Source organism: Medicago sativa, chromosome 7, assembly GCF_051527215.1.
Source record: "Medicago sativa cultivar Bolivia chromosome 7, Bolivia_mono, whole genome shotgun sequence".
Classification (NCBI taxonomy): domain Eukaryota; kingdom Viridiplantae; phylum Streptophyta; class Magnoliopsida; order Fabales; family Fabaceae; genus Medicago; species Medicago sativa.
In genome coordinates this window covers 37,930,319-38,002,407 of record NC_140755.1, presented here as the reverse complement: position 1 = coordinate 38,002,407, position 72,089 = coordinate 37,930,319, and the positions used below count along the sequence as shown (strand labels likewise).

The 72,089-nt window shown below is 39.6% G+C and overlaps 2 protein-coding genes and 2 pseudogenes across 2 annotated transcripts; 3 read left to right on the top strand and 1 right to left on the bottom strand.

Annotated features, from left to right (window-relative positions):
- The first annotated feature begins 24,494 nt into the window (after nucleotides 1-24,494).
- On the top strand, nucleotides 24,495-25,922 carry LOC146906085 (uncharacterized; annotated as a pseudogene).
- An 18,136-nt stretch (nucleotides 25,923-44,058) lies between these two features.
- On the top strand, nucleotides 44,059-45,681 carry LOC146906084 (uncharacterized). Its single transcript, XM_085728729.1, has one exon. The coding sequence runs from the start codon at nucleotides 44,059-44,061 to the stop codon at nucleotides 45,472-45,474; it is 1,416 nt and encodes a 471-aa protein (XP_085584855.1). The 3' UTR covers nucleotides 45,475-45,681.
- A 1,023-nt stretch (nucleotides 45,682-46,704) lies between these two features.
- LOC146906083 (uncharacterized) lies at nucleotides 46,705-51,825 on the top strand (annotated as a pseudogene).
- A 5,949-nt stretch (nucleotides 51,826-57,774) lies between these two features.
- On the bottom strand, nucleotides 57,775-58,604 carry LOC146906082 (uncharacterized). The gene is made up of 3 exons (XM_085728728.1): nucleotides 58,128-58,604; nucleotides 57,899-58,062; nucleotides 57,775-57,826 (listed from the first exon to the last, which is right to left on the bottom strand). The coding sequence occupies exons 1-3, from the start codon at nucleotides 58,602-58,604 to the stop codon at nucleotides 57,775-57,777; spliced, it is 693 nt and encodes a 230-aa protein (XP_085584854.1).
- Between the last annotated feature and the right edge of the window lie 13,485 nt (nucleotides 58,605-72,089).

Here is a 72,089-nt window from a genome sequence, read left to right as displayed (position 1 = left end):
ACACAAACATCCCTTTCTTTTGCTTCTTGAGAAAAGTTGCACATTCAGTTCTTATGTGGTCATAACCTTCACACTCATGGCATTGTACTCCTTTGTAACGGCTGTCCTTTTCTTCATTTCTGTCATACCTTTGATTACCTTGTTGCCTGTCAGTGTTCCATCTGATGTTCCGCCCATTACCTCTAGGTTTGCTGCTTACTTGTTTGAGAATCTTGTTAAATTGTCTTCCTAGCATTACAAAGTCCTCTGACAGATTCTCATCCTCTACACCTTCTTCCAATCCTTCATCATCAGCTGTGTTTGCTGTAAAAGCAATGGCTTTTCCCTTCTTCTAAGTCTTGTTATCAACAACAAGTTCAAAATTTTGAAGGGAACCTATGAGCTCTTCCGCCTGCATGTTGGACACATCTTGGGCTTCCTCAATGGCTGTGACCTTCATGTCAAATCTTTTTGGCAAAGATCTGAGAATTTTCCTTACCAATTTTTCATCTGACAGTTTTTCTCCAAGATAATCAAACGAATTGGCAATGTCAAGGACATTCATGTAGTAGTCGTATATGGTCTCATCCTCTTGCATTCTCAGACTTTCAAACTTGGTCGTCAGGAGTTGGATCCTTGAGCTCTTTACCTTGGAGGTACCTTCATGAGCTGTCTTCAAGATGTCCCAAGCATCTTTGGCAACATCACACTTTTTGATGAGTCCGAACATATTTTTGTCCACTCCATTGAAAAGGGCATTTAGGGCCTTAGAGTTTGCAAGAGGCAGTTCATCTTCTGGCAAGGTCCACTCATCTTCTGGCTTCAAAACCGTGGTTTTGTTGCCATCTTTGTCAAGAACAACTGGATGTTCCCAACCTTTCATCACAGCCTTCCAAGTCTTGTTGTCAATAGACTTGAGATAGGCACTCATACGTGACTTCCAGTAGTCATAATTTGTTCCGTCCAGTAACGGTGGTCTGTTTACAAAACCATCTTCTTTCTCCATATTGCCAGAATAGATCTCCTCTGGATCTCACCCAATAACAGGCAGGGTGCCTGCTCTGATGCCAATTGAAATTCTGGCATGTTAGTCTTAAGATGTTCTAAGAGATGTTTCACACGAAACACAGAAAACAGATGTTGTATACGATGTTTAGAACATTAAGCCAACAATCATAATTTAACAAAATAACAGACAAGAAAGAAAAGAGGCACAGAGAAATTGTTAACCCAGTTCGGTGCAACGTCACCTACTCTGGGGGCTACCAAGCCAGGAAGGAAATCCACTAGTGCAGTCCGTATTCAAAAGCTCTCAGCAAACCACGTTTGCACTTATGACCTAGGACCTACCCCAACAAGACTTCAATCTAGGAACTCCTAGATCTGAGATCACATCTCACTCCCTTACAACTGATCACAATCCCCTGTGATTCCCAAATTACAGACTCAAATAAAATGAGGTTTCCCTCAAAAATAACAACATGCAACCTTGCTTAAAAGCTTAGATGCACTTCACAGTCTACCTAGATCCTTTCTTAAAAGCTTCTGAGTAGTGCTCAATTTACAACTCAAGGTACAATCCTAAACATGCATCAAGATGATACACGAAAGGCTCACAATCAAAAGACTCAAAACCAAAATAAACTCTATTTTGTAAAATAATGTCTTGAATAATTCTTCAGGTCTTGCAGCCTCCTTTATATACTGAAGCAAAGCGCGTCATCAACTCAATCAGGCTTCAGATAACACCGGTGACTCATTACTCAATCAACATGGCCGGATAAGGAAACTCCTAAAAAGTAGGCACATTTAAAGTCACATTATCATCACCTTAAAAAACTTTCCTAAGTCATTACCATTCCCTTAGGAAATCACATCGTTCAGATCTTCTCATAACTGCACACGGTTTAGACCAACACATGCTGGCGTGGATTCCTTCAATCAAGCGAACGTGTGTGTAAACATAGGCAAAGCACAGAACGTATATACCAAGCCTGGATGTTGGAACATTGTGTTCCACATCTGAAGTGAATATTTGTTTTAGGCAAAAGTGAAGCCAACATACAAATATCCAACAAGCTCAGTTCCAGAAACGACCATGCAAGAGGCACGTGCTTATGAAATCAGAGGGAGAACAATGTCCTTAGAGGAATGGGAACTTAACATTCAGGTTGGGAATCCAGTAGATTTAATTTCACTAGCATATCTTGGATGCGAGCTCAGGAGATACTATGAAGCTCAAGACCTTATGGATTACTTCAACATGTTGAATGGTCCAACCTATACAAACCTAGTTAGGCATTTCTGGGTTAGAAATGGATGAGAAGGTACTGATTGATCCTACTCTGGCTGGGAAATCAAGAGAAGAAATGGGTTTGGAACCTTTTACAGTTAGAGAGATAAGGTCAAGCATCATGGGCATTCCTGTCTTCATCTCTCAGGAAGCAATTGCTTATGTGATCAGGAGAGCATCTGAAGGTAGTTTCAAAGATGGTCTGGACAACAACAAGAAGAGTCCCTAGAATGAAGTGGTTAACAGGTCAATGTTCAAGAGCAAGAAGAAAGGTGCTTACAGTGATTTGACAATGGAGAAAAAGCTGCTCCTGAAGATTCAGAATGAAAAACTTCTACCAAAAGGTGGTGGTGGAGATCAACCTTCCTTGGAGCTCATAGTGTTTCTTCATTACTTCATCACGAAGGAAAAAGCAAATGTTCCCAAGTACATCTTCAAGCACATGATCAAATAACTTAGGGAAAGCCAAGAAAACAAGAGGTGTTGGGTTCCCTATGGAAGGCTTCAGAGATCCTTTATCAAGGAGGGATTCTGAAAGTACTAAAGGAGGTCAACATATTCACTGATGAATAGCTAGGCACAGAAACTGGCAAAGTAATCAATGGAAGTACTCTCAGGAAGATGTTTCTGATCAAGAAGGAAGATTACAAAAAGCTTAGCACAGATTTGAAGGAATCAGCAGTGGTGTCTGACCTGATGGAAGACTTTCCTCCAATCTGCAAACAATATCCACTTGAGGTCAGAATGAACTTCATCATAGATCATTTTGAGAAAACTGGCAAGCAAATCAAGCTAAGTGATATTCCAGACACCATGTATGGTGGTGCTCTACCAGTAGCCAAAAGCAGGAAGACCAAGAAGAGAGCACTCACAGAAGCTGAGTATCTGGATGATGCTCCTGAACAACCCTCCAAGAAAGCTAAGAAAGCTAAGAAGGAATAAGCTTCTATTCAAGTGAATGTAGTTGGTCCTGCTGTGCCAACTATTCAAGAAGAAGTTCAGGACTTAGATGCTGGTAAAGTCCTAAACAAAAGGACTATAAGTGGCAAGTCTGTTGGCACTTCTCAAACTCAACCTCCTCAACCACCATTACCTAAGAAGAAGAAGAAGCCTGCTATCAGGAAGCTGAATATAATAGAGTATGTGTCTAAAGATGAAGAGAAGATTGAAGCTACAACAAATCTTGTCACAAGAGAAATCAAGAACAAGAAAGCTGCAGAAGAAGCTTCACTGCAGAAGGCTGATTTGCTTGCTCAGGAGATTGGTGTTCCTGCTGAGCAACTACTGAAGGATTCAACTGTTAAAGCTATTCAGATAGGAATTGAGCTCACTGAAAATCTTCAACAGTTGGTGGTGGATGGTGAGCGGTTGGATACTACTGAAGCAGTCCAGGAGGAGAGAGCTGCTTGTTCAGAAGCTGATGCTTCAAGAGTTAATCAAGGTAATACTGATCCTCATCACATCTCTAACATAGTTGAAATAGATTCTAGTACAAACTTAGACTCCCATTCAACCTCAGTGTCGAACTCCTCAACCTCTTCAAACATAGATGTTGTTCCCTTGAACAATCTATGCAAATCTACAAAAATCCTTATCCCCATCATCATCATCTACCAAGCACAAGAAAAAGCCCAATGATGATATTTTTGAGCCTATGTATCCTAGTGTTCAAGAAAGAATACATGATATGACTCAAATGAGATTCAATGTTTGTGCAAGACTACCTGCTGATCACCCCCTTCAGCCTCCAATGATTGAACCTCTTAGCTTTGTTCCTGCTGATGCAGAGGTTATAGGTGAACAAGTCAGTTCTAAGTCTGCAAACTTAAATGACTCATCATCATCCCATCCCACTTAAACCACCCAAACTTCAGAACCATCTGTTTTGGAGAATCTGGTCAGTCACTACTCAGGTGAATTACCAGGTGTTGAGCCTAACTTAGAAAAAACCTCTGAAATAGCTTCTATGGAAGTTGTTTTAGAGGAACCCCCATGTCGCGTCATGGAGATCAAAGCTATTTAATTAGCGTTTGACTCACTTTTGATTTCACGACTGAACTTTTATTTTTTAAGAAAACGGGAGAAAAGTTCAAACTACACCATTTTGAAAAGATTTAGGGTTCGGGGGTTAGTTACATAAAGGGAAGGTATTAGCACCCTTTATGTCCGTAGTACTCTACGGGAACCTCTTGGTTTTATTTAATTAGTGTGCTATAAACTTGCTTGTTTTAAAAAAAAATGGAATTGTAAATGATTAAAAATGAAGACCTAATTATCTACATTTTATTGATTTGAGAGGACAAGTGTCCTTTGCCTACGTACCCGTGAAGGATCAAAATCACGTAGTTCGGGTTGAAATTGATTTTTTGTTGGTTTTGTATTTTTTATTAATTTTGAAAAGATTTTAAAAGAAAAAGCCAAATGGCAAGTAAGCTTGTTTGTGTTTTTTAATTTAAAAGAAAATAGACTTGAAATATGATTAAGTTGATTTAGAATTCGATTAAGAAAAATAAAAAAAGAAAAGATCACTTGGTTTTTGGAACCAAGGTTTATTATGAAAAAAGTTTTTGATGTTTGATTGATTAATTAAAGCATGAAAATAAACTAAGGGAGCAAGAAAAAAATAAATGCGCATGGATTTTTGTAGTGACATTGGATCACCACATAATCCCTAACCTAATTTTTTTGCATTTTTTGATATATGTAAAGCGGTAAAGAAATAAAAGACAAACACACACACACACACACACACACACACACACACACACTTTTTCTCATTTATCATTTACATTTGACCTATATACATTCTAATTCTATGCAATAAAATAAATGACATAAAATAAGTATGTGAATGATAATAAAAATAATAAAATGCTAAATAAAATGCATGAAAAGAAAATACGAATGCAAAAGAAATTAAAAAAGTGCATGAGAAAGGAAAAAATAAATAAATAAAAGATTGGATCTGGGCCGTCCAATCTTTGATCAAAGGTCCTTATTAGATCAAAAGGAAAACACTGAAAGTTGTTTGATTGAAAAAGGGATGGCAGGATGACGTGGGTGCATGGTAATACCATGCACCCTTGCACACGTGATTTAGGGGCCCTATAAACAACCTTCACGTTTAGGGGTGTAAGTGGTTCGGACAAAACCAACGAAACCGAAAGTCTAAACCGAACCAAACCGAAAAAATATCCGACCTTGTTTGGTTGGGTTTGAAACCGTTCCGAACCAATCAAAACCGATCTAGTTTGGTTTGGTTCATGGTTTTTCATTTCGAGATCCGTGAAACCGATGAACCAATCCGATGATAACCACACTCCTTATTTTACTAATATTATCCTACCTCACACAAACTTATGGTTAGATCCAAAATTAAACATAAAATATTTTTTAATCCATTCACTTTCTCTCATCTTCATCTCATCTCATCAGTCGGACTCTTTCATTTCTACTAAAAAAGAAATCCTAGTCGTCAACCACACCAAACCCATTGTTCATCACCACCGGTCACCGCTGAGATCGTTCATCTCTTGGTTAATTTTATCATGTTGATGCCATTGATTTATACTCATGGCGACAATAATTTCATGATGCTTAAATATCTGGATGTTTTAATTTCAGTTTGCATGTATTTGTTATTTTGACTATGTTTTAATTTTAGGATGTTCTTTTTGGAATTTTTGTGTTTGTTGATGAATGATGCATTTATGGATCATGAGTGATTGAAATATTTGAGTTTGACGATGAAGTTGTTTTTGAAGAATGATGGATGAATGAATCTTGGATCATATGTATTAAATATTGAGTAAGATTAGTTATAAAAAGTTGTTTGAAAAATAGAGAACATGAAAAAACAAAATACGAAATACAATTATACAAAGTTCTATGAAATATTTTGTGAGAATATGAATTTTTTTAATTGTATTTTTAAATAAACCGATCAACAGAACCAATCCAAACCGAACCAAACCGATTAGTTTGGTTCGGTTTCTTTTTTGAAAAATCGTGAAAACCGAACCAATCCAAACCGATGAAGGTTTCATCGGTTCGGAAATTTTTTTGACTGAAAACCAATCCAAACCGAACCGTTACACCCCTCACATTCTCCTTCTTTCATAATTATCAAAAATCCTCTCTCTTACTTATCTTCTTCTTTCTTGTTTTTTTTATTTTCTTTCTATTCTTTTTGATTCTTTTTTTTTCACACAATCACAAGAAAAAACTAATTAAGCCTAAGATCTAAAGGAAAAGGAATACTACCTCTGGTGTGGATGTTTGGATCAGACTTGATTTGGAAACGGTTTATGTGAATGGAGGCCGATTTTGGAGGTTTGAATGGGTTGGTGTTATTGCTGGTGTTTTGCTGTTTGAAAATGGCTCTGTAATTGTTGTCGTGTTGGTTTGTGAATTGATTAGAGACTTGTGTAGTTGTGGTTGGGATTTTGTGATTGTTGTGAATAAAGGTTTAAAGGGTTTGGTTATGGATGTTTTGGTTTTGGAATGGGTTTGTGGTTGTATGTGATATGGGGTTTTGAAACTGATGATGATTATGGTGTTGTGCCACTGTATGAAAATTGTGTCTCTGATGCGTATTTGCAGGTTCGAAAATTGTTTCCTTTGGGTGAATTGTTCGTGTCCCTATCTCACTTATTCCATCTTCTCTTTAAAGGCTGAAGGTTGATAAATAAAAGGAAATATGGAATTGAATTTTGGTTGAATGGAATTGATGGGAAAGAACGCGTTTTTGATATAATTGAAAACAAATAGTAGACCTGAGCTTGGTTATGCCTGTAATTGAGGCGTGAAAAAAAGAAAAAAGAAATGGACCCTGGACTGTTATTCGACCTATTGACACTTTGCTTTTTTTTGGACTTGGACAATTAAAAAAAATAAAAATAATAAAATGGACGTGATTAAAATAAAAAGAAAACTGACTAATTAAAAGATAAAAATAAAAAATTAGATATAAAATTAAAACTATAAAATTAAATAAAAGATGGAAATTGAAGAGTAAATAACAAATAAAAAAAAAAACCAATAAAACTAAAAAAGAAGGAGAGAAGGGAGTCTGACTCGGAACCAAACATGAGGTACCTATCTGCCGAATTTTTCACTAAAAAGTCAGAGACTATTCAGAATCAAACGGTGTATGAATGTAGGACCTTAGGTCAAAAATTGGGGTATGACAGATACCCCTATTTAAGTTTCTTCGTCCGGAGATTTGAAGATGTAATCTTTGATTTGACGGACCGAAGAGACTTAAATACAGAAGTACACCAATTTTGGACCTAAGATGCTGTGAAATGTTCATTATGCAAGTATGAATGTAGGACGGCAAAGATGATTTGACTGAGATAAGAAAACAACGGGATACCCAAATTCGTTAAAGAAAGGGATCCGACTCCGCTGGGGAATTGCAGTTTCACTGGGGAAGAGATTGTCTACTACCGTATCGGTTTGGAACGATAGCTTAATGAAGACAAAACTTTTTAGCGACATCACTTGAATAGCTATGCTGGGGATGACACTAGAGAAAATAAAATTGATTGGCGACGTCTCTAGAACAGATAAACTGGGGACGAAACCATTGAAATTGAAATTGAAATAGAAATTGATTAGTGACATCACTAGAACAGCTAATGCTGGGGATGACACTTTTGAAATTGAAATTGAAATTGAAATTGATTAGTGACATCACAGGAACAGCTAAGCTGGGGATGACACTTTTGAAATTGAAATTGATCAGTGACATCACTGGAACAGCTAACGCTGGGATGACACTTTTGAAATTGAAATTGAAATTGATTACTGACATCACTAGAACAGCGAAGCTGGGGATGACACTTTTGAAATTGAAATTGATTAGTGACATCACTAGAACAGCTAAGCTGGGTAGGACACTATTGAAATTGAAATTGATTAGTGACATCTCTTGAACAGACGCACTGGGCTTCATAAAAGTTTTACGAGAATCCACTCGGCTTGGTAAACATTTGCGAGAATCCACCGGGCTTCATAAACAGTTTACCGAAATCCACCGGGATTTGTAAACAGTCTGCCGGAATCCACCGGGCTTTGTAAGAGTTCGCCTGGACCACACACACTGGGGATGACACTTTTGATGATAAGAAAGTATATGCAAGATGTTCATTTGTAGAAACTGTAGAAAATTGTGGCTTGACACAATCATAAGTAAAGACCGAACTGAAGAGACACGACCGAAACAGGATTCTGGGTGACTAATGCAATCATGTGTGAATGATGTCGTGTATACGTTGTGTATGCATGAATGTATGAATATGTGAAACTATTAATGCATGAATGTGTGAATGTAACTTGTATGACTGTATAAACTATATGTGACAGGTGGACTCGATGAGACAAGACGCAACAGGTAAAATGGGAAGCGAACTGACATCGCAGTACAAACACTCGGCAAACTTCCTTGGAGATGATATTATTGTGAACAAATTGAGCCCTTGAACGGGTAGCACCCGGCACAAGGTAGAAATTGATGCCTCCTGAGGAGAAAAACCCACCGTTGACCAAAGGTTTGGAAGAAGTCGCCATTTGTAAACCGGCACAGAGTGTACTTCCATCGGCATGCTTCAGCAGTCATGTTTTTTTTTTTGAAGATCCCTAACTTTTTCCTGGACCGCCCTTTCAGGTTTTCAATCCAACGAGAATATATTCCTTTTTTGTGCCCCTAATTTTTGCCTGGACCGCCCTTTCGGGTTTTCAGTCCACCGGAACGCTCTCTATTGCCTAAGCCACCTTTTCAGGTTTTCGACTTAGCGAGCTTTTATTTTGTATTTATTTTTTGAATATTTGTATTTTTTGATTATGACTGCATCTTGCTCAAAGCAGAGGTCTTCTCCATGGTGCCTAACCATGTTTCTCTTCCGTAATGTAACCGTTCTTGAGGCAGATGTTGATGTACGCTTTAAATACTCACGAGTTCAAAGAGAATATGTTTGTTGTTTACACTTTAAAAAGATGTAAAAAAAAGAGTTTTGTATTTTGAAAATTTTTGCTTCAAGTATTGCCATAAAAAATAGAAGAAGTTTTGCAAATAGAATAAATGAGAGTTCTAAATAAATGGGCAGCGGCTCAAATTTGATGAATTGAGTGGTGGCCTGCCAATTGTGTGGCCCCACGGATCTTTGAAAAATTTGGAAAATGGTAAATATATGGGAAGGTACATTGAACACAATAACCGTTATTTTGCCTAACAACTTTGAATGCCCCTGTTCCGAGTCTTTGATCTGCAGATGCTTCAAATCGGAGGTCTTTTGATACCTGGATGCCCTAAGTGGACTGTGCTGACTAATGCAGTTACTTGTCATGATCCTTAACTTTTGCATAGATTGCCCTTTTGGGTTTCAAACTATCAGGATAATCATTTTTGTTCATGTCTATAACTTTTGCCTGGACCGCCCTTTCCGGTTTTCAGTCCACCGGGACGCTCATTTTTGTCTAAGTCACCTTTTTAGGTTTGCGACTTATCGAACTTTTATTTTTGACAAAGTATTGCTTGACTGCATCGGTATTCACAGGACGTGTGGGTTTGTCACCATCCTTAGTTGTAAAAGTCATTGCACACGAGCCTTCAAAGTTAGCGTCCACTTGCCCCTGGAGTTTGGTTGGAAAGATAGTACCTTTTTGGGCACAAAGTCTTCTTCTTGAAATTCATGAGGAGAAACCTTCTTATTGTAAGTTTGTTTCAACCTCTTTTGATGTAATTGTGCAAGGCTGTCATGCATTTAAAGTTCAACCGAGCTGGGATTCCAGCAGTACTCCTATTGACGGGACTTTGAACTTCCAAGGGAAGCACGATCTCCATGTTGTATACTGAGGGAAGGAGGGGGGGTTGCCCCTGTTGAAATGTGTGTTGAAGCACGATAACCATGTACGGTAACGATAACATCTCATGCCAGTCTTTGCAGGTGAATGTCATCCTCTTGCCAATCTTCTTGATTTTTGTTTGCGGCTTCGACAGCTAGAAGCCCCAGTATGCGAGAGATCTCATCGGGAGACTCTTCATTCTCCTCTTCTTCAACTTCGGATACAAGGAACTCAAAGTTGGGAGAGAGTACAGGGTCAATGTGTTCAACAGGTTTATTAATGCATGATTTGATTATTGATTTTGACAAGTAAAAATAAGTTATGATTATGTAGATATTTGAGAATGATTATTATTTTTTGGGTTTTTTGTATTACCACTTTTCCAGAACAAGCACAAAAATAAAAACAAAGTTGGGATCAAAACGACCTTTTTATTAATGATGACCATACTTAAAGCAAAAAGCCCTACATAAGTTCACTTTCGTCTTGGGCGGGACGAAAGGATTTTTGAAAAGATAGTAAACAAACAAACATATCACTGGAAACAAATAGAGTAGCGGAAGAAGACATCAACATCGACCAAATTACAGCTAACCACTCCATGTGTTAAGTTTTAGAAGGTCAGGCGGTTGGTCCGGATCAAATCTTGGACTGCCTTCTTCATTGCATTGCAATGTTCAATATCATGGCCAGGTGCCCCTTGATGGAAGGTACAGAAAAGGTCAGGTCTATACCATGCTGGCAATCTTGTTGGTACCGGAGGAGGCGCCTTGGTCTGGACTAGATTCCTTTCGAGCAACTATGGAAGCAAAACCTCATATTTCACGGGAATTGGGGCAAATTGTGCCCTTGAGGCCTGTTGTCGAGGCTGCTGTTGCTGATACGGTTGCTGAGGATATTTTGGCTGACAACCCGGTTGTTGAATGGTAGTGGCAGCAGGTGCGACTGCATCAATGTGTTGATATGCCGAATATTTTTGTTGAGGCCTCCCCTGGGCCACCATGCTCACTTCTTGTTCGTTCTTTCCCGAAAAGTTGTTCCCAAATTTATTAGAACTGCTGGCAGGTACACTTTCCATAATTAATCATCCTTCTCAGACTCCTTCTTCCAACTGTACACCCATACCGACCATCTCTGCAAAGTTCTTTGGCGCACTTCCGATCATCTTCTTGTAGTAGAATTGGTTGAGAGTCTTTAAGAAAAGTTTGGTCATCTCCTTCTCTTCTATGCGCGGGCTGACCTGGGCAGCAACATTTCTCCACCGTTGGGCATATTCCTTGAATGTTTCTTTGTCTCCCTGAGTCATACCCTGAAGATCGCTTCGGTCTGGGGCCATATCCACATTGTAACTGTATTGTTCCACAAAAGCATCACACAGATCATGGAAAGTTCGGATTTTTGTTTTGTCTAGATTCATGTACCATTTTGAGACAGGACTAGCCAAACTCTCTTGAAAGAAATAGATAAGGATTGGATCATCCTTGGCATAGGTAGACATCTTTCTCACATACATTGTTAGATGTTCCTCAAGACAAGAGTTACCTTTATACTTCTCAAAATCTGGGACCTTGAACTTGTGGGATATCTGGACGTTCGGTACCAAACAGAGATCATAAGCATTCTTTCCAAATGTTTTTTCCCCCGAAGAGCTCTCATTTCTCGCTGCATTTCATCATACTTCTCTTGTAGCTCATCGATCCTATCATATGTCCCCACACTCCCAGAATGGAAGATGGGTCCCTCTTCTTGTGGGATAGTATGGACGGCAGGTGCTGAGTAGGTCACAGCAGCTGGAGGAAATGTCGTAACTTGCTGAGGAACGTGAGTTGCATGTTGAAAAGTAGGCATATGAGCTTCACAAACAATGGGACGTGATGACATGCTGTCATTACGTAATTTTTAGGACTTATTGTGACATTTTGATAGAGTTCTCATACAATTTATACTGTTCTGGAGTGCAAAAAGCTGAAATATTGAAGTCTGTTCGAAGCAAATCGCGCCAAGCCAATTTTAAGCCGTGCTGCGATTTTGGAAGCGAAATTACAACATCCCTGTTAGAGGCAAATCGTGGCACGCCAATATATAGGTGCGGCGCGATTTTGACGGGTCAGGCCCATGACTTCTATAAATACTGCACTCAATCTGAAGAACAAGGGTTACGATTTTGGAGAGCAAAGTGCGATTTTGAGACATCGGAGACGACTAGAAGGGCGATTTCTTCAACCTTTTACCAATTCATGTATGTTTTATTTCAATCATTGATTATGCTATTTGTAAACTCGATTATGAGTAGCTAAATCTCTTAGAGATTAGATCCGAGATGAATCTTTGTAACCCTAATTGACACATGTTGCTGTGAAACTCTATTTTGTTTATGAATTCAATTCTATTTTATTCAATTCAATTGTTCTTAATTCTTTTTATATCTTGATCACATATAACTTGATTTCGTGAGAACGAACGACCACTGACCATGGCTTTCGACTTAGACCTAATTGAATTGTTCTAATAAACAGGGTTAGTCTAGGAATAGATAATCGTTTGTTAGTGATAATAGGTTAACGTTCGGTAAAACCTTCAAGAATTATTAGACCACCTAAGGAATTAGGGGCTGTAGTTTAAGAAGAGGGTCCTAACTCAAGGGATTGATTAGGGCTACTTTGTTAATCATTGTAAATTAGAAGAGGATTCATAACAAATAGGTGCAGTAGACCAATTAGGTGAACTTTGAGGATTCGAAGGATCTGATCTCATCTTTCTCTCATATTTTCTTAATCAAATCTTTATTTTCTGTTACTTGATTTAATTAAAATCAAACCAAATCTTCTTCCTAGTGGCAAACTAAAAATAACTTTACACATCCTATTTCTATAACGCAATTGAATTATTGAAGTTAAAAACAGTCCTCGAGGGATCGATATTTTTACTACTTCGATAGTATTTGGTGCACTTGCCAAACGTCTATCAAGTTTTTGGCGCCATTGCCGGGGACTGTTGAATTATTTCAACAAGGCAATTACGTTATTATTTAGGATTTCTGTCTTTTATACTTTTTGTATATATATAATAAAATAAATAAAATAAATATTATGCTCTTTGTTTTCTTCTCATTGTACTGTGCTACTGAAAAGTTTATCCAAGTTTTGCAGCTATGATAGACAGGGTACTCCTCTATGACACAGAAGAGATTGCTAAGTTGTAGTATGAAAAATATATGCTATCTTTTAAGATCAAAATTTTGGACAACAAAATCTCGAGTTGTGGTCATTATGAGGCGAATCAACCAGGTAGTGATGGTGAAGGGAAGAAAGAGGTGATCAACATCGATTACAATACTCAACTTCATAATATTTTAGATGATTTCTTGGTGTCAAATCAAGTTTTATTTGAAAAGTTTGATGTTCAGTGTGGTGACCTTGTTGAGAAAGCACATGAGTCTCAGAGGAAGCTGGTTCAGATGGAGATTGAGTGTCACAAGGTTGTGGTGGAAGAAAATCCAAAAGTGAGGAGTGCTGACATTTTCCCGAAGTCTGAACAAACAGGGGTTAAGGAAATCACTCGTGTGCAAATGGATGCATGTCCTTCTCTAAGGTGGGAGAGCTTAAATTCCAAAGGTTTAACTGTGAGCACATGGGAGCATCTACTTCTTTATGCCAAGTTCGTGGATTTCCTGCCTAACAAGAGGAAGAAGAAGGGTGATGTGTTCTTTCTGACATATTTGCCACCCTAATAGTGGTTGAAGCGTCAAGCTCAATGACGTAAAAGAAAGCGCTTGGTGGGAAGCAACCCACTAGATTTAATTTCAGGTAGTATTTATTTTTATTGTTTTCAATATAAAAAAAAAATATTTTCAACAACGAAACACAAAACAGGCAGGAATTTTTCTTTCAAAGTTTTAGTGTGCAAGCCCTGCCAAGAAGATTGTGATACAATACTGATGTTGTGTCACAATCTCCTCTTCAAAAACTCTTGTTTCTTAAAAGTGGAAGTCCAGGAAAAAATTGCAACCTTTAAAATTTTTTATTATGTCTTCAAAGTCGCATTGTGATTGTCAAATCATAATACGATTTTAAAGTAAAACTGCCTGGACTTGACCGCTTAAATTGTATTACAATTGGGGGATCGTGGTACGATTTCAGAAAATTTTTGCAACCCTTTCTGCCTCAGCCAAATTGCGTCACGGTGGGGACAATCGTGATACGATCCTTGTGATAATTTGAAAAAGGTAACCGTTACAAACTGCCATCGCACCACGATATCCAAACTGTAACGCGATTTTGCAAGAGCCTATTAAAGAACCAGCAGTTTCAGCATAAACCTCTTTCCATTTTCCTAGTTACTCTGCCCAATTTTCTCCAGGAACCCTAACCCACGAAAATCAACCCTTTTTTTTATCAATTTTTCATCTCCTTAGCATATCCCAACACCAATTCATCCAACATTCTTCATCTTCATCCATTTCAATTAACCAAAACAACCTACCCTTTTTCACACACTCTCAAACTTTCACACAAATGGCACCCAAACCACAAAATGTTTCAAAACCAAAAACTAGACAACAAACCAAGCCTAAGACAACTACCACCCAACCTTCATCTAGCCAAAACAAACGCAAAAGAAACGGTGTCCCACCATCAAATGTTAACCGGTTTATTTCTGATGACGCAAGAGAATGGTTCGATTATTGCAAGAGTTTGAGGGTGATTTGCATACTCCTACTCTTCAGCCTATCACCGACAATACCATGGATGTCTTTATGAAGAAGTATGAGGAGTTTATGAGGAAGAGAGGTGGTGCACCTGAAGCACCCCCACAGCAGCAGCCGCCTCAAATGGAGAGAGGAGAAGGTTTTCCACTGAGTTTGCTGCAGAGGCACAGATGCATAGGAGGCCGATCACTGGCTCTTTCGAGAGATTTGACAAATCCCGCCAGCCTTCTTTGATGGGTTACCTGAGACTAGTGGTGATGAGGATGTGGACATGGGACTGGACCACTGAGGGTTCAGCTTTGCTTGTTTTAGTGTTTTCGTTGTACTTTTCTTTTTAGTACTTTGTTTCTGTTTCGTACTGTTTTTATATTCTTGTATTGTCAAAGTCCGTTGAACTTGTTATTCCCCGTATTGTGATGAATCTGCACTTGTTTATTATTGACGAATTTGTTTGTTAGTTGACTCTTTACAGTTTCGTAACAGTTGTTTGATGAAACGGTATTCCAAAAGTTCTAAAGGAGGGGTGACTTGATTCATAGGTGAAGTGTACGGCGTTGCTAGGTAGTAACATACTCCCAGAAATCTCAGCCATAAGGTTCATTGCCAAATTTTGTTTTTCAATTTACTTATATTTAGATTAGTTTTCCATGCAACTACATTTCTAGAACTTGCATTGTTTCTCTATTATTGATTGGTCTTTGTTAATTACACACTGAGGCAAAAGTGCTTGGTCCTGTGAGCCTCTTTGAAGCCTACCCTGTTTTAATTTGTTGAATTTATCCTTTCTTAAACAATTGTGAGCCGGTAGGATTAGAACTTTTTGTTCGGTGACAAACTACATTACAAGCCTAGAGACTTTTAGGACTTGTCCCTTAATGTATTTTCCGAGTTAAGGCATTGTAGAATGTTGCTAAAGATTAAGTTTGGGGTTGCTATTGGAATTTGCATCCAACTAAGTTTGGGGTGGGGGTACTAGAGAATAAGAGAACAAAAATGAAAGAAATATGAAATTGCCATGCAAAATATACACAAAAATGGTGTATGAAAAAAAAATGAAAATGAATGCTGAAAAAAGGGACAAAACATTGAAAATCCGAGTAACTTCAAACTCGATTGTCCCTAAATGTTAAAAATATTCTCTAGTACCTTTGCATTGATTGTATTTCCACAAGGTGAATGATTAAAGGATTGAATTTTGTGCTTTAACTTCCGTAGGAATGCCTAACTCAAATTTTGTGTAGCCTACTTATCCAAATATATCCCACCTTTCACCTAAGCCCCGTTATAACCTTAAAGACCTTAAAAGTGTGTAATGATATTGACTTTGATTGATGTTTAGAAACTTTTCAAGTGTATGGTAATATGTAGACCTGCATGTCGACTGGTAGAACCCTATTTCAATTTGATGCGAGGAGTTGTGAATTGGTGGATGCGAACAAGTCAAACTAGCTCATCTTTAGCTAGAAGGAGAATGAACTTTTGGGTACTATCGTTTTGTCAGGTAACTGTTATTTTACTGTCGTTTGTCACTGTTGCAAGCAAATTCCTTGAGGACAAGGAATGGTTTAAGTTTGGGGTTGTGATGACATGCTGTCATTACGTAATTTTTAGGACTTATTGTGACATTTTGATAGAGTTCTCATGCAATTTATACTGTTTTGGAGTGCAAAAAGCTGAAATATTGAAGTCTGTTCGAAGCAAATCGCGCCACGCCAATTTCAAGCCGTGTTGCGATTTTGGAAGCGAAATTACAACATCCCTGTTAGAGGCAAATCGCGGCACGCCAATGTATAGGCGCGGCGCAATTTTGACGGGTCAGGCCCATGACTTCTATAAATACTGCACTCAATCTGAAGAACAAGGGTTACGATTTTGGAGAGCAAAGTGCGATTTTGAGACATCGGAGATGGCTAGAAGGGCAATTTCTTCAACCTTTTACCAATTCATGTATGTTTTATTTCAATCATTGATTATGCTATTTGTAAACTCGATTATGAGTAGCTAAATCTCTTAGAGATTAGATCCGAGATGAATCTTTGTAACCCTAATTGACACATGTTGCTGTGAAACTCTATTTTGTTTATGAATTCAATTCTAGTTTATTCAATTCACTTGTTCTTAATGCTTTTTATATCTTGATCACATATAACTTGATTTCGTGAGAACAAACGACCACTGACCATGGCTTTCGACTTAGACCTAATTGAATTGTTCTAATAAACAGGGTTAGTCTAGGAATAGATAATCGTTTGTTAGTGATAATAGGTTAACGTTCGGTAAAACCTTCAAGAATTATTAGACCACCTAAGGAATTAGGCACTGTAGTTTAAGAAGAGGGTCCTAACTCAAGGGATTGATTAGGGCTACTTTGTTAATCATCGTAAATTAGAAGAGGATTCATAACAAATAGGTGCTGTAGACCAATTAGGGGAACTTAGAGGATTCGAAGGATCTGATCTCATCTTTCTCTCATATTTTCTTAATCAAATCTTTATTTTCTGTAACTTGATTTAATTAAAATCAAACCAAATCTTCTGCCTAGTGGCAAACTAAAAATAACTTTACACATCCTATTTCTATAACGCAATTGACTTATTGAAGTTAAAAACAGTCCTCGTGGGATCGATATTTTTACTACTTCGATTGTATTTGGTGCACTTGCCAAACGTCTATCAAGCATCACAATACACAACAAACGATTCCTTCGGATTCGGCAAAATCAACACTGGGGTTGAAGTCAACCTCTTCTTCAACTCTTGGAAACTCTTCTCACACTTAGCATCCCAAACATAAGCTTTCCCTTTCCGAGTCAACTGCGTCAATGGCAACGCCAACTTAGAGAATCCTTCAATGAACCTCCGATAATAACCTGCCAACCCAAGAAAGCTTCTAACTTCAAAAACAGACTTAGGTGCTTCCCACTGCAACACTGCATCAACCTTAGACGGATCCACGACAATACCACCTTTAGAAATCACATGACCAAGGAAACTCACTTCCCGCAACCAAAACTCACACTTCGACAATTTAGCAAACAACTTCTTCTCCTTCAAGACTCCCAACACAATCCACAAATGCTCGACATGCTCTTCTTCAGACTTCGAATACACCAACATATCATCTATAAACACCACCACAAAACGGTCCAGAAAAGGATGAAATATTCTATTCATATATTCCATGAAGACACCTGGCGCATTAGATACTCCAAATGGCATCACAGAATACTCATAGTGTCCATACCTCATTCGGAACGCAGTTTTGGATATATCTTCCGCCTTTACTCTAATCTGATGATATCTTGATCTCAAATCAATCTTGCTAAACACTTCCGCACCAACCAACTGATCCATCAAATCATCAATCCTCGGAAGTGGATACCGATTCTTAATCGTCACTTTATTCAACTGCCGATAATCTACACACAACCTCATGCTTCCATCATTCTTCTTAACTAGCAACACAGGAACACCCCACAGAGAAACACTCGGCCTGATAAACTGCATCTCGAGCAAATCTTCCAACTGCTTCTTCAATTCACCCAACTATGATGCAGACATCCGATACGGCGCAATCGAAATAGGACTTGTTCCCGGTACCAAATCAATTGCAAACTCAACTTCCCTCTCCGGCGGTAACTCGGTAATGTCGTCTGGAAAAACATCTGGAAACTCTTGCACTACCGGCAAATCACCAACTCCTTTCTCACTACTTTCCTTCAAGGAAGCAAACATCATGAATACACTAGCTTCTCCATCCAAAGACTTCTTCACTTGCTCCGCGGTCAAGAACTTCCCACCTTCCTCAGCTACCGGCTTAGAAAACGTTACACTCTTGGTCAAACAATTAATGTTAACACCAAAAGTCAACATCCAATCCATCCCAAAAATCACATTCATATGCTTCAACGGAAGACACACAAGATCCAACTTAAAATCAACATTGCCAAAACTAACGGGACACTTAGCACACACTAAAGAAGTAGTCACCAAACCACTAGCTGGGGTATCAATAATCATCCCACGAGACAACAGAGTCACAACCAAACCCAAACGCTCAACACAACTAACCGTGATAAAAGAATCAGTAGCACCAGTATCAATAATTGCAATCAAAGGAGTACTATTGATAAAACACATACCTCGGATGAGATTATCTGGATGCTCCAACTCTTCCGCATTCAATGCAAACACTTTTCCCGCCGCCTTCTTCGGCTTGGTACACTTAGTACTGATATGCCCCTTCTCACCACAATTATAGCAAGTGATCTCCTTCTTGCACTCAAACGCCTTATGACCTGCTTCCCCACACTTGTAGCATTTCTCACCACTCTTGCAATCATTAGCAAAATGACCCATCGTGCCACACTTGTAGCACCTCACCTCAGCAACATTCAACTTAGAGCCTCCACCAGATTCCTTCTTCTCTCCTTTGTCCTTGTTATACGGCTTCCCAAATCCATGACTCTTTCCCTTCTTCTCATTCATCGCCTTGTAATGGTTCACCTTGACCTTCCCAGCTTCATCAAACATACGACACTTATGCACCAAAGTATCAAAGTCACGGATCTCCTAAATACTTATGTACCGCTTATTCAAGAACTCCACTTCCTTCTTAGTCCTCAAATCCTCAGGAAAGTACTTCCTCAAAAACTCAGTCTTGAACCTAGCCCAAGTCACAGCTCCACCAGCCTCAAGCCTTCCCTTAGCATTGGTCCACCAATACTCAGCCTCCTCAGCAAGCATGTGAGTAGCTAATCTGACCTTCTGATCCTCACTAGTCACCATAGCACGAAAAGATCCTCTCCATGGCTTGCACCCATGCCTGAGCTCCTTCCGGATCATATCTACCCTTGAACGTCGGCGGACTGTTTCTCAAGAAACGATCAAGCCTCCGCTCTTCAGCCTCACCACGATCACGATGACCAACCGCCGCCTGCTCGTTAGCCTGAGCCAACACCTGAGCCATCGAAGCCAAAGCCTGCGCAATCGCCGCATCATCTCTACCACCAGCAATCTCAAGACTACACAAAACCAACCAACGGATAAGAACAACAGCACAACAACTGAGTATCGAAGGTAACTCATTACCATTCGCATACTAACAGGAAAAATCAACGAATACTAGTCTACTAGTCTAATAGTCCGGACAAGACTGACCAAGGCTCTGATACCAACTTGTAACACCCTACTTCTATTAAGCGATAAAACGCGCGAATATACAAATATATTCTAGAAATAGATGCTACGTCTTCCAAATTAAAACATACATGCATAAAGATCATGTTACATCACATAGCAGCGGAACACATATATGATCCATAACAACAACAAATTTCAGAATAAAGATACAAAAATAACATCCTCCAATCTCAGATACAATAATATCTCAAATCTCAACATAATAATGTCTCAACACCAAAACTACACAATCAAATAGAAATCCAACGTGCAAGAACTACCCTAGATCAAAGCCCTGATCTAGACACTGCACATAAAAAGAGGAACTCCGCTCCTCGGCAACGTCAACACAAGTCTAGGCATCCTGCACTCCATCTACCCGTCCATACGGAAAGGTAGGTGGTAAACCACTGAGGGTTAGCATTACATCATCATAATCCAATTAAAATTGACAAGAAACTTTGAGAATGAAAGATACATTTAAGAACGATGAATAACAAACTATACACGTACTCACAAGTATTCTTAACATTCCCATCATTCAATATCATCATCTCAAGTTCATATCCACAAGTGTATCATACACACATCACAAAATCAACCATGTTAATCAACAATTAACAAATTCAATCATCATTCACAACTCAAATGCATTTCAATTCACCAACAAAGTATGCAATGGCTCTAGACTCATCTAGATGCATGTGGTACCAAATCACCTCAAGGTCGTCACCTCCGATGCAACAAAAACATCGTAATCACCTCATTTGGATATAAAATCCACCACCATCAGTCATGAATGCATGAACATATGACTCAACTCCAAATGCATATGTTCACACATACAAATCACCTCAACATCACCAAGACTTGGTATATATGCAATCAACAACAATTCACCACCACATAACATATATACAATCACCAACAACATCCATATATCAATTAACATGTAGTTGTCACATGTATACACCATTAATCATCTTCACATAAGTTATAACAACTATCCATAAAGGACTCACAAGACAATTAGCTTTAAAGTCATATTCAACAAAGTTCGTCTCCCAAAGTCACAACATAAAATAATTAGAGGTTATGAACCAATACCAATTCTACAAGCTCAATTTCCTATGCCATGTACCCTCACAAGTCACTTATACGTGCAGTAGAGGTTACATAAACATTTCATCGGCCACATATGGAGAATTATCAAAAATTCCGAAGTTCGTCTCACTTGATCACTTTTCACAAAATTCCCATTTTCAAAGAAAAACAAGTAGGTTCACTACATCATAGTTTAACTACCTTAGTTGAACTCATAAAAATCAAGTTTCAAAGATTAAAAACATTCCACGAGGATTGGGTCGACTTAGAACTAGTTATGCGGGATTTTTCGACAAAACATTTCAATAATATTTTCCCCATAACTTGAAAACCAAAAATCATATTCAAGTCAAACCAACACCTTTAGAAAGCTAAATATATTATCTACAATTTTCATGTTTGTACCAAAAACCAGTTCACGACAGAAACGAGGGAAAAAGATGCAAGAATGCGAAACAGGGGGTTCTGTCATGTGCAACTCGCAACTGCGAGTAACTTCACTCGCCATTGCGAGTTGGCTCCAGGGAACCCCTGTTGCTCACATCCATCTCGCCATTGCGAGTACGGTTGCGAGTTATGACAGTAGTTTCGGGAAAAAGAGCCATTTTCACCCCAAAACCCCAATTTTGACTCCCCAAAACCCTCATCACAAGTCAATCAAACTACCCAAAACCCAATCACGCATCATCATCAAACCGTCAACCTAGACAACATCACACACGAACACGAACTCTACCGATTCAAACAATGATGGAGCCGAAGTCAATCGACGGACCCAGCAACACCGTCGATGAGCCAAACCGACCACAACGGTGTCCGCACCACACCCCAACCAGTCACAGAATCGACGCAAACCTTAGACCCAACCGATTCAACACAACCTGCGGACCGAAGCACAAGCGTACAAGGAGCTAGGAGCCAGGAGCCAAATCACGAAGCAAATCGCAACATATCAAATCGAGGACCTGCTAATCTGAACTCAACAGAGAAGAAAATAATACTTTTTCTTTTTGTTTTGTTTCATTTTAGATCTAGAGGTTTAGATCGGGTGTTTTTGGGAATTTTGAGTTTAGAAAGTAGTAGGGGATGAGGAAATATATAGGAACCGAAAAAAGTTAAAAAAAGGGAGCTTTTTTAGCTTCGGCACGGCGCCGCCGCCGCGATGACTCGCCGGCCGCCATGCCGGAATTCTTCGGCCACCTTACCTTCATCGTGTTCTTCGAACACATTTCCGGAAATGAAGAACATGTAGAAGACGAGAGAGAGAAAGAGTCTGTGAGGGTAAGAGAGAGAAAAACAAAAGAAAATGAGGGGAATCTAGCCATATAGCCTATTTATAGGCGTCGTTATCATGTGTAGCAGGGTCCATGTTTTACCATGCACCCCTCATGTCCCCAGGCTGCGTGATCCTCCATCAATGGCCACTGTAGCCTCTTTCCTGATCAAATCCAGACCGTCTGATTAATCAGACGGCCCATTTCTTACCCCTCAAGCCTATGACCCACTCCAGGTACTAAACCGATCCACCCAAGGTCTGAACCCGACCTGTCCAGCACCTGTTCTAAGCCCAACTTATTTATTTTTCCCCTTCCGTATACTATTCACACTCCCTTTATCACTGCCGCACCTACATGCACTTTCTCATTCATTTTGTTCAAGTTTGTTCATTGTTCATGCATTTTAGTTTCATTATATTTACTCCACTGCATCTCATTTTAATTCATGTTACATCTCTATTTTTTTTTATTTTTTTTAGCATCTTTAATTACCATCATTTATTTTATTAGCCATTTAGAATGTATAAATAGGTTTTTAATGTAATTTATTTTTATTTTCGTTTCTTGCACATAAATTAGAATGTAAATAGGCCTTAATGTAATTTATTTATTTTTATCGCGGACCTTAGAATGTATTAATAGGTTTTTTTTTAATAGCTTAGGTGCATGTGTGCATGTGTGTGTATGCTTTATTCTTATGCTCCTAGTTTAGGTTAGAGGTTCTTGTAGTGATCCAACGTCACTACAAGATACCTACGTTTTTATTTCCTTGCTCCGATAGTTTTAATTTTAGTTATTATTCAAAAACAACAAAAACATGCAAATAACCAAAAGTCACAAAAATATTTTCATAAACAAACCTTGATCCTAAATCAAGTGACCGTCTTTTTCCATTTTATTTTCTTAATCAAACATCAATCAATTTAATTCTATTTCAAGTCTATTTTCATTTAAATTAAAAAAAAACACAAACAACTATTCTTTTGCCACTTTGGCTTTCTTTCATTTTAAAACCTTTTTTTTCAAAAAACATTAAAAACACTCAACCAATCAAACGTCAGTTTTTACCATGAACTACGTGATTTTGATCCCTCACAGTTACGTAGGCAAAGGACTTGTCCTTCCAAATCAATAAAATGTAGATAAACTAGGTCTCCTTTCTTTTATCATTTAAAATTCCTTTTTTCAAAGCAAGCAAGTTATAGCACATAAATTAAATTAAAACAACGAGGTTCCCGTAGAGTACTACGGACGTAAAGGTTTGAACTTTTTTCCCCTTTTCTTAAAAATTAAAATGTTCAGTCATGAAATAATTAGTGAGTCAAAAGCTAATCAAATAGCCTTGATCTCTGAAAAATAACGCGATAGAAATGGCGACTTCACTGGGGAACCCTAAGAGGGTTGAGCCTAACTTGGCTTTATTTAACTTTTGTGCTACAACTTGCTTAAAAAAAAGATGGAAATACGTGTATATATATTCTTTCTTCTTCTTTCTTCTTTCTTACGTGAGTGGTGAGATAAGTCCTACACCCGGGCTTGAGTGAAATATAAGATAGGACGGGGTACGATCATAGTGCCATACCAGGAGTAGCCCTGCAATATGTGTGCATGTGATATAACTCCACTCGACGTGGGTTTTAAGAGTTATAATATGTCGTCATGAGTAGTCGTGATTGGCGTTATTATTTTTGAAATCCATCAAGCGTTGAGGACCTTTAGATTACCTTGAACCCATCTTGGCCTTTATTTAGGACGTAGTGCGGAGACTAAACCAAGAGTAGTCTTGACTTTAGTTGTCACGCGATGCTACACTCAAACTAGACTTCCTTATGAATTAATGGTCTAGGAGTTAGTCCTACGCACCGAGATATTCATAAGGGTAGTTGTAATTTGGGAACCTGGTAGAACCCTTGTTACAAGTACATTTGAAACCATAGTCCCTACCAATTGGCGTTGTTACCCTTGACTCCAACATGTGGACTTAACCTCACCATGTATTCATGTTCTCTAGCATTATCATGCATGCATGCATTCATCCATAAATATTCTTTTTCATTCATAGAATTATCGAAGGATTTAGACAAGCTTTTTTGTAAACATTGTAGATGAATCCACAATTGAGGTACACCAGGAAGTATAGTTTCAAGAAACCAGATCTGACAAGACTAAGGGAGTTAGGAGATCAAGTAGCAAATCCTAAGAGGTTCCGAGATCGTTATGGGAGGTTGCTCGATCTCATCAAGGTGAAGGTGGACGATGGCATTTTGAAAACTTTGGTGCAATTTTATGACCCGGCTTATCATTGCTTTACTTTCCTGGATTATCAGTTGGTCCCCACGCTCGAGGAGTATTCCTATTGGGTTGGCTTACCGGTGTCCAAAGAAATACCCGTCAATGGTCTTGAACCCGCACCTAAGGAGGCTACTGTTGCAAAAGCACTCCACCTCAAGCCTTTCGACATAGCTCTACCCCACTTTACCATGAAAAACAATTTCCAAGGCCTAACCACTAAATTCCTCTACCGAAAAGCCTCTGACTTTGCCAAAGCCGAAAAGACTGATGCCTTTGAATCCGTTCTCGCCTTACTTATATATGACATCTTCCTGTTTCCTAACATGGATAGCTTTGTCGACATCAACGCAATCAAAATCTTCCTCACTAACAACCCAGTCCCTACCCTCCTTACAGATACTTATCACTCTATCCACTATAGACACCACCAAGAGGGTGGAGCCATTGTTTGTTGTACACCTCTGTTGTACAAATGGTTCGCTTCACACTTGCTCAGATCCGTCTTCTCCAGGACCGACACCGGGAAAGCTTTGTGGTCTAAAAGGCTTACGCCTCTCACCCCGGCCGACATCGTTTGGGCTCATCCTGCTGCTGACACTGAAGGAATCATTGGTAGTTGTGGGGAATTTGAAAATGTACCCCTTATCGGTACATGCGGAGGAATCACTTATAATCCGACTCTTGCCGTGCGCCAGTACGGATATCCTATGAAAGGGAAACCTGACAGTCTTTCTTTATCCAGCGAGTTCTACCTTAACGGTGAGGTTCATACATATTTCAGGATGCGGTTTGTACGAGCCTGGCGTACCGTTCGTAAGTTTGATGGGATCCAATTAGGGAAAAAGCAAAGCTTCGCACACGAGTCTTACACTCAGTGGGTTATAGACAGAGATACGGCTTTTGGTATGCCCTACCCCATACCAAGATATTTGTCTTCAACTGATCCAAAAATACCATTGCCTTTACTCCCGGAGACCAAGGAAGAGTACCAAGAGAGTTTGCATGCGTCCAACCGTGAAAGGTCCATTGTGGAAGGAATGCTTCACAAGAAAGAACAGGATTATGATGTAGTGATAGATTTGTTAGAAAAAGAAAATTATGCAAATCACTAGAAGGACATTGAAATTGCTAAGTTGAGGGACCTTGTCAAAAGAAAAAATGCCATACTTGACCGGATTCCAGGGAATAAGAAGAGGCGCATGGATCTCTTTGCTGAGCCACACCCAGATTTCGAGGAGTAGTCTACTACAAGAGCTCAAGAGTTTCCCAGTTGTTTCACCACTTTATGTTATTTTCTAGCTTTTTGTGATGTACTTTGGAGTCCATCCCTTGGCTCAGCTTTGTTAAAAGGGAATTATCTTGTAGTACTCTAAATTGTTCAATGAAATTTCCAAATTATGATGTTTACAAAACTGCTTTTATAAGTCCTTCGATAAATAAAAATGTGTCCATTTTTTGCATAACATCATGCATCATTTTGCATTCATAGTTTCTAATCCGTGTCTCATAATTTGTTTCTGTCTACAAAAGGTCAATCCATCAGTCTACTCGCAAATGCAAGCACTCATACAAACACCAAATATGGATCAGCTTGAACAAAAGGTCCACGAGCTTCGTGAATAGGTGACAACACTTCGGGCCAAGGTAGAGAAGCTAACTAACCTGGTATCTTCGCTGACGGTTACAAATGATTCGCCACAATTCCAACAGCATCCTCAACAACAGTACCATTGGGAACCGTATCAGCAATAACAGCCTCGACAACAGGCCTCAAGGGCACAATTTTCCCCAATTCCCGTGAAATATGCGGTTTTGCTTCCACAGTTGCTCGAAAGGAATCTAGTCCAGACAAAGGCTCCTCCTCCGGTACCAGCGAGATTGCCAGCATGGTATAGACCTGATCTTTTTTGTACCTTCCATCAAGGGACACCTGGCCATGATATTGAACATTGTAATGCAATGAAGAATGCAGTTCAGAATTTGGTCCGGACCAACCACCTGACTTTCTAAGACTTGACTCCAAATGTGCAAGCGAATTTACTGCTGGATCATGATATCTAAGGTTGCAACACAAAGAGGAATTAGCCGCAATTGGGTCGATGTTGATGTCTTCTTCCGCTACTCGATTTGTTTCATGTGATATGTTTGTTTGTTTATTATCTTTTCAAAAACATCCTTTCGTCCCGCCCGAGATGAAAGTGAACTTTTGCAAGGCTTTTTGCTTCATGTATTTTCCATCATTAATAAAAAGGTCGTTTTGATCCTGACTTTGATTTTATTTTGTGCTTTTTCTGGAAAAATGGTAATACAAAAAACCCAAAAAAAAAACTTTCTTCAATCATTCTCAAATATCTGCATAATCATAACTTGTCAAAATCAATAATCAAATCATGCATTAATAAACCCGTTAATCACATTAACTATATGCTCTCTCCCAACTTTGAACTCCCTGTGTACGAAGATGAAGAGGAAAATGAAGAGACTCAAGACAATATCTCTCGTATACTCGGGCATCTTTGCCGTCGAAGTTACAAAACAAAATATCAAGAAGATTGTCAGAAGATGGCAGTCACTTACAAAGACTGGCATGAGATGTTACCGTTGCCTCACATGAGTATTGTGCTTCATTACACATTTCAACAGGGGCAACCCCCTCCTTCTCTCAAGTATACAACATGGAGACCATTCCTCCCGCGGAGATTGAAGTTCCATCAATAGGAGTTCTGCTAAATTCCAAGCTTGATCGAATTTAAACGCATGACGACCTTGTACAAATATATCAAAAGAAGTTTGAAACAAGCTTCTAACAAAAAGGCTCGTCCCCATGAATTTAAAGAAGGGAACTTTGTACTACTTTCCAACCAGACTCCAGGGGCAAGTGGACGCCTAATTATGAAGACTTGTGTGGAATGACTCTTACTATCATGGATGGTGACAAACTCACACGTTCTAAGAATGCCGGTGCAATCAAGAAATACTCTGTCAAAAATAACAGCTCGATAAGTCGCAAACCTGAAAAGGCGGCTTAGGAAAAAATGAGCGTCTCGGTGGACTGAAAACCCGAAAGGGCGGTCCAGGCAAAAGTTAGAGACAAAAAAAATAAAAAAATAATTATCCTGATAGATTGAAAACCCGAAAGGGTGATCTATGCAAAAGTTAAGGATCAAATGACAAAGTAACTACATCAGTCAGCACAGTCAACTTGGGGCATCCAGTCGTCAAAAGAACATCCATTTCGAAGCATCTGCAGATCAAAGACTCGGAACTGGGGCATTCAAAGTTGTTAGGGAGTATAACGGTTGTTGTGTTCAATGTACCTCCCATATATTTACCATTTTTCAAATTTTGCAAAGATCCGTGGAGCCATGCCATTGGCTGGTCGCCACTCAATTCATCAAATTTGAGCCTGTGCCTATTTATTTGGAACTCCCATTTATTCTACTTGTAAAATTTCTTCTATTTTTGATGGCAATACTTGAAGTAAAAAATTTCAAAATACAAAACTTTTTTTTTACATCTTTTGAAAAGTGTGAACAACAAACACACTCTCTTTGAACTCGTGAGTAGTTGAAGCATACATCAACATCTGCCTCGAAAACTGTTACATTCCGGAAGAGAAACATGACTAAGCAATGTGGAGAGGACCTCTGCTTCAAACGAGATGCCTTCGCAGTCCAAAATACAAATAAAAATACAAAAAAGCTCGCTAAGTTGAAAACCTGAAAAGGCGGCTTAGGCAATAGAGAGCGTCCTGGTGGACTGAAAACCCGAAAGGGCGGTCCAGGCAAAAATTAGGGGCACAAAAAAGGAATATATTTCTGGTGGACTGAAAACCTGAAAGGGCGGTCCAGGCAAAAGTTAGGGATTTTCAAAACATGACTGCTGAAGCATGCTGATGGAAGTACACTCTGCGTCGGTTCACAAATGGCGACTTCTTCTAGGCTTTTGGTTAAACAATGGGCTTTCTCCCCAAGAGGCATCAGTTGCTACCTTGTGCCGGGTTTTACACCGCCAACGGCTCGATTTGTTCATAATAATATCATCTCCGAGGAAGTTTGCCGAGTGTTTGTACTGCGATGTCAGTCCGCCTCCCATCCTACATATCTTGTCTCGTTTCATCGAGTCGCCTGTCATATCCAATTTATACAGTCGTACAAGCTACATCCATACATTCATGCATTCATACAATCATACATTCATACATTAATACTGTCACGTATTCATACATTCATATATACACAACATATAGACAATATCAATTCATACATGGTTGCGTCAGTCACCCAAAGTCTTGTTTGGTCGTGTCCTTTCGTCTCAGTCCTCAATCGTTTCAAGCTGCCAGTCCTAAACAACAGACCGCTTGAGTTTGCCTTTTTGTCTTATTTCAAGCTGCAAGTCCCAAACAACGGAGCGCTTGAATTTACCTTTTATCTTGTTTCAAGCTGCAAGTCCTAAACAACGAACCGCTTGAGTTTACCTTTTTATCTTGTTTCAAGCTGACAGTCCCAAACAACGGACCGCTCGAGTTTACCTTTTGTCTTGTTTCAAGCCGCCAGTCCTAAACAACGGACTGCTTGAGTTCACCTTTTTGTCTTGATTCAAGCTGCCAGTCCCAAACAACGGACCGCTTGAGTTTACCTTTTTGTCTTGATTCAAGCCGCCAGTCCTAAACAACGGACCGCTTGAGTCTACCTTTTTGTCTTGTTTCAAGCCGCCAGTCCTAAACAACGGATCGCTTGAGTCTACCTTTTTGTCTTGTTTCAAGCTGTCAGTCCTAAACAACGGACCGCTTGAGTTTACCTTGTTATCTTGTTTCAAGCTGCTAGTCCTAAACAACGGACCGCTTGAATTTACCTTTTTATCAATAGTTTCGAGCTTCCAGTCCTAAACAATGGACCGCTTAAGTTTACCTTTCATCATGGTTCAAACGGTCAGTTCCAACCAATGAACAGTTTGAAATCACATTTTGTTTCTCACAAGTGCCATCCCCAGTACGTCTGGTCAAAGGATGTCTCATCCATGTCTTTTGCCTTCATACGGATACCATACGGGTAGTAGGTAATCTATGTCATTTGTCTTCATATGGCTATCTTACTGATAGTAGACTATGCCTTTTTCATCTTACCTTCATAGGGCTACCATACGGGTAGTAGGTAATCTATGTCATTTGTCTTCATACGGCTATCTTACAGATAGTAGACAATGTCTTTTTCATCTTACCTTCATACGGCTACCATGCGGGTAGTAGGTAATCTATGTCATTTGTCTTCATACGGCTATCTTACAGATAGTAGACAATGTCTTTTTCATCTTACCTTCATACGACTATCATACGGATAGTAAGTAATCCATTCATTTGTCTTCATACGGCTATCTTACAGTAGACAATGTCTTTTTTCATCTTACCTTCATACAGCTACCATACGGGTAGTAGGTAATCTATGTCATTTGTCTTCATACGACTACCTTACGGGTAGCAGACAATGTCTTCTTTCATCTTGCCTTCATACAACTATCATACGGGTAGTAAGGTAACACATGTCATATGTCTTCATATAGCTATCTTACAGATAGTAGGCGATGTTTTTTTTTATATTTTTGTCTTTATACAACTATCAATACGGTAGTAGACAATCTTTTCCCCAGTGAAACTACATTCCCCTAGCAGAGTCAGATCCCTTTTTCTTCAACGAATTTGGGTATCCCGTTTGTTGTTTCTCGTCTCAGCCAAACTGTCTTTGTCGTCCTGCATTCATAATTGCATCATAAGCATTTCATAGCATCTTAGGTCAAAAATTGATGCATTTTTGTATTTAAGTCTCTTCGGCCCGTCAAATCAAAGATTCCATCTTCAAATCTCCGGGTGAAGAAACTTAAATAGGGGCATCTGTCATACCCCAATTTTTGACCTAAGATACCATTGACACGTGTCGATGGACCCTACATTCATACGTCGCTTGACCCTGATCGATCTCTGATTGTCAATGAAAAATTCGGCAGAGAGGTATTTTAAAATACCTCATTTTGGTTCCAAGTCGGGCCCTTTTCTCTCTATTTTATTTTAAGTTTTATTTCCATCTTTTATTTAAAATTTTTAATCAACTTTAATTTTTCTTTTTTATTTTCTCATTAACCTTATCATGTCTTTTTATTTTTAGCCTTTATCTCCCTTTTATTCCTTTTCTTATTTCTTGTCCATCGATAAGTCCAAAGATCCAAACCTTCATATTTATCCTTTTTTCATTTATTTATTTCAAAATCCAAAAAGAAATCAAAATCCAGTTCACGACTTCATCCATTCCAATTTACATACGCGTCCTGTGTTCTTCATTCCAATCCAAACCACCAATTTTTCTGCATCCTTAACAAACCCTAATCCCAATTGTCACACTGTAAATTCAACCTGCAGCACACAAGTTGAGGGGGCCGAATTCATCAACCAAAACTGCAAACTCACAGAACCAATTTCAACGCAAAAATTCACTCAACAATATTCATCAACAACCTGCATCAAAAACCCTCATCACAAGTCAATCAAACTACCCAAAACCCAATCACGCATCATCATCAAACCGTCAACCTAGACAACATCACACACGAACACGAACTCTACCGATTCAAACAATGACGGAGCCAAAGTCAATCGACAGACCCAGCAACACCGTCGATGAGCCAAACCGACCACAACGGTGTCCGCACCACACCCCAACCAGTCACAGAATCGACGCAAACCTTAGACCCAGCCGATTCAACACAACCCGCGGACCGAAGCACAAGCGTACAAGGAGCTAGGAGCCAGGAGCCAAATCACGAAGTAAATCGCAACATATCAAATCGAGGACCTGCTAATCCGAACTCAACAGAGAAGAAGGTAGTACTTTTTCTTTTTGTTTTGTTTCCTTTTAGATCTAGAGGTTTAAATCGGGTGTTTTTGGGAATTTTGAGTTTAGAAAGTAGTAGGGGATGAGGAAATATATAGGAACCGAAAAAAGTTAAAAAAAGGGAGCTTTTTTAGCTTCGGCACGGCGCCGCCGCCGCGATGACTCGTTGGCCGCCGCGCCGGAATTCTCCGGCCACCTTACCTTCATCGTGTTCTTCGAACACATTTCCGGAAATTAAGAACAAGTAGAAGACGAGAGAGAGAAAGAGTCTGTGAGGGTAAGAGAGAGAAAAACAAAAGAAAATGAGGGGAATATGGCCATATAGCCTATTTATAGGCATCGTTATCATGTGTAGTAGGGTCCATGTTTTACCATGCACCCCTCATGTCCCCAGGCTGCGTGATCCTCCATCAATGGCCACTGTAGCCTCTTTCCTGATCAAATCCAGACCGTCTGATTAATCAGACGGCCCATTTCATACCCCTCAAGCCTATGACCCACTCCAGGTACTAAACCGATCCACCCAAGGTCTGAACCCGACCTGTCCAGCACCTGTTCTAAGCCCAACTTATTTATTTTTCCCCTTCCGTATACTATTCACACTCCCTTTATCACTGCCGCACCTACATGCACTTTCTCATTCATTTTGTTCAAGTTTGTTCATTGTTCATGCATTTTAGTTTCATTATATTTACTCCACTGCATCTCATTTTAATTCATGTTACATCTTTATTTTTTTTTTTTTAGCATCTTTAATTACCATCATTTATTTTATTAGCCATTTGGAATGTATAAATAGGTTTTTAATGTAATTTATTTTTATTTTCGTTTCTTGCACATAAATTAGAATGTAAATAGGCCTTAATGTAATTTATTTATTTTTATCGCGGACCATAGAATGTATTAATAGGTTTTTTGTAATAGCTTAGGTGCATGTGTGCGTGTGTGTGTATGCTTTATTCTTATGCTCCTAATTTAGGTTAGAGGTTCTTGTAGTGATCTAACGTCACTACAAGATACCTACGTTTTTATTTCCTTGCTCCGATAGTTTTAATTTTAGTTATTATTCAAAAACAACAAAAACATGCAAATAACCAAAAGTCACAAAAATATTTTCATAAACAAACCTTGATCCTAAATCAAGTGACAGTCTTTTTCCATTTTATTTTCTTAATCAAACATCAATCAATTTAATTCTATTTCAAGTCTATTTTCATTTAAATTAAAAAAACACAAACAAATATTCTTTTGCCGCTTTGGCTTTCTTTCATTTTAAAACCTTTTTTTCAAAAAACATTAAAAACACTCAACCAATCAAACGTCAGTTTTTACCACGAACTACGTGATTTTGATCCCTCACGGGTACGTAGGCAAAGGACTTGTCCTTCCAAATCAATAAAATGTAGATAAACTAGGTCTCCTTTATTTTATCATTTAAAATTCCTTTTTTCAAAGCAAGCAAGTTATAGCACATAAATTAAATTAAAACAAAGAGGTTCCCGTAGAGTACTACGGACGTAAAGGGTGCTAACACCTTCCCTTTATGTAACTAACCCCCGAACCCTAAATCTTTTCAATATGGGGTGGTTTGAGCTTTTTTCCCCTTTTCTTAAAAAATTAAAATGTTCAGTAGTGAAATAATTAGTGAGTCAAAAGCTAATAAAATAGCCTTGATCTCCGAAAAATGACTCGACACCGTTCATCTGTGATGTTTGCAAAAAACTTGTCTAAATCCTTCGATATTTGATGGAAAAAAGTTGTTTATGAATGAATGCATGATTATGTATGAAAGACATGATGAGGTTTAAGTTCCACAATGTTGGAGTTTAAGGGACACAACGCCATTTGGTAAGGACTATGGTTTCATTTGAACTTGTATCACGGGTTCTACCAAGTTCTCAAAGTCTACAACCACTTTCAAATATTATCGGGTTACGGGACTACTCCCGGTCCAACAACATTCGTAGGAAAGTCTTGTTTGAGCGTAGTATCGCGTATCAACCAATTCAAGACTACTCCTGATTAGCCACCGCACTACGTCCTAAAAGGCCAAGATGAGTTAAAGGTAACTAAAGGTCCTCAACTTTAACAGTCACTTGAAAATACCAATGCCAATCACGACTACTCATGTCGACATAAATTACTTCCAGGAGACCTCCATTGAGTGGGGTTATCACATGTACCATATCCCGAAACTTACTCTCGGTATGGGACTTTGATTATACCACCATCCTATCTTATGTTTCCCTCAAGTCCGGGTGTAGGACTTATCTCACCACTCACGTTTAAGAAAGGAGAAAGAAGAAGGAAGAACACATATATACATGAATTTCCATCTTTTATTTTTTTGTTTTTACATTTTTTGATTTTTAAGCAAGTTTAAAGCACAAAATTTTAAACAAAGCCAAGTTATGCTTAACCCTCTTAGGAATCCCCAGTGAAGTCGCCATTTCTGTCGCGTCATTTTTCGGAGATCAAAGCTATTTAATTAGCGTTTGACTAACTTTTGATTTCACGACTGAACTTTTATTTTTTAAGAAAAGGGGAAAAAAGTTCAAACTACCCCATTTTGAAAAGATTTAGGGTTCGGGGGTTAGTTACATAAAGGGAAGGTATTAGCACCCTTTATGTCCGTAGTACTCTACGGGAACCTCTTGGTTTTATTTAATTAGTGTGCTATAAACTTGCTTGTTTTGAAAAAATGGAATTGTAAATGATTAAAAAAAAGAAGACCTAATTATCTACATTTTATTGATTTGAGAGGACGAGTGTCCTTTTCCTACGTACCCGTGAAGGATCAAAATCACGTAGTTCGGGTTGAAATTGATTTTTTGTTGGTTTTGTATTTTTTATTAATTTTGAAAAGATTTTAAAAGAAAACGCCAAATGGCAAGTAAGCTTGTTTGTCTTTTTTAATTTAAAAGAAAATAGACTTGAAATATGATTAAGTTGATTTAGAATTCGATTAAGAAAATTAAAAAAAGAAAAGATCACTTGGTTTTTGGAACGAAGGTATATTATGAAAAAAGTTTTTGATGTTTGATTGATTAATTAAAGCATGAAAATAAACTAACGGAGCAAGAAAAAAATAAATGCGCATGGATTTTTGTAGTGACATTGGACCACCACATAATCCAAAACCTAATTTTTTTGCATTTTTTGATATATGTAAAGCGGTAAAGAAATAAAAGACAAACACACACACACACACTCTCAAAAAAAAAAAACACACACACACACACACACACACTTTTTCTCATTTATCATTTACATTTGACCTATATACATTCTAATTCTATGAAATAAAATAAATGACATAAAATAAGTATGTGAATGATAATAAAAAAAATAAAATGCTAAATAAAATGCATGAAAAGAAAATACGAATGCAAAAGAAATTAAAAAAAGTGAATGAGAAAGGAAAAAATAAATAAATAAAAGATTGGATATGGGCCGTCAGATCTTTGATCAAAGGTCCTTATTAGATCAAAAGGAAAACACTGAAAGCTGTTTGATTGAAAAAGGGATGGCAGGATGACGTGGGTGCATGGTAATACCATGCACCCTTGCACACGTGATTCAGGGGCCTATAAACAACCTTCACGTTCTCCTTCTTTCATAATTATCAAAAATCCTCTCTCTTACTTATCATCTTCTTTCTCGTTTTTTTTTATTTTCTTTCTATTCTTTTTGATTCTTTTTTTTTCACACAATCACAAGAAAAAACTAATTAAGCCTAAGATCTAAAGGAAAAGGAATACTATCTTTGGTGTGGATGTTTGGATCAGACTTGATTTGGAAACGGTTTATGTGAATGGAGGCTGATTTTGGAGGTTTGAATGGATTGGTGTTATTGCTGGTGTTTTGCTGTTTGAAAATGGCTCTGTAATTGTTGCCGTGTTGGTTTGTGAATTGATTAGAGACTTGTGTAGTTGGGGTTGGAATTTTGTGAATAAAGGTTTAAAGGGTTTGGTTATGGATGTTTTGGTTTTGGAATGGGTTTGTAGTTGGACGTGATATGGGGTTTTGAAACTGATGATGATTATGGTGTTGTGCCTTGTTTGAAAATTGTGTCTCTGATGCGTGTTTGCAGGTTCGAAAATTGGTTTCTTTGGGTGAATTGTTCGTGTCCCTATCTCACTTATTCCCTCTTCTCTTTAAGGGCTCAAGGTTGATAAATAAAAGGAAATGATGTTAAATGGAATTGAATTTTGGTTGAATTGAATTGAAGGGAAAGAACGCGTTTCTGATATAATTGGAAACAAAGAGTAGACCTGAGCTTCGTTATGCCTGTAATTGAGGCGTGTAAAAAAAAAAAAGAAATGGACCCTGGACTGTTATTCGACCTATTGACACTTTGTTTTTTTTGGACTTGGACAATTAAAAATAAATAAAAATAATAAAATGGAAGTGATTAAAATAAAAAGAAAACTGACTAATTAAAAGATACAAATAAAAAATTAGAAATAAAATTAAAAATATAAAATTAAATAAAAGATGGAAATTGAAGAGTAAATAACAAATAATAAAAAAAACCAATAAAACTAAAAAAGAAAGAGAGAAGGGAGTCTGACTCGGAACCAAACATGAGGTACCTCTCTGCCGAATTTTTCACTAAAAAGTCAGAGACTATTAAGGATCAAACGGTGTATGAATGTAGGACCTTAGGTCAAAAATTGGGGTATGACCGATGCCCCTATTTAAGATTCTACGTCCGGAGATTTGAAGATGTAATCTTTGATTTGACAGACCGAAGAGACTTAAATACAAAAGTACACCAATTTTGGACCTAAGATGCTGTGAAATGTTCATGATGCAAGTATGAATGCAGGACGGCAAATATAATTTGACTAAGATAAGAAAACAACGGGATACCCAAATTCGTTAAAGAAAGGGATCCGACTCCGCTGGGGAATTGCAGTTTCACTTGGGAAGAGATTGTCAACTACCGTATCGGTTTGGAACGATAGCTTAATGAAGACAAAACTTTTTAGCGACATCACTTGAACAGCTATGTTGGGGATGACACTGGAAAAAATAAAATTGATTGGCGATGTCTCTAGAACAGATAAACTGGGGACGACACCATTGAAATAGAAATTGATTAGTGACATCACTAGAACAGCTAATGCTGGGGATGACACTTTTGAAATTGAAATTGAAATTGATTAGTGACACCACTGGAACAGCTAAGCTGGGGATGACACTTTTGAAATTGAAATTGATCAGTGACATCACTGGAACAGCTAACGCTGGGATGACACTTTTGAAATTGAAATTGAAATTGATTACTGACATCACTAGAACAGCGAAGCTGGGGATGACACTTTTAAAATTGAAATTGATTAGTGACATCACTAGAACAGCTAAGCTGGGGATGACACTATTGAAATTGAAATTGATTAGTGACATCTCTTGAACAGACGCACTGGGCTTCATAAGAGTTTTGCGAGAATCCATTCGACTTTTGATAACAGGTTTGCGAGAATCCACTCGGCTTTTGATAAAAGTTTTGCGAGAATCCACTCGACTTTTGATAAAAGTTGGCCAGAGTCCACTGGGCTTCATAAGAGTTTTGCGAGAATCCACTCGGCTTTTGATAATAGGTTTGCGAGAATCCACTCGGCTTTTGATAAAAGTTTTACGAGAATCCACTCGGCTTTTGATAAAAGTTGGCCAGAGTCCACTGGGCTTCATAAGTGTCTTGCGAGAATCCACTCGGCTTTTGATAACAGGTTTGCGGGAATCCACTCGGCTTGGTAAACATTTGCGAGAATCCACTTGGCTTTTTTTTTAAAAAGTTTGCGAGAATCCACTCGGCTTTTGATTAAAGGTTTGCGAGAATCCACTCGGCTTTGATAAAGGGTTTTATAAGAGTTCGCAAGGATCCACTGGGCTTCATATAATGTTTGCCGGAATCCACCGGGCTTTGTAAGAGTTTGCCAGAATCCACCGGGCTTCATAAACAGTTTACCGAAATCCACCGGGATTTGTAAACAGACTGCCGGAATCCACCGGGCTTTGTAAGAGTTCGCCTGGACCAGACACACTGGGGATGACACTTTTGATGATAAGAAAGTATATGCAAGATGTTCATTTGTAGAAACTGTAGAAAATTGTGGCTTGACACAATCATAAGTAAAGACCGAACTGAAGAGACACGACCGAAACAGGATTCTGGGTGACTAATGCAATCATGTGTGAATGATGTCGTGTATACGTTGTGTATGCATGAATGTATGAATATGTGAAAGTATTAATGTATGAATGTGTGTATGTATAAATGTTTGAATGTAACTTGTAGGACTGTATAAACTGTATGTGACGGGTGGACTCGATGAGACAAGACGCAACAGGTAAAATGGGAGGCGAACTGACATCGCAGTACAAACACTCGGCAAACTTCCTTAGAGATGATATTATTGTGAACAAATTGAGCCCTTGAACGGGTAGAACCCGGCACAAGGTAGAAACTGATGCCTCCTGAGGAGAAAAACCCACCGTTGACCAAAGGTTTGGAAGAAGTCGCCATTTGTAAACCGGCACAGAGTGTACTTCCATCGGCATGCTTCAGCAGTCATGTTTGTTTTTTTTGAAGATCCCTAACTTTTGCCTGGACCGCCCTTTCGGGTTTTCAATCAAACGAGAATATATTCCCTTTTTGTGCCCCTAATTTTTGCCTGGACCGCCCTTTTTGGTTTTCAGTCCACCAGGACGCTCTCTATTGCCTAAGCCGCCTTTTCAAGTTTTTGACTTAGCGAACTTTTATTCTGTATTTCTTTTTTGTATATTTGTATTTCTGGATTATGACTGCATCTTGCTCAAAGCAGAGGTCTTCTCCATGGTGCCTAGCCATGTTTCTCTTCCGTAATGTAACCGTTCTCGAGCCAGATGTTGATGTACGCTTTAAATACTCACGAGTTCAAAGAGAATATGTTTGTTGTTTACACTTTAAAAAGATGTAAAAAAAAAAGAGTTTTGCATTTTGAAAATTTTTGCTTCAAGTATTGCCATCAAAAATAGAAGAAGTTTTGCAAATAGAATAAATGAGAGTTCCAAATAAAAGGGCAGAGGCTCAAATTTGATGAATTGAGTGGTGGCCTGCCAAGGCGTGGCCCCACGGATCTTTGAAAAATTTGGAAAATGGTAAATATATGGGAAGGTACATTGAACACAATAACCGTTATTCTCCCTAACAACTTTGAATGCCCCTGTTCCGAGTCTTTGATCTGCAGATGCTTCAAATCGGAGGTCTTTTGATAGCTGGATGCCCCAAGTGGATTGTGCTGACTGATGCAGTTACTTGTCGTGATCCTTAACTTATGCATAGATTTCCCTTTTGGGTTTCAAACTATCAGGATAATCATTTTTGTTCATGTCTATAACTTTTTCCTGGACCGCCCTTTCGGGTTTTCAGTCCACCGAGACGCTCATTTTTGCCTAAGTCACCTTTTTAGGTTTGGGACTTATCGAGCTTTTATTTTTGACAAAGTATTGCTTGACTGCATCGGTATTCACAAGACGTGTAGGTTTGTCACCATCCATAGTTGTAAAAGTCATTGCACACGAGCCTTCAAAGTTAGGCGTCCACTTGCCCCTAGAGTTTGGTTGGAAAGATAGTACCTTTTTGGGCACAAAGTCTCCTTCTTGAAATTCATGAGGACGAACCTTCTTATTGGAAGTTTGTTTCAACCTCTTTTGATGTAATTGTGCAAGGTCATCATGCATTTAAAGTTCAACCGAGCTGGGATTCCAGCAATACTCCTATTGACGGGACTTTGAACCTCCAAGGGAAGCATGATCTCCATGTTGTATACTGAGGGAAGGTGGGGGGTTGCCCCTGTTGAAATGTGTATTGAAGCACGATACCCATGTACGGTAACGATAACATCTCATGCTAGTCTTTGCAGGTGAATGTCATCCTCTTGACAATCTTCTTGATTTTTGTTTGCGGCTTCGACGGCTAGATGCCCCAGTTTGCGAGAGATCTCATTGGGAGACTCTTCATTATCCTCTTCTTCAGCCTCGAATACAAGGAACTCAAAGTTGGGAGAGAGTACAGGGTCAATGTGTTCAACGGGTTTATTAATGCATGATTTGATTATTGATTTTGACAAGTAAAAATAAGTTATGATTATGTAGATATTTGAGAATGATTACTATTTTTGGGTTTTTTGTATTACCATTTTTCCAGAACAAGGACCAAAATAAAAACAAAGTTGGGATCAAAACGACCTTTTTATTAATGATGACCATACTTAAAGCAAAAAGCCCTACATAAGTTCACTTTCGTCTCGGGCGGGACGAAAGGATTTTTGAAAAGATAGTAAACAAACAAACATATCACTGGAAACAAATAGAGTAGCGGAAGAAGACATTAACATCGACCCAATTACAGCTAACCACTCCATGTGTTAAGTTTTAGAAGATCAGACGGTTGGTCCGGATCAAATCTTGGACTGCCTACTTCATTGCATTGCAATGTTCAATATCATGGCTAGGTGCCCCTTGATGGAAGGTACAGAAAAGGTCAGGTATATACCATGCTGGCAATCTTGTTGGTACCGGAGGAGGCGCCTTGGTCTGGACTAGATTCCTTTCGAGCAACTGAAGCAAAACCTCATATTTCACGGGAATTGGGGCAAATTGTGCCCTTGAGGCCTGTTGTCGAGGCTGCTGTTGATGATACGGTTGCTGAGGATATTGTGGCTGACAACCCGGTTGTTGACTGGCAATGGTAGCGGGTGTGACTGCATCAATGTGTTGATAAGCCGAATATTTTTGTTGAGGCCTCCCCTGAGCCACCATGCTCACTTCTTGTTCGTTCTTTCTCGGAAAGTTGTTCCCAAATGTATTAGAACTGCTGGCAAGTACACTTTCCATGATTAATCTTCCTTCTCGGACTCCTTCTTCCAATTGTACACCCATAACGACCATCTCTGCAAAGTTCTTGGGCGCACTTCCGATCATCTTCTTGTAGTAGAATTGATTGAGAGTTGTCATACCCCAATTTTTGACCTAAAGATCCTACATTCATACACCGACATGTGTCATCTGACCCTGATCGATATCTGATGTTTCGGTGAAAATTCGGCAGAGAGGTATTTTAAAATACCTCACTTTTGGTTCCGAGTCGGGCCCTTTTTTTATTTAATATTTTATTTCCATCTTCTATTTAAACGTTTTAATTAATCTTTGACTTTAATCTTTTAATCTTTTATTTTAATTTTTAATCTATAGTTTAATTGGTCATTATCTCTTTGTATATATTTTATTACTTTTTATTATTATTATTGTCATGAAAATAGGTCTGATAAGTCCAAATTTGTTCACATCCAAAGTTGTCCATATCCCCAAACAGCCCAAAGTTTACAGCCTGTTCACATGAAGACATTCATCAAGTCCAAGTTCATAGCGCGTATCAACTGCATCCCAAACAGAAGCACAATTTTTGTGCTACTTTTCAAACAAACCCTAATCAAAATCCATTCCCTATAAATTAAACCTGCAAAAGCACAAGTGGTCACAGAAAAATTCATCATAAAACCAGCAACTAGAATCACAATAGGCAAAAAAAACCCCAGCAACTTATAACAATTTTGCACGCGCAAAACACTACATAACCTGCGACACGAATCCGTTCACACAGCCAATTGATAACCCAGAACAAATCAATCGGCTTTAAGTCGAACAACATCAGAATCACATCAAATCCAAACGCCCCCCACACTTTTCAGAACCAAGCCGCGAGAAACACCATTCAAGACAGTCGCTGCCGCAAACAGTAATCCAGGAGCTAGTCACAACTCGCACATCACACACAAAGTTCCGTTCAACCATCAACTCAGACGCACAGTCACGCAGACGAAGCCAAATATTATCAGACAGACCAAGAGACGGCAAGGACGAATCAGAGACAACCATCACATCAAATCCAGACGAACGAAACAGCCACCAGGATCCAACAGTCACGATCTCATCAAGGCTAGTCACGGCTTAAACAGAGGTAGTAATTTCTTTCTTTAAACTTGCGGATCTAGTGTGTTTGAACTGATTGTTTGGAAATTTTGTTTTAGAAACGAGATTAGGGAGGAAAGTAAAAAAACAGTGAGAAATAGGAATAGAAGAGATACCAAAAAAAAGGGAGGCTAGTTTGACGTTACCGGCGGTGGCGCCGCCGTCCCTAACGGCCAACCACCGCCGGAAAGTTGTTGTTGTTTATCGGCAGTATAGAGAGAACTGAGGGACGAGAGAAGAAATGTGGGAGGAAGAGAGAGAAAAAGAGATAAAAATGAGAGGAATTAGGGTTACAGCCTTTATATAGGCTTCCCTGTTCCTATGTGGGTAGGTCTACGACCTTCTCATACACCCTCATCTCCCCATCCTTTGATTTTAAATCCTGTGGCCACTGAAACCTCCCTCCTAATCAAATTCAGGCCGTCTGATTAATCAGACGGCCAGTTTAAAATCCTCAAACCCACGACCCGATCCAGTTTGCGACCCGACCGGTCCAATCTAACAGTCCAGCGCCCCTCTTTCCATTCGGGGCCCAACTTCATGCTTTTTTAATTATTACACCCCCCTGTTGTACTTCCGACACCCTTATGCATCTTTTTTATTTTTTTTTATTCATGCATTTTTAATCTTTCTTGCATTTTTTAGTTTCTTAAATTAAGTTGCACATGCATTACTCATTGATATATTTATTTGTGTATATTTTATTTTATGTCATTCATTATTTATTACGTAAAATTTAAATTGCATATTAGGTTTAGACGTAAATAGTTCATGCATTTGCATATTTTATTTTAGTCATTTTTAAATCATTAGAATGTATAGTAGGCTTAATGTAATTTACTTATTTTTGTTTTGCACATAGCTTAGAATGTAAAAATAGGTTTTCATGTAATTTATTTATTTTTCTGCAGACCTTAGAATGTATTAATAGGTTTTTTGTAATAGCTTAGGTGCATGTGTGCGTGTGTGTGTGTGTATGCTTACCATTTATGCTTGCTAGTTTAGGTTAAAGGATTTTGTGGTGATCCAACGTCACCACAAAATACCTACGCTTTTATTTTCTTGCTCCGATAGTTTTAATTTTAGTTTAGTTACCGCTCAAAAATAACCAAAAACATGCAAATAGTTTCAAAAAATACAAAAAAACATTTTTTTAAACAAACCTTGATCCTAAATCAAGTGACGTCTTTTTTTATTTTCTTTCCTTAATCAAACTTCAATCAATTTAATCATATTTCGAGTCATTTTTCTTTAACATAAAAAATACAAACAAGTTCATTTTTTGCCAATTGGCCTCTCCATTTTAAAACCTTTTTCAAACTAATAAAAAAAACACACAACCAATCAAACGTCAGTTTTTTAACCCCAAACTACGAGGTTTTGATCCCTCACGGGTACGTAGGCAGAGGACCATGTCCTTCCAAATCAATAAAATGTAGATAATTAGGTCTTCCCTTTTTTAATCATTTCAAATTCTTTTTTTCAAAAAATAAGCAAGTTATAGCACATTAATTAAATAAAATCAAGAGGTTCCCGTAGAGTACTACGGACAAAAAGGGTGCTAACACCTTCCCTTTATGTAACTAACCCCCAAACCCTAAATCTTTTCAAAATATGGGGTGTTTGAACCTTTTTCCCCTTTTATTAAAAAATTAAATGTTCGGTCGTGAAATAATCAAGTGAGTCAAAAGCTAATCAAATAGCCTTGATCTCCGAAAAACGACGCGACAGAAATGGCGACTTCACTGGGGAATCCCCCTAAGAGGGTTGAGCCTAACTTGGTCTTATTTAATTTTTGTGCTACTACTTGCTTAAAAAAATAAAAATAAAATATGGAAATTCGTGTATATGTCTGTTCTTCCTTCTTCTTTCTCCTTTCTTAAACGTGAGTGGTGAGATAAGTCCTACACCCGGACTTGAGGGAACTTAAGATAGGATCGGGTATAATCATAGTATCCATGCCAAGAGTACTCTTCGGTATTGGTACATGTGATAACCCACTCAATGGAGGGATCTTGGAGGTATACGTTTGTCGACGTGAGTACTCGCGTATGGCATGTTACTTTCAAGTGACCGTCGAAGTTGAGAACCTTTAGTCACCTTTAACCCATCTTGGCTTTTTAGGACGTGGTGCGGTGGCTAGTCGAGAGTACTCTCGTATTGGTCGTCACGCGATACTACACCCAAACGAGACTAACCGATGAATATTGTTGGAACGAGAGTACTCTCGTCACCTAACAAATATTCGGACGTGGTTGAAAACTTTGGGAACCTTGATAGAACCCTTGTTACATGTGCAAATGAAAACCTTAGTCCTTACCAAATGGCGTTGTTATCCCTAAGCTTCAACATTGTATATCCTGAACCTCATCATGTTTCCTTGCATAATCATACATCCATGCATTCATTCATGAAAACTTTTTTCCATTCATCAAAATATTGAAGGACTTATATTAGTTTTATTGTAAACATCGTAGATATGACTTTTAAAACAAGGAAGCTTAAGCAGTATAGCTTCAGGAAGCTGGATCTTGTAGGGTTAAGGGATCTAGGGAATAAGGTGAAATGCTCGGACTGCTTCCATCAGGACCATGGGAATCTGCTCGGTATTGTCAGGATGAAGGTTGACGAAGGACTCCTTGGCACTTTCGTTCAGTTCTATGACCCAGAGTATCACTGCTTTGGTTTCCCAGAGTTTCAATTGGTTCCCACTTTGGAAGAATATGCTTTTTGGATTGATCGACCAGTGCTCAACCAAGTACCTTTCAGTGGTCTTGAAAATCCTCCCAAATTCTCAACCATTGCCGAAGCTCTCCATTTACCAACTACCGAAGTAAAAGACCATATTACCACTAATAGCAAACTCTTAGGTATCCCTACCAAGTTCCTTTACGAAAAAGCCGACTATTTCTACAGAATGTCCAGTGCTGACGCCTTTGATGTCGTCCTTGCCTTACTCATTTACGGCCTAGTGCTCTTTCCCAACCTTGACAACTTTGTCGACATCCATGCCATTCAAATATTCCTTTCAAAAAACCCTGCTCCCACTTTGTTAGCCGATACCTATCACTCCATCCATGAACGTACTCTAGCGGGTCGTGGACTTATCAAGTGTTGTGCACCATTGCTCTATAGATGGATTACCTCTCATTTACCCCGAACTCCTAGCTTCACCACCAACCCACATGGCCTCCGTTGGTCAGAGAGACTCATGGCCCTTACTCCAAATGAGGTGGTGTGGTATGAACCAGCTTACGACAAGGGAACCATCATTGATAGTTGCGGGTTATTCAACAATGTACCACTCATGGGCATGTATGGAGGAATCAGTTATAATCCGGTCCTTGCTAGACGCCAGTTTAGACTCCCCATGGAAGGAAAGCCTCTCAGCATTCATCTCGAGAACGTATATTACCACAATGAGAGTGACACTGCGGGAATGAGGCGTCAAATTGCACGAACTTGGCAAGCCGTCCGGAGGAGAGACAGAGGCCAGTTAGGAAAGCGGACGGGGGCCGTCCATGCAGACTATACGCAATGGGTTATTGATCGATCTAATGACTTTGGAATGACTTATAAGCTCACCAGGTTCTTGTCCGCAACTACTCCAGCACCACCCATGCCGATGACCCTTGAGACTGAAAGGGAATATCAGAAAAAGATAGCTGAGTTGATGGAAGAGAATGCAAGAGTGACAGAAGAGTATAAAGAAGTAGTACGCGAGAATGAATGTGTAATGGGCCTACTGGAACAGAAGGATTGGGATATCAGCGAGTTGAAGAAGGAAGTTGTTAGATTGAATGAAGAGAAGGAGGCCATAATTGGCCAGATCCCGGGACATAAGAAGAAACGAAGTGCTTTCTTTGCCAACACATGTTCTTATCCGTCTCCCTAGAATGATCAAAGTTTCCACCAGAGTTGTGTACTGCCTTATGTCTTATATTTTATATTTGTAAGTCTATCCCTTGGCTTGGTTGTTAGAAAGGGAATTATCTTGTAAAGTTTTATATTTGTAAGTCTATCCCTTGGCTTGGTTGTTAGAAAGGGAATTATCTTGTAAACACTTTATTTATTATTAATGTTTAGGTTGTTTGTTTACAAATTTGCTTTTATAAGTCCTTCGGTAAATAAAAAATGTGTCTATTTTTGCATAACATCATGCATCATTTTGCATTCCATAGTTTCAAATCCAGAGTCTCACACAAGTTTTCTTTTCCAGAAAAAGGTCAGCCCGTTTCAAAAGGTGGCCCCACGTATCCGTTACAAGTCTACCCGTACTATCTACACTCGAGCAAACGTGAAGAAGAAGATGGATTATCTCGAAGAAGAAAACAGAGTGCTCCGTGAAGAAATGACAGCCATGCAGACTAAGATGGACGAAATGGCTGAAGTGATGAAGACAATGGCGGAAGCACAGGTTCGAGCTCAAGCACAAGCTGAAGCGCAAGCTCAAGCACTAGCCCAAGCACAAGCTCAAGCTCAAGCACTAGCTCAATCACAAGCTCAAGCACTAGCACAAGCTCAAGCACAGGCACAAGCACCACCGCCTCCTCCTCCAATCAGAACTCAGGCCGAAACATCCGCCTCTGCTGCCGCCTCTGCTACCCCTGGATGGGCAATATGTGCTGATACTCCGATGCACTCTGCTCCGCAACGTTCTGCGCCTCGATTCTCGCCTTTCACTGCCGGCGAAATACTCCGTCCCATTGTGTGTGAAGCTTCAAGTTATATGCCAGAAGGTCGTTCTTGGGGTGTGCCAGTTTGCCTCAGTGAAGTATTCCGCCCTATCATGACCGAAGTTCCGATGCCTACTCGTCAAAATGCAACTCATGTTCCTCCACCTCTGGTAGGAGCTCCTCCAGCCGCTATGACCTATTCGGCTCCGGTGATGCATACCATTCCACAAGATGAAGAACCCATATACCATTCAGGGAACATGGAGAACTATGACAGAGTGAATGACTTGCAAGAAAAATACGATGAGATGCAACGAGAGATGAGAGCTCTCCATGGAAGGAAGATGTTTGGGAAGACTGCTTACGATCTCTGTTTAGTGCCGGACGTCCAAGTACCCCACAAGTTCAAGGTACCAGATTTTGAGAAGTATAAAGGGAACTCCTGTCCCGAGGAGCATCTAACAATGTATGTGAGAAGGATGTCTGCCTATGCCAAGGATGACAAAGTCCTTATCTATTTCTTCCAAGAAATTTTGGCTAGTCCTGCCTCAAAGTGGTACATGAATCTGGACAAAACAAAGATTCAAACCTTCCGTGACCTGTGTGATGCTTTCGTAGAACAATACAGTTACAATGTGGATATGGCCCCTGACCGAAGTGATCTTCAGGCTATGACTCAAGGGGACAAGGAAACATTCAAAGAGTATGCCCAGCGATGGAGAGATGCTGCTGCCCAAGTCAGCCCGCGCATAGAAGAGAAGGAGATGACCAAGCTCTTCTTAAAAACTCTCAGTCAGTTCTATTACGTGAACATGGTCGGAAGTACTCCCAATAACTTTGCTGAGATGGTTGCTACGGGTGTACGGTTGGAAGAAGGAGTCCGCGAAGGACGTTTAGTAAAAGAAGGGACATCTGCAAGTGGAACCAAGAAGTCTGGGAACCACCTCCCAAAAAAGAAAGAACAAGAGGTCAGTCTGGTGGCTCATGGGAGGCCTCAACCAAATTATTTACCCTACCAACACGTTGCTGCCATCACACCTGCTGCCAATACCATCCAACCACCAAATAGCCAGCTCCAATTCCAACAATATCATCAACCACAACACCCTCAACAACACCCTCAACAACATCCTCAACCATATCCTCAACAATACCATCATCCACAACAATACCCTCAACAACAACAATTCCTACAATATCCCCAACAACCATACCAACAATACCCACAACGACCATATCAACAACAACAGCCTCGACCACAGAATACCAAATTGCAAATTGACCCAATTCCCGTGACATATGCAGAGTTACTCCCAGGGTTGCTCAGTAAAAATTTGGTTCAACTTAGAGCACCTCTTCCAGTGCCAGAGAAACCGCCAGCATGGTATAAACCTAACCAGACTTGTGCTTTCCATCAAGGGTCCCCAGGTCATAGTATTGAAGATAGTTATGCCATGAAGAATGCAGTTCAGAGGCTAATCAATGAAAAGAAGATAACCTTTACGGACTCAGCACCAAATGTTCGAACCAATCCGTTGCCAAACCATGGTACCGCAACTGTCAACATGGTCGAAGATTGCCAGAAGACTCATCTCATCCTGAACGTCCAACACATCCGGACACCTTTGGTCCCTATACATACCAAGATGTGTCAAGCGTCTCTCTTTAAACATAATCATGCCGCCTGTGAAGTGTGTCTTCTAGATCCTCAAGGTTGTCAGAAAGTAAAAGATGATATCCAATGACTTTTAGACCAAGGAGAACTTGTTGTTGAAAGAAAGTGTGATGATGTATGTGTTATAACTTCGGAGGAGCCTTTGGAGATATTCTACGACAATCGGAAGTCAGTTGCTGCTCCTTTAGTGATCTGTTTTCCTGGTCCGATGCCTTATGCTTCTGAGAAAGCCATTCCTTATAAGTACAATGCCACTATGATAGAGGATGGTCGTGAAGTTCCAATACCACCTTTGCCGTCTGTAGGAAATGTCGCTGAAGTCAGTAGAGTGCTAAGAAATGGGCGTATTGTTCCTGTGGTGCTCCCAAAGAAAGCTAGTGCTCCGGTAATCGAGGAGACCCAAGCTAAAGATCCCAGTGCGGTCAAAGATATTGGTCAGTCTAGTGGGACCAATTCAAATTCTGAGATTGATGAGATTCTTAAGCTAATCAAGAAGAGTGAGTACAAGGTGGTTGATCAACTGATGCAGACTCCATCAAAGATATCCATAATGTCTCTACTGCTGAATTCTGATGCTCATAAGGAGGCTTTAATCAAGGTCCTGGAACAACCTTTTGTGGACTACGATGTGACTGTTGGTCAATTCGGAGGAATAGTGGGGAACATCACTGCATGCAACAATCTGAGTTTCAGTGATGAAGAGCTTCCGAAAGAAGGAAGGAACCATAATCTGGCTCTCCATATATCTGTGAACTGCAAGACCGATGCTTTGTCAAATGTGCTAGTAGATACTGGGTCGTCCTTAAACGTAATGGCCAAAACAACTTATGGTCAACTTTCTTACAAGGGTACACCTTTGAGACAGAGTGATGTAATGGTGAAAGCTTTCGACGGTTCAAGGAAGAATGTTCATGGGGTGGTGGATCTTCCTATTACAATTGGTCCACATGTTTTCCAAATTACCTTTCAAGTAATGGACATCCAAGCATCGTACAGTTGTCTGTTGGGCCGACCCTGGATTCATGAAGCTGGGGCGGTAACCTCCACATTGCATCAGAAGTTAAAATTTGTGCAGAATGGAAAGCTAGTAACTGTGAATGGTGAGGAAGCTTTGCTAGTAAGCCATTTGTCGTCTTTCTCTTTCATCGGGGCTGACAGTGTTGAGGGGACATCATTCTAAGGACTTGCTATGGAAGAAGAGAATACCAAGAAGAGTGGGGCATCTATTTCCTCTCTAAAAGATGCTCAGAATGTGATACAAGCTGGAGGGTTTGCAAGTTGGGGAAAGTTGATAGAATTGCTAGAGAACAAGCGCCGAGAAGGACTGGGTTTCTCCCCATCAACTGATTTGCCCTAGAACGTCGTCGTGCCAACAAGAGGTACTTTCCAAAGCGCTGGCTTTATCAATGCCCTGTCAGAAGCCAATACTATCATAGAAGACAGTCCTGAGGGGATACCACAAAGTTTTGTGACTCACGGAGGGACTAGCCACAATTGGGTTGCTGTAGATGTTCCTTTTGTTGCTCACTTGTCCAAGTAATGCATTTGTTCGTTTTATACTTTTTCAAAAAAATCCTTTCGCCCCGCCCCAAGAGAAAGTGAATCTATCTAGGGCCCTTTTGCTTCAAGAAATTATCATCAATTAAATAAAAATGTCGTTTTGTTCCCGACTTTTGTTTCATTTTTCTTTTGTGTTTTTTCTGAAAAAATGGTAATACAAAAAACCAAAGAAATATAATCACCTTCGAAAAAGCTGCATTTACTTATTTTCTAAAATCATCAATCATATGTGCAGATTAAACATCAATGAACCCTTTGAACAACATACCCCTATGATCTCTCCCAACTTTGAATCCCCTATGATCTCTCCCAACTTTGAATCCCCAGATTAAACATCAACTATGAAGAGATTCCCGACGAAATCTCTCGGCTACTTGAACGAGAAAGAAAGGCCATTCAGCCTTATGGGGAAGCAATAGAGGTGATCAACTTGGGTACTGAAGAAGACAAGAAAGAGGTCAAGATTGGGGCATCACTTGAAGCAAGTGTCAAGAAGCGAGTGATAGAACTTCTCAGAGAATATGTTGATATATTTGCTTGGTCGTACAAAGATATGCCAGGCCTGGATACTGATATTGTGGTGCACCGTCTGCCGTTGAAGCCTGAATGTCCACCAGTCAAGCAGAAATTGAGAAGAGCTCGTCCTGATATGGCCCTCAAGATTAAAGAAGAAGTACAGAAACAGATTGATGCAGGTTTCCTTGTCACATCAGAATACCCGCAGTGGCTTGCCAACATTGTTCCTGTCCCGAAGAAGGATGGTAAAGTCAGAATGTGTGTTGATTACCGTGATTTGAACAAAGCTAGTCCCAAAGATGATTTTCCGCTACCTCACATTGATGTATTATTTGACAACACTGCAAAGTCCAAAGTTTTCTCCTTCATGGATGGTTTCTCCGGTTACAATCAGATCAAAATGGCACCAGAAGATAGAGAGAAGACATCTTTCATTACCCCTTGGGGCACTTTTTGTTACAGAGTAATGCCGTTTGGGTTAATAAATGCAGGTGCAACTTATCAGAGAGGTATGACTACTCTTTTCCACGACATGATGCACAAAGAGGTTGAGGTTTATGTGGATGATATGATTGTCAAGTCAGGTACTGAAGATGAGCATGTCGAGTATCTGCTGAAGATGTTCCAACGACTGAGAAAGTATCAACTCCGTCTGAATCCTAACAAGTGCACCTTTGGTGTCAGATCCGGAAAGCTTTTGGGCTTCATTGTCAGCCAGAAAGGCATTGAAATAGATCCCGACAAGGTCAGAGCTATTAGAGAGATGCCCGCTCCGCAAACAGAAAAACAAGTAAGAGGGTTTCTCGGACGACTGAACTACATCTCCCATTTCATTTCTCATATGACTGCAAAATGTGGGCCGATATTCAAGCTACTCCGCAAAGAGCAAGGTATTGTGTGGACAGAAGAGTGTCAGAGAGCCTTTGACAGCATCAAACAGTATTTGCTAGAACCTCCAATCCTTATCCCTCCAATTGAAGGAAGACCTCTGATCATGTACCTGACTGTGTTAGAAGATTCTATGGGTTGTGTGCTTGGTCAACAAGACGAAACTGGAAGGGAAGAGCACGCTATTTATTACTTGAGCAAGAAGTTTACTGATTGTGAGTCTCGATATTCCATGCTTGAAAAGATTTGTTGTGCGCTGGCTTGGGCTGCCAAACGCCTTCGTCACTATATGATTAATCATACTACTTGGTTGATTTCTAAAATGGATCCGATCAAGTACATCTTTGAGAAGGCCGCAGTGACAGGAAGAATCGCCCGATGGCAGATGTTGTTATCTGAATATGACATCGAGTATCGTACCCAGAAAGCAATCAAGGGGAGTATCATTGCAGATCATTTAGCTCACCAACCAGTTGAGGATTATCAGCCTATCAAGTTCGACTTTCCTGATGAAGAGATCATGTATCTGAAAATGAAAGATTGTGACGAACCGTTATTCGGAGAGGGTCCAGATCCTGAATCAAGATGGGGTCTCATATTTGACGGAGCTGTTAATGTGTATGGTAGCGGAATTGGGGAAATCATCATTACTCCTAAGGGTGCACATATCCCCTTCACTTCCAGGCTGACATTTGACTGTACAAACAATATGGCAGAGTACGAAGCATGCATCATGGGTCTCGAAGAAGCTATTGATCTGAGAATCAAGATCCTCGACATTTATGGTGACTCAGCCCTCGTAATCAATCAAATCACAGGAGAATGGGAGACTCGCCACCCTGGCTTGGTCCCCTACAAAGACTATGCAAGACGATTATTGACCTTCTTCAACAAAGTCGAGTTGCACCACATTCCTTGTGATGAGAACTAGATGGCAGATGCTCTAGCTACCTTGTCCTCAATGTACCAAGTAAATTGTTGGAATGAAGTGCCATTGATCCGTATCAGACGTCTTGAGAGACCTGCTCATGTATTTGCTACTGAAGAAGTTGTTGATGATAAGCCATGGTTCCATGATATCAAGTGTTTCCTTCAGAGTCAAGAGTATCCGCTCGGAGCTTCCAATAGAGACAAGAAGACTCTAAGAAGACTATCTGGCAATTTCTTCCTGAACGGGGACGTTTTGTACAAAAGAAACTTTGACATGGTGTTACTCAGATGTGTGGACAAGCGCGAGGCATATTTATTGATGCATGAAATACACGAAGGCTCCTTCGGAACTCATTCTAGCGGGCACACAATGGCTAAGAAGTTATTGAGAGCGGGTTATTACTGGTTAACGATGGAAGCTGATTGTTACAAGCACACCAGAAAATGTCATAAGTGTCAGATCTATGCCGATAAGATTCATGTGCCGCCAACTGCACTCAATGTTCTTTCGTCTCCCTGGCCTTTCTCTATGTGGGGCATTGACATGATCGGAAGGATTGAACCAAAAGCGTCAAACAGGCACCGCTTCATTCTAGTGGCTATTGACTATTTCACCAAGTGGGTTGAAGCAGCATCATATGCTAATGTGACCAAGCAAGTGGTGGTCAAGTTTATCAAGAATCATATTATCTGCCGCTACGGTGTCCCTAACCGGATCATTACAGACAATGGGACGAATCTGAACAACAAGATGATGAAAGAGTTATGTGATGATTTCAAGATCGAGCATCATAATTCTTCGCCTTACAGACCTCAAATGAATGGTGCTGTCGAAGCTGCAAATAAGAACATAAAGAAGATTGTCCAGAAGATGGTGGTGACTTATAAAGATTGGCATGAGATGCTCCCCTTTGCATTACACGGATATCGTACTTCCGTACGCACGTCAATAGGGGCAACCCCCTTCTCTTTGGTATATGGTATGGAGGCTGTACTCCCCGTAGAAGTTGAGATTCCTTCAATGAGAGTTCTGATGAAAGCTGAGTTATCAGAGGCTGAATGGGTTCAAAGTAGATATGATCAATTGAATCTGATTGAGGAAAAGTGCGTGACCGCCCTATGTCACGGTCAACTATATCAGAAGAGGATGAAGCAGGCTTTTGACAAGAAAGTTCGTCCCCGTGAATTCAAAGAAGGTGATCTCGTGCTCAAAAAGATTTTTACGTTCCAACCGGACTCCAGGGGCAAGTGGACACCTAATTATGAAGGTCCATATGTTGTCAAAAGAGCCTTCTGCGGTGGTGCCATGACTCTTCAAACCATGGATGGGGAAGAACTTCCACGTACTGTAAACACGGATGCAGTCAAGAAATACTTTGTCTAAAAATTATAAGAACAGCTCGGTAAGTCGAAAACCCGAAAAGGGCGGCTTAGGCAAAAATGAGCGTCTCGGTGGACTGAAAACCCGAAAGGGCGGTCCAGGCAAAAATTAGAGACAATAAACAGAAAATCATTATCCTGATAGGCTGAAAACCCGAAAGGGCGGTCTATGCAAAAGCTAAGGATTAAAAGAAAGACAAAGTAACTGCATCCGATCTGGCACACCCACTTGGGGCATACCTGCTATCAAAGAATCTCCAATCTGAAGCGTCAAAAGCAGCGGAATTCAAAGTTGTTAGGGAAGATAGGGTTATGAAGTTCAAAGTACCTCTCCCATTTTAAATTACCATTTTTCAAAATTTTGTAAAGGATCTATGGAGTCTCGCCCTTGGCAGGCCACCATTCAATTAATAAAATTTGAGTCTGTGCCCTTTTTACTTGGAATTCTCATTTATTTCGTTTTCCCAAATTTTCTTCTATTTTTCTTTGATGATAATATTTTGAAGCAAAATTCTTAAAACTTTTTCACATCTCTAAAAGGCATAAACGAATAAGTGCATTATAGAGCTCGAAAGTAAAAGAAGTGCGCATCGACACTCCCCTCAAGGGTGGTTAAATCCTACTAAAACGGGCATGGCTAGACACTGTGGGAAGCCTTAAAAAAAAACAAAAAAATTGAGCTCGCTTAGTCGAAAACCTGAAAAGGCGACTTAGGCAATAGAGAGCGTCCCGGTGGACTGAAAACCCTAAAGGGCGGTCCAGGCAAAAATTAGGGGCACAAAAAAGGAATATATTCCCGGTGGATTGAAAACCCGAAAGGGCGATCCAGGCAAAAGTTAGGGATTAAAAAAAAAACGACAAGGAAAAGGCACGACGACTAAAGACGCCAATAGAAGAGCATTCTGTGTCGGCTTACAAAATGGCGACTTCTTTCCAGGCTTGTAATGGGTTCTCCCCCCTAGAAGACATCAGTTGTTACTTTGTCCCCAATGAGGTCATCTCCAAGGAAGTTTGCTGAGCTTTCAGTACTGCAATGTTGGTCCACTTCCCACCTTACCAGTCCTGTCTTGTTTCATCGAGGCGTCTGTCATATACAGTTCATACAATCATACAAGTTACATTCATACATCCATACAATCATACATTCATACAATCATACATAAATACTTTCACTTATTCATACATTCATACATATCATATACGCGATATCAATTCATACATGATTGCATTAGCCACCAAAATCTTGTTTCGGTCATGTCTTTTCAATTTGGTCTCTACTTATCATTATGTCAAGCCACAAGTTTCTATACATGAACATCTGACATTCACCTTCTCATCATCAAAAGTGCCGTCCCCAGTGTGTCTGGTCAAGAGATGTCACCCGTCAGTGTCAAGTGGCAAGTCCTAAACAACGGACAGCTTGAGTCTACATTTTATCTTGTGTCAAGTGGCAAGTCCTAAACAACGGACAGCTTGAGTCTACATTTTATCTTGTGTCAAGTGGCAAGTCCTAAACAACGGACAGCTTGAGTTTACTTTTATCATGTTTCAAGTGGCAAGTCCTAAACAACGGGCAGCTTGAGTTTACCTTTATCTTGTGTCAAGTGGCAAGTCCTAAACAACGGAGAGCTTGAGTCTACCTTTTATCTTGTTTCAAGTGGCAAGTCCAAAACAACAGACCGCTTGAGTCTCTTTTATCTTGTTTCAAGCTGCCAGTCCTAAACAACGGACCACTTGAGTTTACCTTTCGTCATGTTTCAGTTTGGAATCACATTTTATTTTCTTCAGTGTTATCCCCAGTTTAGCTGTTCAAGTAGACAATCTTTCCCCAGTGAAACTACAATCCCCCTAGCGGAGTCGGATCCCATTCTTCAAAGAATTTGGGTATCCCGTCGTTGTTTCTCGTCTCAGTCAAGTCAACTTTGTCGTCTTACATTCATACGATCATTTCACGAGCATTCATAGCATCTTAGGTCCAAAATTGGTGTACTTTGTATTTAAGTCTCTTCGCTCCGATCGAATTAAAGATTCCATCTTCAAATCTCCGGACGAAGAAACTTAAATAGGGGCATCTGTCATACCCCAATTTTTGACCTAAAGATCCTACATTCATACACCGACATGTGTCATCTGACCCTGATCGATATCTGATGTTTCGGTGAAAATTCGGCAGAGTGGTATTTTAAAATACCTCACTTTTGGTTCCGAGTCGGGCCCTTTTCTTTTTTTTTATTTAATATTTTATTTCCATCTTCTATTTAAACGTTTTAATTAATCTTTGACTTTAATCTTTTAATCTTTTATTTTAATTTTTAATCTATAGTTTAATTGGTCATTATCTCTTTGTATATATTTTATTACTTTTTATTATTATTATTGTCATGAAAATAGGTCTGATAACAATCGGCTTTAAGTCGAACAACATCAGAATCGCATCAAATCCAAACGCCCCCCACACGTTTCAGAACCAAGCCACGAGAAACACCATTCAAGACAGTCGCCGCCGCAAACAGTAATCCAGGAGCTAGTCACAACTCGCACATCACACACAAAGTTCCGTTCAACCATCAACTCAGACGCACAGTCACGCAGACGAAGCCAAATATCATCAGACAGACCAAGAGTCGGCAAGGACGAATCAGAGACAACCATCACATCAAATCCAGACGAACGAAACAGCCACCAGGATCCAACAGTCACGGTCTCATCAAGGCTAGTCACGGCTTAAACAGAGGTAGTAATTTCTTTCTTTAAACTTGCGGATCTAGGGTGTTTGAACTGATTGTTTGGAAATTTTGTTTTAGAAACGAGATTAGGGAGGAAAGTCAAAAAACAGTGAGAAATAGGAATAGAAGAGAGACGAAAAAAAGGGGAGGCTAGTTTGACGTTACCGGCGGTGGCGCCGCCGTCCCTAACGGCCAACCACCGCCGGAAAGTTGTTGTTGTTTATCGGCAGTATAGAGAGAACTGAGGGACGAGAGAAGAAATGTGGGAGGAAGAGAGAGAAAAAGAGATAAAAATGAGAGGAATTAGGGTTACAGCCTTTATATAGGCTTCCCTGTTCCTATGTGGGTAGGTCTACGACCTTCTCATACACCCTCATCTCCCCATCCTTTGAATTTAAATCATGTGGCCACTGAAACCTCCCTCCTAATCAAATTCAGGCCGTCTGATTAATCAGACGGCCAGTTTCAAATCCTCAAACCCACGACCCGACCCAGTTTGCGACCCGACCGGTCCAATCTAACAGTCCAGCGCCCCTCTTTCCATTCGGAGCCCAACTTCATGCTTTTTTAATTATTACACCCCCCTGTTGTACTTCCGACACCCTTATGCATCTTTTTTATTTTTTTTATTCATGCATTTTTAATCTTTCTTGCATTTTTTAGTTTCTTAAATTAAGTTGCACATGCATTACTCATTGATTTATTTATTTGTATATTTTATTTTATGTCATTCATTATTTATTACGTAAAATTTAAATTGCATATTAGGTTTAGGCGTAAATAGTTCATGCATTTGCATATTTTATTTTAGTCATTTTTAAATCATTAGAATGTATAGTAGGAATTTACTTATTTTTGTTTTGCACATAGCTTAGAATGTAAAAATAGGTTTTCATGTAATTTATTTATTTTTTGCAGACCTTAGAATGTATTAATAGGTTTTTTGTAATAGCTTAGGTGCATATGTGTGTGTGTGTGTGTGTATGCTTACCATTTATGCTTGCTAGTTTAGGTTAAAGGATTTTGTGGTGATCCAACGTCACCACAAAATACCTACGCTTTTATTTTCTTGCTCCGATAGTTTTAATTTTAGTTTAGTTACCGCTCAAAAATAACCAAAAACATGCAAATAGTTTCAAAAAATACAAAAAAACATTTTTTTAAACAAACCTTGATCCTAAATCAAGTGACGTCTTTTTTTATTTTCTTTCCTTAATCAAACTTCAATCAATTTAATCATATTTCGAGTCATTTTTCTTTAACATAAAAAATACAAACAAGTTCATTTTTTGCCAATTGGCCTCTCCATTTTAAAACCTTTTTCAAACTAATAAAAAAAACACACAACCAATCAAACGTCAGTTTTAACCCCAAACTACGAGGTTTTGATCCCTCACGGGTACGTAGGCAGAGGACCATGTCCTTCCAAATCAATAAAATGTAGATAATTAGGTCTTCCCTTTTTTAATCATTTCAAATTCTTTTTTTCAAAAAATAAGCAAGTTATAGCACATTAATTAAATAAAATCAAGAGGTTCCCGTAGAGTACTACGGACATAAAGGGTGCTAACACCTTCCCTTTATGTAACTAACCCCCAAACCCTAAATCTTTTCAAAATATGGGGTGTTTGAACCTTTTTCCCCTTTTATTAAAAAATTAAATGTTCGGTCGTGAAATAATCAAGTGAGTCAAAAGCTAATCAAATAGCCTTGATCTCCGAAAAACGACGCGACAAGAGTCTTTAAGAAAAGTTTGGTCATCTCCATCTATTCTATGCGCGGGCTGACCTGGGCAGTGACATTTCACCACCATAGGGCATATTCCTTGATGTTTCTTTGTCTCCCTAAGTCATACCCTGAAGATCGCTTCGGTCTGGGGCCATATCCACATTGTAACTGTATTGTTCCACAAAATCATCACACAGATCATGGAAAGTTCAGATTTTTGTTTTGTCTAGATTCATGTACCATTTTGAGACAGGACTAGCCAAACTCTCTTGAAAGAAATAGATAAGGACTGGATCATCCTTGGCATAGGCAGGCATCTTTCTCACATACATTGTTAGATGTTCCTCAGGACAAGAGTTCCCTTTATACTTCTTGAAATCTGGGACCTTGAACTTGTGGGATATCTGGACGTTCGGCACCAAACACAGATCATAAGCAGTATTTCCAAATGTTTTTCCCCCCAAAGAGCTCTCATTTCTCGCTGCATTTCATCATACTTCTCTTGTAGCTCATCCATCCAATCATATGCCCCCACACTCCCAGAATGGAAGATGGGTTCCTCTTCTTGTGGGATAGTATGGACGGCAGGTGCTGAGTAGGTCACAGCAGCTGGAGGAAACATCGTAACTTGCTGAGGAACGTGAGTTTCACGTTGAAAAGTAGGCATATGAGTTTCACAAACAATGGGATGGAGTACTTCGCCAGCAGACAGAGGAGGGAACCATGGCATGGAACGTTGTGGTGTAGAGTAGTTCGGAGTATTGGCACAAAACGTCCATTCAGGTCCAGTAGAAACAGTTTCGGCTTGAGTCCTGATAGGAGGAGGTGGTGGTTGATTCTGTGCAGCTGCCAATGTTTTCATCAATTTAGTCATTTCGTCCATCTTAGTCTGCATGACTGCCACTTCTTCACGGAGCACTTGATTTTCTTGCTCAAGAAAATCCATCTTCTCTTTATGATTGCTCGAGTGTGTTTTATCTTGGTTTTCGGGTGTCAAACATTGATTACGTTTGAACCTTTTAAACCGGTGATATCTCATTTTTTCTTGGGAAGGGAAAAAATAAGCAAAACCCTTGAGAATCGAGGTCCGGGAGTTGTTTTCGCTACGGGAAGGTGTTAGGCACCCATAACAACTATAGTAACCTATAGGAACCGTCTTTATTTTCTACGCGCGCGCTTTTTTTTTAAATGCTATTTTGAAAGTGTTTATTAAGCCTAAGAGTATTCTAAGTAAAGAATTGGAGGGAGAAGAATGTGTTTGGATTTTTATTTTATTTGAATTGAAGGAATTTTGTCCTTGCCTACGTACCCGTTTAAGGGATCAAATCCACCATAGTTCTCTTCCAAAAAGATTTTTGTTTTTGTTGGTTGATTTTAAGTTTGAAAATCGGAGTTTGAAGAATGAGAGAGAGGCCTTAAAGGCATGAGAATTTAAGAAAAGGTGAGGTTTGATTAGTTATTTTGGAAAAAAATTCAAGTATGATTAATTTTCATTGAAATTTGATTAAGAAAATAAAAGAGAAAATGCAATGGGATTTTGATCCCAAGGTTTATTTGGAAAAAGGTTTTCAAGTGATGTTGTTCAAGTTTTTTGGAAAATTGATTTTTCTAAATGTAAATCCTAAACATTCATCTAAACATGCAATCCTAAACATACATCTAGACATGCATATCCTAAGCATATATCTAAAGTAACCATGTGAGGTGTGTGCTAGTGTCGGTGCTCGTGTCGGTGTACATCATTAGAGTCCATTGTCCTTATTACATCATCGGCCTAGATACATTCTATGGTCTTGCAAGAAATTAAAAGCATAGGAAAAATATTACAAAATTCCTAAGTGTTACATTCTAAGTCTTGGTAAAAATTTAAATGTACAAGAAATAAAGTGAAGGAGGAGATGAAGTATGGAATGCTCATGATGTATGAAATATGAAGTAGAATGGTTAGTGAATTTGAGGCACAAAATGATAGAAAGATAAACAAGGATATACTAAACAAAGAATAGTAAAAATGACAAGAATAAAAGTGTCAAAATGTAGTAAAAAACTCACCATAACCTCTCAATAAGTACATGACCTATAATTTCCTTATTATGGTAGTATTCAAAGAGTTTTATTGTGGCCATAACAAGGGAATTATAGGAATATACTCAAGTCAAAAGGTATGATACATTTTTTAGACACATTGGACACTTTGTTTTCACAAGACTTGCAAAACAAGAAACTAACAAATCAATCATACAACAGTGAAGTGAACATAACAAACAGTGGCAAACACATCTTAAAATCGCATATTAAGTACCCATATCATGCATCAAGGCATCATGATCAAAATCATAGCAAAATTCCTCAAGAAATTAACAAGAAAAGTAAACAAGTAACAAGAATTAATACACATATTTTTTTGCCAAATTTTATTATGCAAAAATATTATAAAGACACCAAGAAAATTATCAAGAACTCATGGAAATTTATTTGGAATTTTTGCACAAAAATTTGACATGCAGGAGGTGTAAAAAGCAAGGTCCAGTGGTGTAATTAGCAAGAAAAACGAAGGAAAAATGAAAAGAGGTCCAGGCCCAAAGGAAAAAGATCCAGGAAACACAGAGAGTTTCAGGGACCGTTGGATTGATCCAAATGGATCAACCCTAGATCCAACGATGGGGAAGGCGCAGGAATAGACCGGTGTTAGACCGGTCCGGTTCAGTGGTTTATAAAAGCTAAGAGGGACCGGTCCACACCATTTCACACCTTCACTTCTCTCTCTTCTTTCGTTCTAGTGAGAGAAGCTCTCACTTCTCTCTTAGAACTTCATCTTCCTCCTTGTGTTTTCTGGAAAAATCGAAGAACACCGATGAAGATTCCGGCGACGGTTAGGTTTCCGGTGACGGAACCACCGCGTCGGAATCCCAATCTTAACCGTTTTTGAAAGCTTTTTGTACTGGTGTGTTCGTCTTTTCTTCCTGAGTTTGAAAACCTAATTCGTTTTTCCTAAATCTTGCTAGATCTGTATAGATCTACATCCAAAACTTACGGTTTCTAGGGTTTTCAAGTTTTTTCTAATCTTTCTGAAACCAAACCCTAACCTAACCTAATTTCTATGCTGATAACGACTTTGAACTTTGATTTGAGAAATAAACGGTGAGTCTTCATGATTTCACATTTTAGGGTTTCGGTTTTGGAATTTTTCGAATGTTTTCGAAGCTTTCACTTCGATTCACCGTTTATTTCTCACTACGAACCTTCGATGATGATCATACGTGAAAACGAGGGGGTTCTTATGTGTTTACCTGAATTTGATTGGAGATTCGAACTGGATTCTTTGGAAAACTTGGATCCTGGATGTATTCTTGATGCTTCTGGTAAGTTCTTGCACAGAAACTGAAAATAAATCAGTTCTTCATCCTCGTATTCTTCACTGGTTCAAATTCTTTTTGATCTTTCTTCTTCTCTTCCCAAAAATCCTTCGTGATCGCACTTGTGCTTGAATTGCGAAGGTATGAATTCAATGATGAAGGTTCTTGATGAATCTCTGAGAATTCATGTCAATTCGAATTGATTTCGCACAATCTGTTGGATTTTAGCTTCGTGTGACGAATTTTTGATGTGGATTTTGTGATGAATTGATATGAAATGGTGTTTGTTACGGTTGCTCTTGTGGTGGTGGAAAGTTAGTTACGGTGGCCGGAGTTTGGAAGAGAGAGAGAGTTTGTTAGGGTTTTCTGATGATGTGTCAGTGATTGAATGGTATTCTCTGTTGTGCATTGATGACTTGGCCCCTTATATAGGCTGCCATGTGGCCTCTGAGCCACTTAGGACTTGCCACGTATCTGGACTTTACCTTGGACTGATTTCTGGACTTTTTGCCTTGAGGGACTAATCTGCAATTCTTTGAAATTAAGGGACCAATCTGCAATTGAGACAAATGGACTAAAAAAAACTTGACACTAATAAGGACCATTCTGCAATAATAAAAAAAGAAAACAAATTTTATCCCAAAAGGACTTAAATGCAATTTCTGAAAATAAAAGGACAAAAAAATGAAAAAGTAATAATAAAATTGGAATAAAACTGGTAAAATGAACAAAATGTAAAGTGAAACTAATAAAAAACACAAAATGGACTAAAACGAACCAATTACTTGAATGAGGTACTTTAAAGTAACCTCTCTCTGTCGAAATTTCGTGTGAAATGACCAAAATGCCCCTAGGGACTAAAACGACTAAAAATGACTCAGATGCAATTTAAAAGTGGTTTTTAACAGAGAAATTAAAGCAAAAACTTATACAAGCAAATTAAAAGACTCAGAGACAATTTTTTGGGAAATTAAACAGAGTTTTAACACATGAAAGGACTAAAATGCCCCTAGGGGCTAAACTGACTCAAAATGACTCCAAATGCAATTTTTTGAAATGGATTTTGACATGAGATTGAAACAAGGACTCATACACACCAATTGAAGAGACTCAAACAATTTTCAACAATTAAAATGAGTTGAATGCAGGGAATGACTAAAATACCCTTTTCCATGGATTTTGCAAATAATATTGAAACAAGATGCAGAGGAAGATGCAACTGATCAGAGACATATCAAATGACTTGAAACACAAGAAAAGAAGAGTTGAGCTAGTATTTTTAGGTCCAAAATTAGGGTATAACAGCTGCCCCTATTTAAGTTTCTTTGTCCGGAGAGTCAAGAGACGGAGTCCTTGATTTGACGGGACGAAGATACTTAAATATTAACATTTGCACTGTTTTTGGACATAAAAATACGCTCTCAGATTTTCAAAATTTGAATGCCATGCAATATTTTGATTATGGATGTAAGACAAACAACTGGAGTCTATGGATCATGTCACTGGGGATCCAGGTGGACACTGACAGGGTAGACAAACCAGGGAATAGAAAATAAGGTACAAGCTGTTCTTTGGACCGAACTAGCCACTTGACCCAGGGATACAAAACAAGAGATAGGTGCAAGCTGTTCTTGGGATCGAACTTGGCACTTGACCGAAAACATAGACATATAGGCAGATACAAGCTGTTCTTTGGATCGAACTTGATACTTGATTGAAGATACAAACAGATAGACAAGTACAAACTGTTCTTTGGATCGAACTGGCTGTTTGGCTGGAGATATAGACAAAAGGGTAGATAGAAACTGTTCTTTGGATCGAACTTGCCGTTGGATCATCACCACATCATGTGGGTAGGTGCAAACTGTTCTTTGGATCGAACTTGTCGTTTGACTGATGACAAAGCATAAGCTGGGCACAAACTGTTCTTTGGATCGAACTTGTCGTTTGTCCGGAAGTATAGGTATATAAGCAGGTACAAGTTGTTCTTTGGATCGAACTAGCCACCTGACCGATAACAAGATACAAATTGGAAATTTGATTTGGAAAGATACAAATTGAGAGTAAGTTGATATTGACTTGAGTTAAAGGTAGACATGACCATTTTTGTTGGCCCAAAAGCAAATTGAGAATGGATTAACATTGACAAGGACATTGAATTGAAAGTTTGAGATTGAAAGAGAAATTGAAAATTGAGGTTGATCAGAGACATTGACATAGACATTGGATTGAGAGTTTGAAATTGAATTGAATTGGAGATTGAAATTGAGTTGAATTTGAGATTGAAATTGAATTGAGTTAAATTGACATTGAGATTGGATTGAAGGTTGAATTGAATTTGACAGTTGAAATTGAAATTGAGATTGGATTGAAGGTTGAATTGAATTTGACAGTTGAAATTGGATTGAAAGTTGAAATTGGATTGAAAATTGGAATTTGAGTTGAGTTTGACATTTGAAATTGAATTGAATTGACCTTAAGATTGAAGATTGAGCTGAGCTGGAAATTGAATGTTGAGTTAAATTGAAAGTGGAAATCGAACTGAATTGAAAGTGGAAACTGAGTTGGATTGAGAGTTGAAATTGGAAATGAAACATGTATGTATGGTGTAACAAGATTATTGAATGTATGAGCACATAAAATGTATGATTATGCATGTATGAATGATTGAAATGCATGATTGGTTCGTAATTTGACAGAGAAGTTTCACAGAGGCAGATGAAACATTGGAAGATTGGGCACGTAGTGGCTCGTGCTGCAACATATTCATAGGGAAAACCTCTTTGGAGAGATCGTCGTTGAGAGACGTATCAAACCCATGGCTGAGGGCAATAAAACTTGTAGAGGAGGGACCTTGGAAGATTCTTGGATACAGGTCGCCGTTGCTAGGCGTGTCAGTGCTGGGTAAACATTGGATGTTCGCATCTGTGGTCAATGTTTTTCATTATTTCATTCTTTCATTTTTCAATCCCATTTTTGCCTGAACCGCCCTTTCGGGTTTTCGATTCACCGGGGAATAAATTCTTTTCATTGCCCCATTTTTGCCTGAATTGCCTTCATAGGTTGTCAATCAGCGGGGTGCTCATTTTTGCCTAAGCCGCCCTTTTGGGTTTTCGACTTAGCGAGCCTTTCATTTTTATTTTTCAATTTTTCATTTTCATTCTGTTTTTTCATTCTTGCCATTGACCACAGATCATCCTGAGGAGTAACCTGCTTGTAACACGTATTGAAATAGACATTGACACTCATTTATTCATGCATGTTTCATTGAAATGTACCCTATTGCTCAGGTTTGCTTTCAAAATAGACAGAAAAGATTTTTCAATTTTTCAAAGATGCTTGTTTCAGACATTGACATTATCAAATAGAAAGAAAATATTTTGTATATAGCATTGAAAGTAGAAAGAGAGATAGAATTTCAAACAATAGCACAGGCTCAAATTGATGTAGAAGAGTGAGAGTCAGCCAAAGGCATGACTTCCCGGATTTACAAAGCTTGGAAAATGGTAATTTTATTGGTTTGTGATACATTGAACACGATGACCGCTATATTTCATAGAAATTTTGAATTCACAAGTACAGAAGCTTCTGATGAAGATGACCATTGACAGTTGTAGATGCCCCAAGGGGTGATGGTGATTTGCCAGATATAGTTACTTGTCTTTTATTGTTAACCTCTTTTTTGCATGAACCGCCCTTTCGGGTTTTCGGCTCATCGAGGCGCTCATTCTTGCCTGAGTTGCATGCAATCTCAGCGAGCTTTTTCATATTCATTTTTTTTTGTCCCTAACTTTTGCCTGGATCGCCCTTTCGGGTTTTCGATCCACCGGGAAGCGCATTTTTGCCTAGGCCGCCCTTTCGGTTTTTCGACCTACCACGCTGTTCTTTTCTTTTTTAGACAAAGTATTTCTTGACTATATCGGCATTAACAGGATTTGGGAGTTCAACACCATCCATGTGTGTAAGAATTAAAGCACCACCAGAGAAAGCCTTCTTGACAACATAAGGACCTTCATAGTTAGGTGTCCACTTGCCCCTTGGGTCGGGCTGCTGACTTATCCTCCTTTTCAACACAAGTTCGCCTTCCTTGAATTCTCGAGGTCGGACTTTCTTGTCAAAAGCATTCTTCATTCGCACTTGGTACAACTGTCCATGAGCCATAGCATCCATACGTTTCTCTTCAATCAGATTCAATTGATCATACCGACTTTGACACCATTCAGCCTCAGTTAATTTTGCTTCCATGATCACTCGAAGAGATGGAATCTCCACTTCTAGAGGGAGAACTGCTTCCATGCCATATACCAGAGAGAAAGGAGTTGCCCCGGTTGAACTGCGTACCGTAGTACGGTAACCATGCAAGGCAAAAGGTAGCATCTCATGCCAGTCTTTGTAAGTAGTGACCATCTTCTGAATAATCTTCTTGATATTCTTGTTAGCGGCCTCAACTGCACCATTCATCTGGGGTCTATAAGGAGAAGAGTTGTGATGTTCAATCTTGAATTCTTCACATAAAGCTTGCATCATGCTATTGTTCAGATTGGAACCATTGTCAATGATGATCTTGTTGGGAACACCATATCGACAGATGATGTTATTCTTGATAAACTTCACTACCACTTGCTTGGTCACATTTGCATAGGAAGCGGCTTCAACCCACTGGGTGAAATAGTCAATTGCCACTAGAATGAAACGATGTCCATTGGAAGCTTTTGGTTCAATTCTTCCGATCATGTCAATGCCCCACATAGAGAAAGGCCATGGGGAGGTCATAACATTGAGAGCATGTGGAGGCACATGAATCTTGTCAGCATAAATTTGACACTTGTGGCGTCTCTTAGCATGTTTGTGGCAATCACGCTCCATAGTTATCCAGTAATAGCCAGCTCTTAATAGTTTCTTTGACATGGTGTGGCCCGAAGCATGGGTCCCAAAAGTACCGTCATGTACATCATGCATTAACTTCTCAGCTTCTTGTTTATCAACACATCTCAACAAGACCATGTCATAGTTCCTCTTGTATAGGATTTCTCCGTCCAGAAGGAATTTACTAGCCCATCGTCTCAAAGTCTTTTTATCCCTGTTGGAAGCACCAAGTGGATATTCATGATTCTGCAAGAATTGTTTGTTGTTGTAATACCAAGGCTTTTTATCATTCACATCTTCATCAGCTTGATCTGGCATGTTTTCAATAGCAAACACGTGGGCAGGTCTATCAAGACGCTGTACTTTGATTACAGGCACATCATTCCAGTGATTGACACGAAACATGGAAGACAAAGTGGCAAGAGCGTCAGCCATCTGATTTTCATCCCGAGGGATGTGGTGCAGCTCAACCTTGGTAAAGTATGTCAACAGACGTCTTGCATAGTCACGGTAAGGGATCAGTTTCTCATGATGAGTCTCCCATTCACCCTTTATCTGATTAATAACAAGTGCAGAATCTCCATAGATGTCAAGGTGCTTAATTCTCAGGTCAATGGCTTCTTCAATGCCCAAGATGCATGCTTCATATTCAGCTATGTTGTTCGTGCATTCAAAAGTTATTCGAGCAGTGAAAGGAATGTGGTGCCCCTGTGGAGTTACAATGATGGCCCCAATTCCTTTACCATAAGCATTAACAGCACCATCAAACACCATTCCCCATTTACTATTGGGATCCGGCCCTTCATTGATCAGTGGTTCTTCACAGTCTTTCGCTTTCAAATACATAATCTCTTCATCAGGGAAATCAAACTTAATCGGCTGGTAATCATCAAGAAGTTGACAGGCAAGATGCTCAGCGAGGATGCTTCCTTTGATTGCTTTCTGAGCTTTGTACACAATATCATATTCAGACAACAACATTTGCCAACGTGCAATCTTTCCAGTAACAGCAGGCTTTTCAAAGATGTACTTGATTGGATCCATTCAGGATATCAACCAAGTTGTATGATTCACCATATAATGACGCAGGCGTTTGGCAGCCCAAGCTAAAGCACAACAAGTCTTTTCAAGCACCGTATACCGAGTCTCACAGTCGGTGAACTTCTTGCTCAGATAGTAGATAGCATGTTCTTTCTTTCCAGTCTCGTCTTGTTGACCGAGAACACAACCCACAGAATCATCTAACACTGACAGATACATAATCAAAGGCCTTCCTTCCACTGGCGGGACAAGGATAGGTGGTTCTAACAGGTATTCTTTGATGCTAGCAAAAGCTTCCTGGCATTCATCATTCCATACAACAGGCTGATTCTTTCTGAGCAACTTGAAAATTGGGCCACAAGTAGTAGTCATGTGAGATATAAATCTTGAAATGTAATTCAGACGTCCGAGGAAACCTCTGACTTGCTTTTCAGTTTGAGGGGCCGACATCTCTCTGATGGCTCGGACTTTGTCTGGGTCAACTTCAATGCCTTTTTGGCTGACAATGAAGCCTAGCGACTTTCCAGATCTTACACCAAACGTGCACTTATTAGGATTCAACCGCAGCTTGTACTTTCTCAGTCTTTCAAACATCTTTTTCAAATACACAACATGCTGCTCCTCATCACTTGACTTCACAATCATGTCATCAACATACACTTCAATCTCTTTGTGAATCATATCATGAAACAGAGTTGTCATACCCCTTTGATAGGTAGCACCAGCATTTATCAAGCCAAACGTCATCACTTTATAACAGAACGTTCCCCATGGAGTGATGAAGGACGTCTTTTCTCTATCTTCAGGTGACATTCGTATCTGATTATAACCAGAGAAACCATCCATGAAAGAGAACACTTTAGATTGAACAGTACTGTCAACAAGCACATCAATATGAGGCAATGGGAAGTTGTCTTTCGGACTGGCTTTATTCAGATCTCTGTAATCAACACACATTCGAACTTTCCCATCTTTCTTCGGTACTGGTACAATGTTGGCAATCCACTCAGGATATTCAGCTGTCATGAGGAAACCCACATCAATTTGCTTCTGCACCTCAGCCTTGATTTTAAGAGCCATGTCTGGACGAGACCTTCTCAATTTCTGTTTGACAGGAGGACATTCAGGTCTTGTCGGTATCCGATGTTCCACAATCTTGGGATCTAGACCCGGCATATCTTCATAGGACCATGCAAAGACATCTGGATAATCATGGAGAAGCTGAGTGATCTTCTTTTTCACTTTTGGCTCAAGTGCAGGACCAATCTTGATCTCTTGCTTGTTTTCTTCAGTACCCAGGTTGATAAGCTCAATCTTTTCCTGGTGAGGCTGAATGGCTCTTCTTTCTTGTTCAAGCAGTCGAGTGATCTCATATGGTATCTCTTCATTATCCTCCTCATCTTCAGCTTCATATACAGGGAATTCAAAATTTGGAGGAACCATAGGGTCACTGTGTTCAACGGGTTTATTGTGGTTCAATCTGCATAATATGATTGGGATGATTTTAGAAAATTGTTTTTCATGCAGATTTTTGAAATTAATAAGAAAATACAGATGTTTTGGTTTTTTCTGGCATTACCATTATTTCCAAGAAAAAAAGCACTAAAAAGTAAAAAAAACAAAGAGTCGCGGAAAAGACGACAACTTTTATTGATAACGGCAATGCCGAAACAAACATGCCCTTACAATGATATCACTTTCGCCTTGGGCAGAGCGAAAGGATTGTTATTTTGAAAACAAAGAAAAACATGAGCAACAAGACACATTACATGGAAGCATGCATGACTAAAGGAACATCAATGGCCTCCCAATTTCTCACAGTGCCTCCTGGTACAACAAATGTAGGCACATAACTACTTTCAGCAGTATCTTCAGCAATTGCATTGATAAACCCAGCACTGTAGAAAGTTCCAGTTGAAACGCCTGAGGTCGGGGAGAATCCAAGGCCCTCTTTACGCTTGTTTTCCAAAATCTGAATCACTTTGCCCCAGCCGGCAGCTTGCCCTTCTCGAACAGCCTTCTGGGCGTCTTTCAGTGAAGCCATGCTAGCACTAGCTCCTCGGGGTTCTGCCCCTTCAACAGTCAAGCCTTGAAATGACGTCCCTTCAGCAGACCCTGCTTCAACACAAGAGAAAGATGACACTTGGCTAACCAGATATGCTTCTTCACCATGCACAGTGACAAGCTTACCATTCCTCACGAACTTGAGCTTTTGATGCAAAGTAGAAGTGACTGCCCCAGCGTCGTGAATCCACGGTCTTCCGAGGAGACAACTGTAAGAAGAATTGATGTCCATGACCTGGAAAGTAATCTGAAATGTCTCAGGAGCAATGGTAATTGGTAGATCTACCTCTCCAAGAACATCTTTGCGAGATCCGTCGAAAGCCTTAACCAGATAGCTACTTCCCCATAGAGAAATTCCATGATGACTCAATTGTCTTAGTGTAGACTCAGGCATTACATTTAAGGATGATCCAGTATCCACCAGCACATTGGATATCATGTCAGACTTGCAGTACACTGAGATGTGCAGGGCCAAGTTGTGGTGTTTCCCTGCTTCGGGGAGTTCATCGTCACCAAACCCCAAGTTGTTGCAAGCAGTAATGTTACCCACTATTCCATCGAACTGATCCACAGAGACTTCATGATCAACATAGGCCTGTTCCAGCACTTTCATCAACACTTTCCTGTGAGCTTCTGAGCTCAAGAGCAGAGACAAGATGGATATCTTTGATGGAGTTTGCAGCAGCTGGTCGACAATCTTATAGTCACTCTTTTTAATAAGCCTCAGAATTTCGTCCAGATTAGATTCTTCAATAGACTGGCCTGACGGGCCGGGGTTCTTGTCAACAGGAGGAGCAACTGGTGGAATTATTGTGGCAACAGGTGTAACCACCTTCTTTTGGAACAAGGGTGGACGGACTTTTCCGCTTCTCAGGGCTGTAATTTCATCGGCAACATTATCAACCGTAGCTGGAGATACCAGAGGCACTTCCAGTCCGTTCTCAATCATGGTTGCATTGTACTTGTAAGGGATTGCTTTTGTAGAGGCATAAGATACTGGACCAGGCAACCTGATCACTAAGGGCTCAACATCCCTTGTCTTAGGTGCACTTTCAGCGGGAGAATCATGAAACACTGGCACAATCACACATACATCACTGACAATCAAGTGTTTGTCATCCATCAGGCTTTGTATATCATCTTGTACCACACAACAACCCATAGGATTTTGAAGACATTCTGAACAAGAAGCGTGGTCGTGATTGAACAAAGAAGCTCGGCAAAGTTTGACATGTAATGGTACCAAGGGAGTAGCAACATTACGGACATTCAATGTGGGATCCTCTTGAGGAACGGGGATCCTTTCGAAAGCCTCGATCATGTTAACAGCAGCATGGTTTGGAAGTGGATTGTCAAGAACATGAGGAACACTATTTTCAAAAGTCAACCGTCCCTTTTCTATCAGGTCTTTTACAATATACTTCAGAGCATAGCAACCTTCAACATCGTGGCCTTGAGCGCCCTGATGGAATTCACATGTGAGATCCTGTCGGAACCTGGGAGGCAAAGGATTAGGCGGAGGCTTGCCTGGTCTAGTGACACAGTGTCCCTAAGCAAGTAAAGTTGGGAGCAGCTCAGCATACCGCATAGGTATTGGTGGAAAATAAGTCTTGGGCCGAGGACCCTGTTGTTGCTGCTGCTGTTGTTGAGCAGGAGGCTGGTGTTGTACTTGCTGAGCAATGGCATTAACAGGCACTGGTGGTTGACCCGGTGGCAGAGGATATTGCTGGTAGAATGGCGGGAAGAAAGGATGTTGAGAGTACTGCATGTACTGGTAGGGCAAAGGTAATTGAGTAGCAACTGTAGATGGGTTACCAGATACCATCCCTACTTCGGATTCTTTCCTCTTATGGTGGCCATTACCGTACTTCTTTGGTGCGCTGGCTGAAGATTCACCCTTTTCGAGAACAATGATCCCTTCTCGGACAGCCTCTTCTAGGCGAGTCCCCATGGTAACCATGTCAGAGAAATTGTTTGGAGCAGAGACTATCATTCTATCCTTGTATTCTTTCTTCAGAGTTTTCAAGAATGTCTGTGTTAATTCTTCCTCATCGAGTCGAGGAGAAACACGGGCAGCTGCCCCTCTCCATCTCTGGGCATATTCACGGAAGGTTTCATATGATTTCTGAGACAAGGACTTAAGAGAATCCCTATTTGGCTTCAAGCGGGTATTGAACTCATAATGACTCTCAAAAGCAGCTGCAAGTTCCTCAAAAGTATGGATATTGTCTTTGTTCAAACCAGTGTACCAATCTGCCGCATCTTCTGCTAGGCTGTCTTGGAAGCAGTGTATCATTAGTGCATCATTATCTGCATAATTGGCCATCTTTCGGACGTACCGAATGACATGGCTATGTGGACAAGAAGATCCATTGTATTTGTCAAAATCTGGTACTTTGAATTTCTTAGGAACCTCAAATCGGGATACCAAGCATAGATCACGAGCCTTAGCAGAGACATTATTCCCACGGCTAGCTTTGACCTCACGGAGTTCTCCAGCTAACTCTCTTAACTGTTGTCTCATAGCTTCCATTGCATGGTTTTGTCCACGTGGAGTATCGACATCAATCACCTGTTGCACAGTGTGGACAATAGGATCGGTAACAACGGTAGTCACTTAAGGCATAGAGGTGGATACGGGAATCTGTCCTTGACCAGCAAAACCAGAGACACCAGCAGCAGTATTAGGAGAATAGAAAGCTGAGAGCCCATAAGGACGCCCATTGGGCATGACAAAACGAGCATCAGTAGCCACAGTAGACAGTGGGATAGATGGAATTGCTTCAGTGGAAGCTGGGACCGATGTGGCTGGTTGTTCCTGTGCAGCCATCATAGTGGACATAGCGTCATGAGCCTTAGCCAGGTCTTCTTTCATAGCAGCCAATTCGGCACGGAGCTGAGCATTTTCTTCTTCAAAGTTAGCCATGATTCTTCTCTTGTGAAATCGTGTTTGATGAACTCTATCTGGTTGGTAAACCTTGCGAACACGAGCCACTTTTCAGACTGCGGCGGACAAAACCAGGAGGCAATGAGCACGAGAGAAGTCTTTTGTGACCAATGAATGCATATGATGCATGAAATGTGTAAATGCGTATGCAAAAAGA

Coding starts and splice junctions, on each gene's coding strand:
- LOC146906084 (XM_085728729.1), top strand. CDS start 44,059: ATGACTTTTAAAACAAGGAAGCTTAAGCAGTATAGCTTCAGGAAGCTG.
- LOC146906082 (XM_085728728.1), bottom strand. CDS start 58,604: ATGGATTTTCTTGAGCAAGAAAATCAAGTGCTCCGTGAAGAAGTGGCA. Junction 58,063..58,127: donor AAATGCAGCGAGAAATGAGA/GCTCTTTGGGGG, acceptor CCGAACGTCCAG/ATATCCCACAAGTTCAAGGT. Junction 57,827..57,898: donor GCTAGTCCTGTCTCAAAATG/GTACATGAATCT, acceptor GGAACAATACAG/TTACAATGTGGATATGGCCC.